At 44.2% G+C, this 60,319-nt stretch overlaps 1 protein-coding gene across 1 annotated transcript; it reads left to right on the forward strand.

Annotated features, from left to right (window-relative positions):
- Positions 1-4,560: 4,560 nt before the first annotated feature.
- Positions 4,561-44,000, forward strand: NFATC1 (nuclear factor of activated T-cells, cytoplasmic, calcineurin-dependent 1; the record flags this gene model as incomplete). The annotated part of the gene is made up of 7 exons (XM_009575231.1): positions 4,561-4,749; positions 5,548-5,750; positions 8,881-9,053; positions 11,467-11,607; positions 27,398-27,453; positions 28,733-28,865; positions 43,314-44,000. Coding segments are annotated over exons 1-7 (1,582 nt in total), but the record flags the coding sequence as incomplete, so codon positions are not given.
- Positions 44,001-60,319: the final 16,319 nt, after the last annotated feature.

Genomic DNA, 60,319 nt, shown 5'->3' on the forward strand with positions numbered 1-60,319 from the left:
CCATCAATTACGTGGTAGGATAAGAAAATATAGATATTGTTCTTACTATTTTTAGAGGCATAAATGGGTGTATTTACTTGTTGTCTTTATTATGTACCAAACTTACAAAGAACAGGCACACACATTTGTAGACGCATCGCTGATACGGACATTACCTATGGATTTTTTTGGCACATCATTATCATTAAGGATGCAGCCCCAAGTAGCCTGGAGAGTCTCAAGTACAAGCTGCTGACTAGTTTAGAAGGTCCCTGGTCATGCCCCACTTTATTGTTAGTGGGAGCTCTGCCCTGAATGCATTGGGACGGGCTAAGCCCTAAATCAGCCACTATGGTCATTTAACATATTTACAGAGTTAGAGTCTGAAGGGTTTTGCAGTCTTTTCCCGAAACTCCCAATAAGTACACTTAAAAGCTATTGTGTAGGGTAGCTCCCTTTTTTCCTGATGGCGTGAGCGGGTGCAGAGCATGTACGTGGCTGGCGTGTCCCGTCAGAACGGGACCATTCTTTCGGTGGCCTCCAGGAGCCTCTCCAGGCACAGAGGGCTCCTTGTTATGACAGGTAGCTTTCTGAGCATTTCAACAGATGCTTCAGCGTGCCAAAAGCATAAAGCACTTGGAAAGGAGCACGCAGAATATTTCAGCCGTGTTTCTTAAAATAAATGTCGTGCCTTAAATAATAGACGTTTTCCTCACAGACTTTAGAATAACCACTGATGCTGAAACAGCGTTTGAGTTATTGGACATGACGTTTGCAAAAATTCCTCAAAATTCAGTAACTATAGCGAGGTTTGGGGAGGTTTTGCTTTTTTTTCTAACGCTCGTGTTAAAAGCACCTCAGCTCCGTCAGCTCATCGTTTTTCAAGTCTGTTTAATTCTGATTGCCAGATTTCATAGATGCGCACCAGGCGCACGGTTGGAATCCAGGCAGGCTGGGTACGCTCACGTCTCTGATAAACCTCAGGTTATCACCGCTCTAGGACTGAATCAGATAGTACTTTGCAGTGGGATGTTGGCTGCGAGGGGTGAAACAGCGCTGATTCCCTCGCGCTTTGCTGGCCGCCAGAGGAAGACGCCTGGTGTTCAGTGCCGCGGCGCCTGGACGCGCGAAAACATTCAGCCCCGGTGCACGGCGCACGGCGCGTCTGCCCGGGGAAAGGCTGGGATTTGCTTTGGCACCCTGCGCCAAGAAGAGCAGCAATCAACTGGTGAGAATCAAGACATGTTGGTGGGAGAGAGCGTTGTGAAAGCGATGACGGAGAGATGTAGGAATCCCAGGGAAAGCTTGTTGCGGTGGAGCAGTCGCCCAGCCGGTGCAGCCTTTCCCTCACTCTTGCGTAAGATGATGTAAGGTGACAAAGAGCTTAACTGTGATCGGTCCTGTTCTGATGTTAATTACCAGTGACTACATCGCTTTTGATAGAATTAGAGGAGTGTAAAACAGGCCCACAATTAAGTCTGATTTTGATCTTAGCAGCTTCAGACAATATAAAATGCAAATATCATTTGAGACCAGCTCAAATATTTTTAACAGTGTTGCTCAAAAAGGAAAAGAGCAGAGTAGTCAGTGGTCGGTCAGGACAAGAGAATATGCCCTACTTTCATTTCAAAACCAAAAACACTGACCACAGAGGTCTTATCTGCATACTTAAGTTTCACCTGCATTTTTCCTTTGTAGTAAACCAGGCGACTCCTGTATCCTCACCTTTATTTGGGAAGGAAAACTCATTCCAAAACATTGTGCACCTGATCCTTATTTGCAGCTAAGTCCTTTTACACTTTCACAGCAGGGGAAAGTACAACTCTTGCCACTTGGATCTGCGTATTGCCAAGCAAAGCATGCTTGGTAGGAAAGGCACATCCTTTATTATGAATGCCTTTGTCACCCGTACTCAGCCACTGAGTTATTAAGAGAAGAGCTTCGGACTGTGTTACACAGAGAAAAAGATAAAAATAGGGTGTCTGACGCATGCATCCCGTGTCGCACGCCAGGAAACAGAACCGTTATGCCACCGAGTACAGTATTCCAGAGCATGCGTGGAAAATATGCATGGATGTGAACGCGCGAGATCTTTCCTAACCAAGAAAAATACTCAGTCCCCCTTTTCCCCCTTCCCGTTTTACATTTCTTGTTCGATATTCCCTTTACCTGTTGACAAATCTAACAGCCTGGAGTACCGCAGCTCTGCCTTTACTGCCACAGCTCCCCTCATCGTCCTGCTGCACGATGTGACAGTAATAACGCTCTCCTATATTTTGAGGGAACTGCAGAATAGTCTCACTGCGCCCAGCTGAGAGTAAGCAAAATCTTGCCTGTTCTCCAGAAATCTGCAGCATGCCGAAAACTCCCAAAGCTCAACACTGTCACAGAAATTGTGCGCTGGGTGCATGATCTAAAATTAGTCATCCAGAGTATGTGCCCCTTTAAATGTTAATCCCTGCATCGTTTTTATTGCTTCTGTTGGCATACACGATTATGTGACATAATATAAAAGTAAATAATGTGATGCAATGGGTAAAATTCAAAGGGAAGTACATATCAGAGATCAGATGCCTCCTACCGCAGAATATGAAATAAAACTTACAGTGAATTGAGAGTGAGGATTTTGCCTGTTTTGAGGGCAGCAAAATCAACCGTATAGTGATTCTATTAGTCTTTCTGGATGTTTTTGACACTTCCCAGCTCTTGAAAACTCATGTTCATTCAGCGCTGTAGCCACTACTTGTCTTCAGGTGCAGAAGTAGCTGGCAGGGAGTAAGTAACTGTGGGTAATGGATCCAAAGCAAAGCCCAGCAGGGCTGTACGACAGGGCCTTTAAGAAAAAACAAACATAAATTTAGTTTAAAGATCACAAGCCTTAAAAAACAATGCAAAACATACATCTGAGATCTTATTATTTATTTTCCAGCATGTGAACCCTTCTCAGGGGAGGGCAGATACGCAAACCTGAGGACTTTGGGTATTCAATTGCCACCTGTGGGAAAAGCACAAGCTGAGACTCAGCAGTAGGTTACGAGATACGGCAGCAGCCGAGTTCAGATTTAAAGATAAAGCCTGAAATAGCAGAACCCAGTGCAAGACCAGCATTTTTTGACCCCTTTGCCCGGATTCAGTAAAACATGTGGGTACCTCAGTGTGCGATTTTGCTTTTGCTGTATTGAGGTTTGAGTTACTCGCTGGTCTATTTTTACTTTTTAAGCGGCCTTGTAATTCAATATGTGTTTGTTTTAATTTTACACTCTCCATAAAAAGCACCGTCCATGACGAGTTGGAGAAGTGACTGCTGGTAATGCATAGAAATTTAATCGGCTGGTGTGTCACACTGTCTTACTTTCCCCCTCTGCAAACCTGCGTGCCGCTTGCGACCAAAAATGCCCCACGATCCCTGCGTCTCCTCCGTCACCTCGGCTTTGCCGCTGCGGCTCTGGAGATGCCGAGGCGGGGTGGGATCAGCCCGGGCCGAATCCAGGTCACTCCGCCAGCCCCGCTCGCTCGCGCCGGTGGCGGTAGTGAAGAGCCAGGGCTGCAGGGCGGGGGGGACGGGGTGGTGGTGAGTAGGACAGTGGCTTCCCCGTGGCCGCCGGCTATGCCGGGGGCACGCCTGCCGTCGCCCGCCGGCGGCTCGATGGGGGTTAAAGCCGGGAAGCCGCCTTTTTGCAGCGTAGCACCGCTGCTGGTGTCGGGGTCGTAGGAGGCGGGTGTTCCGTCTGGGGCTGAACTGAGACGTGCAGCCCGCGGCACCCTGCTGAAGGCAACGCGCAGGCTTGGCTCTGCTTTTCTCCGTCATTTTGCCGATACCGCAGATTTTCAAACTGCCACTAATGTGTTTTCAATTTGACAATACTGATATGGAAACCCGCCATATCATGTCACAACCCCCTGGCTCCGAGCTGCCTTCGTGTGGTGTCTCAGCAATGCAGAGCTGATAAAATATTGGAGTGCTGGAAATGAGCCTCCTCCTCCCGTCCCTGTCCTCCCAGCATCCATGCACTTTAGGTAAGGATGTAAAAATTGCCACACCAAATCAAACAAATTAAAGCGCTTCTGTTTTCCTCTTGGCTCTGCTGACCAAAGCGTGGGATGAAAAATCTGCAGTGTGCCCGATTAGTGATAGAAGATGTGTCTAGGCACAGCGTCCTTCCTTGCTCATGCATTGGTCACTGTGGTACCTGAAACGTTGCCATTATGCATTCCTGTTGTGTGTTTGATAGCAGTGGGAAGGCTTTGTGCCTGTGTTTGCACTCACCAGAATTTTGCAGTGCTCAAGGAGCAAAACTGACTCAAGATCTTTGTTCTTAATAGCATTCCCGCTGTCAAATGGTAAAATACCCTGGAGTGATAGGTCTTATGTTATTATGAAGCCACAAAATACTTTTTAAGATTTAAGGAGAGTGAAAGCAAGCAAAACACAAATATCAACATTTCATACAGGTTTCACCACTTGCTTTCAGCTTTATTTAGCTTTGGACTTGCATGCACTGTAAATTAAAAATGTTGCTCCTCATAAAATTATGATCAGTGGTCTAATTTTGATCTGTCAGATTTAGTGATGGTGCAGTGATGGTGGATAACTCGTGCCCAAATGCACCTGAACCGTTCGCAGAGGAAACTAAACTAACAACAAAGCGAGCAGGTTTGCTCTGCGATGGCACACCTCCTGGGCAGCCCACCTTGCCCGTGCTCCTCTCTCCTATAGTTGCTGTGTCCTCCCTTCCCTTGGGACGGGGCTTCACAGCTAACTATTGCAAGGTAACTATTTTTGTGAGACTCATTTCCCAGCATCAGGCGGCAGTGCTAAGCGGAGGCTCCACCCGTGATCTCCTTCGCACCAGCGTGAACCCGGAGTAGCTTCTTCAGGAGATGGTGGGATGAGGTCAGACTCTGCTCCTGCTCCATCCCCAGCCTGTGGCAGAAATAACTCTTGTCATCAGAGCGGTCACTGTGACATGGATGAGGTTCAAGTCAGGCCCAGTAGCTTCAATGAGATTTTTGTGCGATTATAACAAGAATTTGACACACATGGTGAGCTACTAGTCATGTATATGTGATCTGTCTCCACACTGTCCCAGGAGGTATTTACCAGCATAAAAATCAGTTAATGAGGGGACGTGTCCCAAGCAGCAGCCTGCTGCTGCACGAGGGATGACCCGGGAAGCTCAGGGATGGATGAGCTGTGTCCTTTCCACTTGCAAACTCCGTCAGTTTTGCCACCCTCGGTCCTAGGAGGGAGGATTGACTTCCTTGTGGTTTTTTGCTGAACGCCACAGCAGAATTTATGCAAAGCTTTCTGTGGATGTAGCGGGAGTGCTCAAAAGCTCACCCCATCTAAAGTGCCTCAGGTCCTTTAGGATAATGAGACATTTTCTGAGTACACCTTTTTATTGTACCAATATTACGTTACAGGAAAAATGGAAGGGGGGAACTTAACACATAGCACCTGTCACAAGTTCTCTCCTTGAATTAGGCTCTCCTGCTTATAAAAATTTAATTGATTCCTAGCAGTTTATGTGCATGGTGCTCAGCGGGCGTTTTCTGTTCTCTTGCCAGCTACATGGTTACTTAGAAAGCGAGCCGCTCACGCTACAGCTGTTCATTGGGACTGCAGACGACCGCCTGCTGCGACCCCATGCTTTCTACCAGGTTCATCGAATCACCGGGAAGACCGTTTCCACCACCAGCCATGAAACAATACTTTCCAACACCAAAGTCCTGGAAATTCCACTTCTTCCAGAGAACAACATGAGAGCAATGTAAGGCCCAGGCACCGTATCTGATTCCTAGCAGTTTCCTCTTGGTCGCCCCATTTGATTTCTTCTGTGTTGTGGGGGGTTTTTTGGTACACAATTTTCCTTCTCCTATCTTCTTTTTTTAAAGTTCTCTCTGTAATAGTAGGTTTTCACAACTTTGCCGGAACAAAATGCCCTTAATCAGCTTAACAACAAAATTACCTTCACAAATATTTATGACAACTGATTGCTTTCATTCTAGAGTTTCAGCCAATGTGCTTATTTGCCGTTTAAAATAAGTATCTCAGTTACCAAGCTGTAAATATCTCCTACCTCAGCTCCTGCATTTAGTTTCTAAATCTGACACCTCTTGCTCCTATACGCACTAGCACAAGGAACAGGGCCTATTAAAATTTATCTTTGGATGTCAAAGGAAACTCTTAAAGAGCATTTCCAAGTACCCTAGTGGTTTTTTTTGAGACGAATAAAACCACTCTTATTTCTTAAGTAATAAAAATCAGCATTTTTCATGGCATTTGTTTAGAAGCAAAGCTTCTAGAACTAAGAAGAGGAGTAAAGGTGATAAAACTTACAGATTGGAGCTGTTAAACAGGGCTAAGTTTAGTCCTATGCAGAAAAGCAGGCATGACTGTCTAAGAATCTCTGAATTAGTAGGAATCTGAGTGATAATTAAGTGCCCAGTAGGTCCATTACACACAGGTAAATTTCATTGTAGGGTTATATGTAAAGGGTCAAATATTCCTCTGTGTATGTGACATACATGAGACCCTCCACATTATTTAATCCCGTCCTCTCTGCCCCTCCTCGTTCAAATGATCCTAGCCCTTATCTGAGTTGTCTCCCCCCTCATTCAAATGATCCTAACCCTTATCTGAAGTGTCTGCCTTGGGAGGAATTTGTGTGTGCTTGCGTGCATGTACATCTCTCGGTGTGTGTATAAATGTGAATGTATTCATATTTATATATAGATGCACGCACCTTTCTATGTATGTATAGGGAGATAGAAAGATAAGTAGGTAGATAAACAGAAAGCAAGCAAGAAATCCTGGCCCCACCAAACCAAATACCACGGGAAAATCCCAGGGAGCCTACTAAAATCGCAATTTCACTCCTTGTTATTCATACAGTTTTCCACGCCTTAATGAAGTGAAAAATGGTATCAGACACCTGAAGTCCTTCTACATGTAGTGGTTATTAGAAGCTGGTTTGCAGTGTCATGTACAACATGCCCCAGAGTGCCTCATGTAAATAGAAGAGCTAGAATGCGTTCGGCTGCATTGCCAGCCGGACTCAGGGTGATCACTCAAGACCTGAGGACCTCTGTCAGTGCATTGTGTTAAAAGTCATGACAAGCCTGCAAAATTATTGGCCCCATTTGCTGTTGTTGTAAGCTGGCATGACTCAATTGAAGTTATGGAAATTTCACTAATTTGTATCCACGCAATATTTATTTGGCCCTTTATTTATCCAGTTTGAATAACATTTTTGGCCATCTAGGGACATATTACCGTTTCAATCATCTTTCTCCCTAGAATAAAGGTAGTTACACAGTTTGGGAGCCAAGCTGAATATTTTCATGATGTGCGTGCCAGGTCGTAGTAGAGCTCTCTCAAGAACCACAAACAATGCTTTGGCCTTACACGTCAGTAGTCTAAAACCTCATGTAGCACTAACAATGAATTGAAATATGGAGCCAAGAGCTTTTCTCATACATACTTCGTGTATTCAGGCCTTGATTCAGTGAAACACTGAAGCTCATCTGCACATTTAAACTTTTGCACATTTAGCTACTCCTATTGACTTCAGATTTTGATGTCCATGACTTTACAAGCCTGAATTTAAACGCTTTTTCTCCTCTGAACTTTATTGGTTCTGAACTAATTGTCATGAAGTACTTTTTATTTATTTTAGAAGCGTTGCTATAGGAGAGACAGTATTGAGAAGCGCACTGTTTCTTCTGTATCTCATGGATCTTTGCGTAGAATTTTGACATGGGTACAAATATTTCATAATTATTATGGCTTCACCTGCTAATATGCATTGTTGAGAAGCTTTAATAGTTTCATTAGTTTCTTTGATCGTATCAGCAAGGGCCTTTTTGTTATTCTGAAATCCATACTATAGAAAAAATGTAGATCAAAACCGTGCTGCCATAGTTCTTGTTTGCAGTTTGCTTCAGAACAGAGCTTCAAAGGTCTGGAGGGGGAATTAAACTCTTTGAATGCAAAATAAAATTAAACTATGCATATTCAGTGTAATAAAATGCATGCCAGAGACCAGTACCAGAAGAAATTGCCATGTAGGCTTTGTAGTTGTGGCCAAAGCAGAGGTATTTTTGCAGTGGGTTTTTTGAGTGCATATGTTTATGTATCTTTTGTTCTGGGAACTTCCTCTATTGAAATTTGCTTTGACAAAAATCCTGACTTGTAAACTCATCCAGGAGAAAACCAAAGTTTAAAAAAAGGAGGGAGAGGTCAGAAACAGTAATAGTTCTATCTGACGAAAAACATGTTTTTCCCTAATGTGGAGGGAGGACTCTGAGTTTAGTTTTTTTCATGCAGAGCTTCAGCTCAACACTCAGCTTGGGAATATTTCCAACTCATTCAAATACAAACACATTGACCTTAGGGAGAGCTGTGCTCATTAATAAGCATTTTCGGGACTTTGCCCTAGAATAAAAATCATGTCAGATTTTTCTCTAAGGTAGCTGTAACAAGTGAAATCGTAAGTAACCTTGCTTTCTAGGTTAGTAATACTTCGTGCACTACCGTCTCATCCCATTGACTTTTGCTATTTCTTTGGGCTTTGGTTAATCTGTAAGCGCCATCCTTACAGGATGTGTTGGAGAGGAAGGATCTTTTAGATTTTCTTCCTCTGGGAACTGAAGTAACATCCTAAATTTGTGTGCTCAACAGCAGCTACTACCTGTTACTACAGATAGCCCCAAATTAGCTACTTGTGAATGCAAGTACTAAGCTTAACAAAGTCTGCTGTGTTCAGCCTCATCATTGGGTCGTGTCTGACTCAGATTTTTCAGAAGGATGTACAGGAGAGAGGGAAGATATTGCACGCTCGTGTCTTCCTGCAGTCTGCTTGAAATGAATTGAATTGCTCTGTGTTTCCTTTTGGATAGCATCGACTGTGCTGGGATATTAAAGCTCCGAAACTCTGACATCGAGCTGCGCAAGGGAGAGACGGACATCGGTCGGAAGAACACGCGTGTGCGGCTGGTCTTCAGGGTTCATATCCCACAGGCCAATGGCAGGACCCTCTCCTTGCAAGTAGCCTCCAACCCCATCGAGTGCTGTAAGTAGCAGCAAACATCCTTCTCTTGCTGGGTATTGTGCCACCCCACATGCAGTCTTTGTCCACCGACATGCTATACATTAGTTCACTTTACCTGTCTAGTCGGTGAACCTTAATCTGCTTTCCAAAAGCATATTGAAGACAAAATACCTGTGTCTTAGAAAAAACAGTGTAGCTTCGTGCATTGATTTCTATGGGAAAGGACGCACTTAAAACAAAAGTAGAGTGCGCTTAAACTAACAGTAGACCTGGGAGTGACAAGGCTTTTTTTTTTTGATGACTCCCTATCATATAGGTAACTGCTGTAGGAGTTTTGGAAAACAGCTATCGTGTCCTATTCATTCTCTGTCTCCCCATCATAAAGCAATAACCAGCAAACAAAACCCCAACCCCTTTGATGCAGAACTAGCAGTATACTAGAGCTGACACTGGCACAAGCTGCCTGCAGCTACAGAAAACCTCCAGAAACCAGGTTTCTGCACTGGGGTCTCTTTGATTGAACAGACTGCTTTTTATCAGATACATCGGGGCACCTCCAAAGACACCTATATCATTCTTGCTCTGTAAGCCTCGTCAGCCTCCCACACACAAAACAAAACCTGTTTGCTTCGTGTAGCTTTAACACTCAGCATAAGTGGTGGAAATTGAATTTCAGTCTAACTCCCATTGCTAATTTGGTCAGCTGGATGGACCGAAACAGTTTTTTAAGGTTCTCTTGGATTCCACAAAGTGGATCTTTCTGATGCTGACAGGGTAGGGAGTAACTTAATGTCCGGTGGGTAAGAGGGGGGTGAGCTTGGGGTGTGGGGAGCAGAGAGGATGGGAAAGAAGGCTTGACCATCCCTAGCCCTGTGCATGCTGGAGGGTTGTGTCTGTGCTTGTCCCTGCGTCATTGCCAGGCTGGAGTCCCATATAACGTGTCTGGCAGGTTCTGGAGCATGTCAACATTTGATCTCTTGCAGGCATGGTGCCTTTTCAGGGATCGTTAATAGAGAGGCTGCAGGAAAGAGCATCCCTGCATTCCTCTTGCAAAAGCAGTGGCATTGGTGACAGACTTTTCAGACCAGCGACAGTACTGCATCTTTTTGCTTAGGGTAGCACCGCTGCCGCTCTGGTAATCCGAGTCTGCAAGAGAGGCAGAAGTTGTAGGAAAGGGTAGTGCTGTTAGACCAACAGTGATAGCTTCTCTCCTTCACAGTCATTCATTTAAATAAACAAATGAGCATTGGCAGTGGGAAGGGAGTTACATTAAGATAAGCCTATGTTATTTATGAAGAATGTAAGAGCCTCCTTAACCTGTAGCAGATAGAGTGGCATAAAGCCCTGTCTTCTGTCCGGGGTATGTATGAGATGAACAATTTGCCCTTTGTTTCTTAATGCGAGGGCAAGTTCTAGGCTAACAGGCAAAGCAAAAAATGTGAGGAGTCATGGTTTCATCCTGCTCCTGTTGAAGTTGATGAAAGCTTTTAAATTGCTATATAGCAGGATAAGGCACAATTTAAATACACCCTGAACTGGTCTATGCAAAGGTGCCAAGCTCAGGAAGCCACTAAGTATGAAGCTGATTGGATTTGTATCAGTGAACTGCAGTTGTGAGGGTTGTGTAACGAGCAGAAGCATGGTATGTGCCTCCTGAAAGGAGCAGAAAACAGGAGGAAAAAAAAGTGCTAGTGTTCTTTCCAGTGCAGAATGTGGAATAAGCTGGTGCCAAAAACTTCATGCATCTCTTAGTGCATGTGACACCAGGAGGAACCATGTAATCTGGATAAAATGTCACATCATCCCTTGAAGCACAGCCACGCTTGCTCCATGTCCCAGTTGGGGGGGATAAAATATGTGCCACAAGAATACCTGATTCTGTTTGCACGGATACACATGTGCTTTGGCACTCAGGTGCTGGTGGAAATACGCTCTCTAAACTGTGAACTTCTGCTGGATCGCGAGGCCCATGGCTGCTGCTGCTGTTGCAAGACAGTTTGCAGAATTGACAATACAGTGTTTAGTGACTGAAACACATTTTGGACATGGATGGTCATCTGTGCCTTGTAAACATACGCCATATATGTTATAGATAACATAAGAAAAAATTATTTTAAATAAATGAATTTCAATAAAAATACCCTTTTTGATACAGTACAGATCAAGCTGAGTTTTAAAACAGCGTGTTCTTTGTGAGCCTTTTGAATCTGTACTGCTATGTTTGATAACCCTGTTGTTCATAATCAAGGCGCTTGAAAACCAACCATGTTTCCTGCAAACCTTCTGACCTTTCTTTGTTTCTATATCAAACTCAGCTTCGCTTATGAGGGTAAGCATTAAGTTACTTACTAATGCGGTATTTACTTCTACTTGTGTGTGTGTGTGTTTGCGGTTGGTTTTGGTGTTTTTTTTTATCTTCTTTATAACTCTCTAGCTCAGAGATCTGCCCAAGAACTGCCTCTGGTGGAGAAGCAAAGTACTGACAGCTTTCCTGTTATTGGAGGGAAAAAAATGATATTGACTGGCCATAACTTTCTGCAAGACTCCAAAGTCATCTTTGTGGAGAAAGCACCAGGTATGTCTTTTCAATCTAGACTCCGGTCTGCCTTTTTTCCCCTGTTTTAAAGTCTCTGCCAAATGATGAAAGCATAAATATGGTAATGACATTTTCTTCTTCTACATGTAATATGTTTTCCATGTCACTGGGCAAAGCTGTGAAAGTGATCTGAGCCATGCCTAATGCTGAGGTTTCACACTATGGCAGGTGTAGTTACAGGTAGACAATAGCGACATTGAAAGTCGAAGTTGGGCATTTGTTTTTGTAGCAAACCACGACTGTACCGGCTAGGACCTGTGAAGGGTGTTCAAAACCCCAGGTGGCATGTCCCCGTAAAACCTGCAAGGTGGTGCATCTTGTTAAAGCTTTCTGTAATTTGTGGAAGAGGCGAGAGGTGTTGCTGGCCATGTGTCTGTGCACGTGTGTCTGCTGTGGCAGTCGAGACCAGCGCCATTTACAATCTGCTGGCTGAGGAGGACTTGCAGCGCATGTGCATTCATTCGAAGGAGATACTTCTGGTTTACCTTGAGGACTGGGGAAGGGCTGCCGCCGGCTCCCTCCTTGCACGGCGTGGCTCCTGCAGTGCGTTGGTGGTGGGACTGGTCCTCCCAGGGAAGGGTCCCCGGCCAGGCTGAAGCAGGGCAAGCGGCATGGGGTGGGAGCTGGGGCTGGAGCAGGAGGTGTCTGGAGGAGCGGTGGGATGTCTGCAGGAGCGGTGGGTCGCAGGGTGACAACGCGATGCCCCCGCGGGAAAAGGCGGTGGGAGCAGAGCTGTGAGTCAAAATCAGGCTCTGAAACGAGATCGTTTAAGGGTAGTTTTGAGTCTTGTTTTGGAAAGGGTTTCCGTGGCGCTGGCACAAGCTACGGATTCCTCAGCTGCCGGCTGAAACCCCCCCTGAACTTTAAACCCTCTTGGGCGCTCCCCAGGCTGCCAGCGCGGGCTTTGATGCTGCGCCCGTTTAACCCTCCACGTCCTCCGGGTTCCGGCGCCGTTCCCCTGCCCGCGGCCGCTGCGGCTGGCGGGGCGAGCCCGGGGCGGCTGCGGCTGGCGGGGCGAGCAGGGGAGGCTCTGCAGGCGAAGACATCCGAGTAGGTGCAAGCTCAGCGGGCTCAGGGGAAGAGCAGAAGACTTCCCTGAAGTTCCCCGGCAGAGTCATGGGGGGGGCGAGGTTTAAGTCACCAAAGGGGCGGAGGCAAGGCCCCGGCTCTTCGGGGAGAGCCAGTCAGCGCCGTTCCTGTGACCCCCAAGCGCCGCCCCACACGTGGTCGGGCTGTGGCCGTGAAATGAGCAGAACGCCCTTCTTGCTTCTTAAGAAAGTTAAAAAAAAAAAGGAAAAAGGGTGGTATCGCAATTAAAAAAAAATGGAACTCTGCTCTTTGCATAGCGTGAGGGGAGGGAAGAACGTGACTGACTGCTTCGTATTTAAACTTCCTTTGCTGCACAGAAGTGGGTTAGTGTGACATGGCAGGGGCAAAGTCCTCGATCTGTCTCATTACGGGAAGGAAACCACATTAAAAGGTGCTTTCCTTCATAATTATTTTCTCTCCTCTTCCGTTATTGAGTTGGAAAAATTTTGAAGTATCGCGTCCCAAAGGATTATGATGGTGATGCTACTCGCCCACCAGCAGCGTGGATTTGGACTCTGTCTCCCTTAGCATTAAGTACACCAAAAGCAAGATGTTCACTGTATAGCCTTAAATTACAAAAATGCAAAACGGGGCCAGCCTTGTACTTCTTAACTAGACAGATACCTCCTTTGAGCAAAAGGAATTTGAGACTGCACAAAGACAGCATGTAGATAGAAAATAATTTTTATAAGCGACATTTTTTAAACGTTGTGAGAGATGAAGGAGTGTACTGCTGCATACTGGGTGTGCTGATGAGGAAGAAAATGATCAAAAGGCCTTGCCTGTCACCCTGAAAAACTCCTGGAGTAAATCCTTGGGTGGATGGCTTGGCAGGATGGACCAGCGCAGGAGTGTCTCTTCTACGTGAAAGCACCACCGGAGATCCCCCTGCACTCTTCCCCCTGGCATGGAGTGGGGGGCAACGCTGCAGGAGTCAGTCAGTAAGCTGCTATCATTGAAGAGTAATCAAGATCATTAAGTCAGTATTGAAAGATCTGATCCGCAACTGTCCTGCCTGGTTTTAGTAGTCTCACGGTAGATTTGTTGCGGTTGCAGGGCAGTACTGCCTCGTGGAGATACACTGCAGGGGCCGAGCCTTTAAAGCCGAGAGTGTTCAGCATCTCAAGGAGCTGCAATCGTGTCACTAGGAATGGCACACAAAAAGCAAAGTTGCTGGCTGGTCTGGGCTGAGCAATTTCTAGGGCTTCGGTGATGAGTTGTGTGCTACATTGCCTAACAGCTCGGTGCATTGGAAACAAACAAGCGCGATGCATCGTTGTCTCAGTGGCAAACTGCTCCGGCTCAATTTTTGAGCGGAGTCACTGTATTTAATGTCAAATGAACAAGCATTACCAGCCTTCACTTTTGAAAATCAGCACTTGGTGTTTCTTTCCCTTTCAGCTCTTGCACGTCTATGAAAGTAGGTCAAGAGAGGGAACACCAGCATAGTTTCTCTTTCTCTTAGAAAGCTGGTTATGAACTTTTGTGATTAGCTGGAGACATTCATTAGTTTTGCTGCTGTTACCGCTTTTGTTTTTGAATTCAAAATGTTAATCACGTTCCTCGTGGGTAGCAGCCAAACACGGCTATTACAAAGTAATAGATCACAGGAATCATTGCGCTCATAAAGAGAACGTATCTTTTATATAAAATTTAAATATTATACTACATGAGCTCATGTCTTCAGTCCTCTCTCGGGCAGAGTCCCCAAGCCGGGAGGCAGTCTCCAGGAGCTCGTCTCATTCATGCTAGTCTGCATACTTAATGGGTTAATGCAAAGAGTTTGAGAACACTTTTTGTTTGTCTTTTTTTTCCGCCTCCCCTTCTGTCTGAATAATTTCTTTAAGTCTGCCTAGTGCATTGTGGTCCGCTGAATGTTTTTCCAAGCATGAGTCCCAACCTCTCCGTCTTCAGGGCTAGCCCTCAGCTGTTGTAGTCTCTGGAGGAATGGCATTATCCTGGCCTCCTTGCGTGGGGAGTCTGTCTGAGCGGTGACTCATACAAGAGGGAATCCCTGAAGAATGATCAAATCAATCCTTCAGCTGGGGAGGCAGTGGCTTGGTGCTTTCAGCTTAACCCCTTCCTGGCTGCTTTTTAGCCGAGAAGCATATGAAACAGAGCAAAATACACTTTGCAGCCCTGCAACTTTGCATCTCATAGAGGAGGAACGAGGCAGCCGAGGGATAAAGGGGCACTGAAAGGACTGTGGGAGGAGTGCTGTGAGGACCTCCTCTGAAAGGAGAAACCCCTCACGGTGTGGTCCGGCGCTGAGGCAGAAGGCACCCCTTTGGATAAATAATGAGTCTTTTCAGAAGTGGACTAAAATTTGCTCAAGCCTTTTTACAGTACCGTAAAAAAGTTCTCATGTGTTGAAATGAGTCCTTATTTTACAGAATTTTGGTCAATGTTTTTATTGCTTACACATCAGACCATATTTTCCAGTGATAAACGATGGTATAAAATGACCGTCCAAGAAGCCTAGTGGTAGTAAAAATGTGAATGCTGAGAGGTTCATTCTTTTAAATTCAGAATTTCCTTAGACTGGGGAGTCCCACAATTACTTTGTCTCCTACAAATTACACTAATAATTGTTTTTCTTATCTTCTTTCACTTTCTGTCTCTCTTTGTAGTCATGCTTTTCTCTTCCTGAGTTTCATCTCGTGCATCTACGTGTCATGGTTGTTGCTAGGTTTAGGATGTTCCAATACCAATCTGTTTTTCATCAGAATTAGTACTTTCTAAATTATAAGAAAGTCTGCAGCTTCTTACTGGCAAGGGCCCTTGATGTCTGTATGCTGGTATTCGCTGTGGAGGCAAGGTGTGCGTTTTAGTTACAAAAGTGGATGAAATGAAGTTGATGTTTGTTAGCTATGGGAGGAGGTGTTTGGCTAGGAGGGGCAAAATGTTTCCTGTCTAACACATGAATCTGCAAGAGCATGGATTGTGATCTGGAATTACAATAAAAAATACTGATTTATTTACTTACCTTTTTAAAACTTTTTGTTTCATTTCTAAATTATAAATGTACCAGGCAACAAAAATCTTGAGGGAAGTTCAAAAATGCAGAGGTGTTTGGAGAATGTTTTAAGGAATATATATCTGTCAGCTACCTTTTTTTGGTAACAACTTTCGCAAACACTGTGTATTTGTTTTCAAAGCTAGGTTTTTGAAGGTGATAGGAGTTACTACACAAAGCAGCACAAAAGCCTAGCAGAAATGACCAGACTGCTGGCTTCTAGTATATCAGATTATGACTAGTGATCTATAAAACTGAGTGCGGTGGAAAAATCCTAGCTTCTCTTCACTGAGTTCACAAAATTTTTCCTGTAACTTGCAAGTGAAAGCTCACTGATGAGACACAAAGCCAATATCCCAAGCACAAAGCACAGGAAAAGTTATGGGTATGTCTTCCTGGCACGCTCTAGGACATTGTAGAGTTGCCCAGGATATTTTGGGATTTAGAAAGAGTCTCGCACTAAGATCTGAAAGATTTAATCTACCCCGGAAGTTGCTCCTTGCTCAAAAATTGCTCCTTACTCCTGTAGCTAGAATGATTTTGGCACTGGAACTAGCTCAAGTATTTCTGGACTTCAAGGATTTGGCTAAGTCTAGACATACCTAAGAGATCAGGTTAAGCTGACTGAAATCTTCATTATTAGCAAGTTGTGATCTATGGGAAGAAATGGATATTTGGTGTATTATTATTAATTATCATTCAGTTGAGTTTCCACTAGTTAAGTTAGAGCTCCAAACCCATTTCTTTGGTTTTGTGCTTAGTGACCAGGGCTCAAGGCAAGAGTTTTAAAGAGTGAAAAGGCAGAAATATGGCACCCATCTTCACTACAGGATTAATTTCTCAAATAACACTGACTTTGAAATTCTGATTCTGGACTGTTAATGTTGCGGGCCATTTTGTCCTGGTCAGATGCCTGCATTTGAGCTTCCTTCTGACAAATGCCTGAAGATACATCACTGTCTTTGGTGGACGTTAATAGAGTTCACCATTTGTAACGCTGTATCTCCGAGTGACTTCAGGCTTACAGACTTCAATGGTTTTCAACATGTTGTTAATTACTCAGCCTTCAAATCAGCAGTGATCCTAGCACCTACACACTCTGTAACCTAACTGCATAATATCCTCAGCTATTGTGCCCGAAGCCTTTGAAACTCAAGTTCCTGAAAGTCAGAGAAATAAACAGCACCTAAGCAACATTTCCTCCAGGGGTTTTTCTCTTTCTGAATGTTTTCAATCAATTAAAGAGTTTTTCAGTTTTAGTTATTGCTTCAAACTGTTCATTCTGCTGTTGTTTTTATTTTGTTAAATGGATTTTTCTGTCAAAACTGTTCCTCTTCCCTGCTGGAACAGGTTTTGCTCTTAGAACATGAAGGCGCTGACGTGGCATGGTAATAGTTATACTAGAGCAGATGAAAGATAGCTGGGTGAAATCACCAAATTTTTTGGTCTATATGCCAAAGGAAATCGCGCTTTTCTTAAGTATTTCAGATGGGAAAACTTACAGTTTGCCTCCCGTTAGATGTGTGGTCAGGCTTGGTCAGCCGAATGTTTGCACAAAGTAAATGCGATATGGAAAAGAAGGAAGCTGGATGAATTTAAGTGTCCACTCAAGCATTTCACAGGTTTTCTGTTCCTCTCAAATTTCACTGTCTCTGGCAAAGATTAGAATCAATCAGTTGCTGCTTTAAGGTACAAATGTCAGTCTGAGAAATTCAGTTCTGTTTCCCATATGTTGTGTGAGCAAAAGTTACCTTGCTGTATGGCAGGTAACTCAAGTGCATTATTTTAGCTTCAGGAGACTTATAAAAAGTTCTGGAAAATGGTATGTTGATGAACCATTTGAGTGGCATGTGAATGGAACGGATGCGTTGGGGAAGCATGTGGGCTTTTTGGTTTGACTCAGCTACACTTTGGAGCTCAGGCTTTGGAGTCTGTTTTGACATGATGTGATGTGATGGGGAGACGGGTGACCTGAGTCTTGGCAGAGCTCCATTTGGTAAAAGATCTTACATTCTCAGAGATCTTTCCATTGCTCTTTCCATTGCCAGCAGCAGTCACAGTTTGGGGGGCAACTGGCCAAAAAGGGGTCATGTTTCACACTGGTAATCATACTGTAGCTCACATAATAAATAAGCAAGTGGCAAAACTCCCTTTCCCCCCTCTAGTCAGATGGACAGATACTACATAATTTTGTCTTTATCTGTCTGTTTATCCAAGTTCAGGACACACGTTCCAGTTGGCAGTGAGCGGTTGCACGCTGACTCATGCGCAGTGAGGTTAAAAATTCTGGAAACTAGATAAACTGGAAACTTCAAAGGCATACAAGTTGGGAGCATGGAGTTCATGTGAAGGTCACTTGAACCTATTTCCTAGAGATATATTGATAGCTGAAGGGGTTTCTGGCCACTGCCCAGAAATAGATACCCTTGGGCAAATAGTGTCATCAAACGGTGGAGTCATTTGATGGTGGAACCCTTTCACGCGCATGCAGGAGCAGTGATGTAGCTTGTAGGAAATGTCAGCACGTTTCAGTTTTTCCTGGCTGTTTAGTCTAGGGAATGGCAAAGACAGAACGGGACAGCAGCCATATGCATGAGATGGTATCAGCGGCAGCAAGCCTCATCCAGGGTGTTGCTCTCACAGTGAAGAACGAGATCAATCAATCACAGATACTTACTGTGGACAACAGAGAAATAAGGAATAACCATATGGTCTCCAGTTAAAAGTCACTTGTCTGAGTAATCCTGTAAATTTTTAATTATTACAGAAACAGTGACTGAATGCTTGAAGTTTATTCTTTCATGTCTTTGCCAGACTAAGTGGCTTCAAGCAGCTGTATCTGTGCAATCAAAGCTTTGTCTCTGAACTTTTATAACTAGCACAAGATTTCAGATAGTTTTTACTGTAACTGTTCCAGTAGGACCCTCTGTCCAAACACACAGGAATTCACAGCCCTGACCAGAAAGCTGAGAGTGTAATGAAGCAATCAGTGCCTAAAGACAGTAGAGGAAAGGAGTGTGGTGGGTTGACCTTGGCTGGCTGCCAGGTACCCATCAAGCTGCTCTCTCACTCCCCCTCCTCAACAGGACAGAGGGGAGAAAATAAGATGAAAAAACTCATGGGTCAAGGTAAAGACAGGGAGATTGCTTACCAGTTACTGTCACAGGCAAAACAGACTCCGCTTGAGGAAAATAATTTATTGCCAATTAAAAACAGAGTTGAGAAACAAAGTCAAAACTAAAAACCACCTTTAGCCCCTTTTCCCTTCCCAAGCTCAACTTCACTCCTTCATTCCCGACTTCTACCTCCTCCCCTCGAGTGGCGCAGAGGGACGGGGAATGGGGGCTGCGGTCAGTCCTTAACAGCTCCTCTCTGCCGCTCCTTTCTCCCCACACTGTTCCCCTGCTCCAGTGTGGGTCCCTCCCACGGGAGACAGTCCTTCACGAACTGCTCCAGTGTGAGTCCTCTCCACGAGGTTCAGTCCTTCAGGAACAGACTGCTCCAGCGTGGGTCCCCCACAACCGCAGTTCCTGCCAGAAAACCTACTTCTGAGCAGACTCCTCTTCACAGGCTGCAGCTCCTGCCAGCAGCCTGCTCCAGGAGCATGGGCTCTGCCGAGGCTGCAGGGTGGATATCTGCTCTGGTGTGGTTGTCTCCACGGGCTGCAGAGGGACAACGTGCTTCACCGTGGTCTCATCCACAGGCTGTAGGAGAATCTCTGCTCAGGCACCTGCAGCACCTCCTCCCCCTCCTTCTTCACTGACTTTGGTGTCTGCAGGGTTGTGTCTCTCACGTATTCTCACTCCTCTCTCTCACAGCTGCTGCGCAGCGTTTTTTACCTCTTCTTAAATACATTGTTAGAGAGGCGCCACCAGCTTTGCTGATGGGCTCAGCTTTGGCCAGCGGCGGGTCCATCTTCGAGCGGGCGTCCTTCATGAGGGCAGCTTCTGGCATCTTCTCACAGAGGCCACCCCTGCAGCACCACTGCTACCAAAACCTTGCCACATAAACCAATACAAGGGGATACCTCCAAAGTACTTAGTTTTTGGAGGGATTGTCTACATCTTTTGCAAAAGCACAACTCCTTGTCTCCTCTTACTTTCCTGACATCATTAAGAATTGGTTCATGTCTCAGGTGGACATCACAGGAAAAGTGGGGAGAGCTGAGGGAAGAGGAGCATGTTCCTTTTAGGTCTGTTGAGGGAATAAGATTACACTTTCAAGAGCAATGTGGAAGAAAGTACAATGATATTTAAGAGAGGAATAGAGAGAATAAGACATTTCCAAGGTGTTCCCTTGTTGCAGGGAAGCTGATGTCAAGGCAGGTAATCAGAGGAGAGGAGGAGGGACCTCTAAGATTGAGCTTGACCTTCTTGGACAAGAGAAACAAGAAAAGGGACATAAGGGGGACAATGAGATGGAAAAAATAAAAATGCCATTCAGAAGTTTACTGTTTGGACTCTGCTAAAAAGTCATGAGGGGTTGCCATAATGGGATGTCTCTGGAGGATGAGAAGTTGTGGCCATATAGATAAAATGAAGAATTTGTGTCTTAAAAAATAATCAAGAAGGAAGAATTGAAAGCATTTGGATCAAACTTACATCTTAAGATGAGAAAGAAGTAGGAGTAGCTATAGTACAGGTGGTGGTGTTGGCATCAGGCACAGAAGAAGTAGAGGAAAAGAATTGTTCATGGAAGGAAAATTTGGAACTTGGTTTAAACTGGCTGTGAGGTTTGTTACTCCAATAGTCTCTGAAAAAATATGAGACAGATTAGACTGAAGAAGATGGAACAGGAATATATTACTCAGTTTCAGCTGCGAAGTCACAGGTTCAACCTACTAGAGGTTCCCAGAGGAAAGTAAAATTGTGAAGACAAGGAGATGACACAAATGTAACCAAAGATAGAGTGAAGTATTGTCATGACTGCTGGTGGGTGGCTGTGCTGGGTGTGCTTGGTTCAACCTGCCTGCTCGAGAGGGATTTTGCAGGGATGTCAAGCTGTAGTTTTACTTGGAAGTTGAGTGTCTTAGACCTGGAATTACTGAGACTTATTAAATAAAACCCTCAGACCAATGGTAATTTGAATAGGGGGAGGTGCCACAGAGCACAAATTGCATAACCAGCTTCCATTCTGCTGAAAATAGGATCTGGCAGGTCATTCCAATGGTTTTGGCTCAAAATGAACCCCGATCAGTCAGTTGTCAGCACAGTGCCTCCTTTTAATTACCTGGACTAAAATTACAGTTCATTTGCAAACACTTGAACTTAGAATAATTAAGTCTGTTAGACATACTGTGGTAAAAGCAGCTAAAAAGGCTCACCGTTTAGGCAAAGTGAGTCCCTCAGCTTTTGGCTTGGCCACCTGAGCTACCAGGTGCTCTTCTTCCAGAGAGGAAGCACGTGTCTGGCACAGATGCCAAAGTACTGTAAGATACAGTTAGTACTGGATTTTTATCACCTGGTTGCTGCATGACTTTTTTATTGTTAATTTAAGGTAAAAAAGAGAGAAAAAGTAGCTTGAGAGCATCATATGCATGATAGACACACATAAGTCTACATAATATTCAGCTCAATACTGCAAAAATGTATAGCTGAAGGAATGGACAAAATCTGTATGCTGCAAAAATGTTTATGTGGAGAGACAAAATAGCAGCTTTGATGTGGAAATACAAATAGGTCAGTTATGCGTGAACCGTGCTGCACATGGATTGATGCATGCCGTAAGACATGCCAGGGACAGGGAACAAAGCTATGGGGGAAGTCTCTGTAGCAGGACAGTAGGCTGTGAGGAGGGCAGAGAAGAACAGCTGGGGTCTTCCTGGCAAGGAAGAAGGAAATAAAGTATGTGAAAATCAGTCCAGCTGTGTGGTCACATAGCAAAAGTAGTGGAAGAGCAAAGGGGAGATCAAGGTGGCTGGAGAGGCAGACGGGGACGAGGTGGCAGGCAGCAGGCAGGCCGTGGCACCAGTGAGAGCAGCGGCAGGAGGTGGACCTGTTCTGCAGGTGGCTCTGGGCACAGGCACGACTGGGAGGCCTCTTCTTCCTCACAGAGTCCTAAGAGACGGCGAGTCTCAGGAAGGTGAAGCGCCATTGGGGTGGTTGAAAGAAAGGTCCGGGCTGCTTACATTGCAGATACTTATTCCCCACTCCCTCTGCATTCGTGAATGTTTTCTTGCTGTCTTCCTGCCCCATCTTCCCTGTACATACCATGGCAGACTGCTTGGCTGGTGTTGGTTCATCCTTAGATGTCTTTAGAATGTACACCAGTGTGTAAACACGGGCATAGACTCCCACCCCCAGATTATTGGGCTTGCTGGTGTCCAACTGGGGAAATGTTGTTCACAGCAAGACACCTGCAAGACCAGCCTAGAAAAACGCCCCAGCTCCTTGTGGCATCGCCAGATGCTTGGAGGAGAGCACTCCCCACGCCAGTCCTGGGCTCACATCATCCCAATCCAATGCATATCCGCCAGCAGGTGAGACAGTGGCAGTGGGTCATGCCCAGGACTGGCGTGGGGAGTGCTCTCCTCCAAGCAACGGAGCTGCCTCTTTGCCTCTCTCATTGCCAGCCCAGGCACACACCTGGCCAACCTGCCCTGCGCCTGGGAGCTGATAGCATCTCTGCACAAAACTGGATGACTCTTCAGTCCAAATGACAAGACTTTGCCTAAGTCTTCATCCTCTTCTCTGGCTGGAAACCCATCCTTTCCTTCCAGAGCTGTTCACAGATCAGTCATCTCAGCGCTGTGAGCGTACTTGCCAGGGAAAAGGGGCTGGGGTGCAAACTGAAAACTTGCAAATCCTTCACTCCTAAGGGATTTGAATATGCATTAACAGGGCCAAATAGGAAGGTAGACAACCTTTGCAGAGCACCTCAAAATTACGCTGTATAATCATTCTGCATTGCATCTGTGCCCTGCCTGTTGTGGACATGTTAAAGTAATCTGGGATGTAATATAGGCATTATTGTTTAGGGTAATCTCACAACACATTAATCAAGTAGTGGGTTCCTTTGGGAGGGTGGAGCTAGTTTCACTGTCTTACTTGCAATATATGAATGTAAATACAGATTTACAGTCCAGCCAGCGCAGTCAAACTCTGTTGAGCCTCAGGCTGGAAGGGTATAAAATGTACACTTTGCACAGGCAGTGAAACCCTAGATAATGTCTTCTATTCTCATATCTCAAGTGAACGTAGGACTACTAAAGAATATAGACTGTTTTAACCTCCTGTAGTAAAGTGAAATCACTTAAATATATCTGAACGCTCCCATTATGCCCATTTCATAGAGGCAAGGTTTAAGTGGTTGCCAGATGTTATACCCTCCTGAGTTTCCAGGCTTCGTGGTTTTTTGGTACTGTGTATTCTTTCCCCTTTCTGCTATCCATCGGTCTGTAATGAAAGTTACACTGGTGGTTTGACTGTTGTGAGCTTGTGAACCCCTGGCACTACGCTTGCAGTTCCCTGGGGTACGAAGGTAAACGCAGCCCTGGAAACCCCGGGGGATCTGTCCTGATGGGCAGCGAGGAGGGGAAGGTGGTAGAAAAATTTCTTTGGAAAGTCTTTACAGCTCTTTCTGTTGCTCTTCCATGAAAAAAATCCACATGTTGTGGTCTGCTAGGCTTTATGTGTGAATAACTGATGCTGCTAGATTTACACAAGTACTTTTTAGCGCTGCTTCTGTGTTAAAACAGGCCTCTACAGTGCCTTTTTATGTGGAAATCTTGTAGCTGGGTGTGGTGGGGAAGCCGTTCAGTGACTCATACTGCAGGGAATTCCCTGATGAATTAGAGTATTTTTACTTCTGGACTTGTGCGCAGTTTCCTTTAACGCCGGAGCGAGTGGCTGATAAGAGCAGACTACAAAGGCCCATTCACTGTTCAGCTGCCGCACGTTCAAACAGTGTATTTATGTTTTGCAAAGCTGAAAATCCACCCCACGTAACGTGGTAGGTTCACGGTATTTTCGTCATTAGCAATCCCAGGTGCCCCGTGTGTCGCAGCACCGAAAAAAAAAAAGGCTGAAGAGGCTGGTGGTGAAGTGCACCCGGAGCAGGGATGGCTATAAATAACAGCGATCAGCCTGTAAATGTCAGGCTTCCTGACAAAACCCGGTGTCTTCAGCTGGCGGCAGCGCTGATGGCCACCTGTCAGTGCAGCGCCGAGCCCGGGCGCAGTCGGAGAGCCCGTGCGAAACGGTGGGGTTCTCGCTCCCCTGGCACTGCCAATGCCTGCGCTGTCTTTTTGGAGGAGGAGGGATTCGAAGGTCCTTCTTCCAGCCCTTGGCACGGGTCCCCAGGTGAAGCCTGGGCTTTGTCGGGTCAACTGCTGCTGCTGCTGGCGCCGGGGGAGCGGGGCACTCCACCGGGGACTCTGCAGGGCTTTTGCCCTGTGGTTCTATGCACGGATGTTTTGGTTTTATTTCCCTTTTGTGAAAAAACCCACAAAATAAAACAAATCCAGTATAATATCTTGACGCAACTTTTTAGCTATATAAAAAGATGTCTTTCTGTTCAAAATATTGCACTATAAATCTTAAAAACGCCAAAACAAAGTCAGGCATTTGGTTTGGAGAAGACGCGTCTTATTACTCGGTAAAAGTAAATAGCGAAATGAAAGAGAATGAAATGAGACCTTTGGAAAAGCCGTTTTCTCCCTTCTCCCTTTTCCTCCCTGCCTCCTCCGCTCCTTCCTCTCCTGCCTCCGTCTCCCCCCCTCCCCGTATAACAACTGCCCATTTGGGTACGGTAATTCCAGAGAGTAAACTTTAACGGGAATGCCTGAAATGTGTCTGCTTCAGCTTTGTGTTATGTCTGTAATTTGAATTATTTGCATTTTGGAAAGGTATAAATTGCTCTGGTGTACTTTGGTTGGCCGGCGGCCAGGAGGGAGTTGCCTCGGGCCCCGAACCAGGCGGGCTGCTGCAGATGTGGCAGGCGTACAATGGAAACTTTTGTGGTCGAGCAGCCCTGGCTCCTCCAGCACACGCTGACGGGAGGCGGCATCCCGCCTGCTCCCAGGGTCCCCGGCGTATGGGCACTGGGGGCAAAACCGTTTTCTCCGGTGCAGGGAGATTGTCATGATGCTTCAGGCTCCCACAAACCATTCCGGAGCCATTATTCCTTTCTCCTTCTTCTTTTTTTTTTTTTTTTTTTTAAATTTCAGCTGAACTGTATAAACCTGCAAAACATGTTTACTGTAAGAGGTTGACGTAGTGGTCTAAGGTTTCCCTCCTGGAGCTGGTCCCAGTCCGTGGGCGTTGAGATTTCCCTCTTGGTTCACCAGACGTAATATGAGGAATTGTCTTTTTTTTTTTTTTTTTGGTCTCTGCTTCATAACAACTTTTCCTCCCTGTGTTTTTGTTAAATGAAATGTCACTAGCTGTTAATGAGTTGTCTATTCCCTACTTCTTCCCTCTCTTCCCCTTCCCCTCAGTTGCTGAGCTGCGACGGTCTGGACAGTCTCAAGGGAATTTCTTGGAGCGAAACCCGTATTGTTCTTATTAGCTTCCAAAGACGAGCCACGGCTCTGGATTTTTATTTTCCTAATAGTTTAGATTACAGCATTTAAAATATTTCTGAACAAACTCTCTTTGTCATCATAAAAATTTCAAAAGCGCATGAAGGCAGTGCTGCGTGAAGTAATTGAAAGATTAGCTAGAGATGGAGTCATTTTGAATTTTACTGAAGTATCGGCAGGAAATAGAAAACAGAAACCTGAATCAGATCATTCGTCTTGCAAAGCAGAAATTAAACATAGCAAAAAACCTGAACTTCTGGTAATCCGTTTACAAAGGCAAATTGAACACATGTTAACTACTAGTCTGGACGTCTGTAGATTTAAAAAAAACACCATCAAACCCCTTACAAAGCAGAAGTTCCTAGACTTTGCAAAATGTGTGATAGTGTCGGTGTCGTGTTACTTTTACAACTGATTGAATTAATTGGGGCGGGAGGAGGCGGGGGGAAGGGGGAGCTACAGGGGCTCTATAGGGAGAGGGCGGGAGGTAAAGGAGGGTGCTCCCAGACCAGGGATGTTTCCTGGCTTGCTGAATTTCGGTCAGTTTTTTTTTACTGACAGCTTGGGGGAAGCATCTGTTGGATAAATTGTGAAGTGATCGCCAGTCCTCCCGAGAAGTCTGCTTCAATTCTGGCGCTCTCAAAAGGCATCGTTAAGCAGACTCGAGCACGGTCTGGCTGCTCCTTCTCTCCCCGCAGCCGAACGTGGCAGTACCAATTAAAGGGATTCCTTTTCCAGCGTCACAATTTAAAATGTAGGAAGAAACTAAGGGTAGATCTGCTAATTGTTTCCTACAGAAAGACCTGCCAAATCCACTGTGCTATTTGTGCTGCAGCTTTCATGTTGCACTTCTTTCCATACATTAAAAAGAAAGGGGTTTTGGACATTAAAACAATCGCCAGGGCTAGTCCCTCAGCAGCATTCCTTTCACAGCAGGACAGCTGTACACAAAAATATTATTTACAGACATTTGTAATAAATCAGGCCGTTCTAAATGCGTCACCTCCATCCTGGCCACGAAAGCGAAGAGAGAAGAAAAAGTGCATTCACTCTTTTACCTTGCTGAGAGCTGTTTTTCTAAGGCAGGCCCACGTCTATGTGATGAAGTTCAAAATAGCTAATATTTGCATTTGCATGTCCCGATGCTGCAATAAATATACAAAAGAGATGACATAAAGTCTCATTTTGCCTTTCATTCCAGTGACATCTGACAATGGTGGGACTCATGAAGCTGCATGTGTCCCCGCTGCCCAACTTAGACAGCAGTCTGCCTGTGGCCTTTTGTACACGTTTGTGTTTTTCTAGGCCTGCAGAACGGAAACCTTACGTTCTGTATTTTTTTTCTAATTTCTTTGCTGTTGAGTTTTGAAGCCGCAAGGAAGAAAAAAACCCTGTTATTGACCAGTGACTTCTGTATCAGTGAGGCACAGGAAAAATGACCAGACAAAACCGATTTCTTCCAAAAGATGGGTCCCCAGAAAAAGTGATAGCTGTGGCTTAAATCTATGTTTGCTTGAAAACAGAAATACAGTAGATTAGGGGGACCCAACACACCACTAGAAGCAGCTCCAGAAAACTGTGGGTGGGATCACCATAGCTGAGCTAAACCAACTCTAAAATGGAGTGAAAATCTATGTTTCCCAGCCTATGGCCTTGCCGTTTGATCCAAGCAGCAGAATTATGACAAGCCAGACTAGGAGTATATTAAAATGAAATACTGCATGGCTGAGGAGCTCCCTTAATACTACTTTTTTGTTTTGTTTTGTTTAATATTAATGTTGAATATGACTTACTAGGCCCCATAGGTAGCAGAATTTTTGTCTGAAAGTTTGGGAAACTAAGGTGTAGAACAGTTGCATATTTTGTCCAAACTGGTGGCAGAATAAACTCCCGGTGGCTTTCCCCCATCGCAGTATCATGCGCTCCGGATTGTGGTTCCCCACTTCAAAAAAGCTAAGTGGACTCCCGTCACGGGTTACCCAGATGGCCTCCTGGTTGGGCAGTGCTTGGCCAATGCATTTTGAGAGCTGGTTTTCATATATGCAGTGCCCCTTCAAAGAGATTTTTTTGCAAAAGTCATTCTTTTGTAAGCTTGGGAGAAGAAAAAAGGACGGAACTAGATATCTCTTTCTTTTGTCTTTTAGATGGTCACCATGTGTGGGAAATGGAAGCCAAAACCGACAAAGAAATGTGCAAGCCAGTAAGTCTGCCTTAAATATTTTAACATCAAGATGAAAAATATATATTGCCTTCTCCAGCACTGTTACTAAAGAGGGATTTCCAAGGCTTTGGCACTGTGTCTCCCCACTGAAACAGAACAAGTACTTAGGCCTCCCCTCCTGGAAATCTTTCTTTAATGGGAGCGTGGGGTAAAAAGCCTGTGTTGGAAGCTATCCCAAAAGTAGGAGAGACCATTTGGAAAATATTTTTTCATTGTCCGGGATGGGCCAGCCCTGTCTGCTCATCTTCTGTCTTGCTGGGTCAGTTCTTCCCTCTGCTCCCAAAGCAATTTCTGATAATTTTCCTTGGCTTTCGTCTACCGTCGGCAGAAGAAATGTGAGTCCCCTCACAGGAGATCAGCCCCACGGTTGGAGATGTGTGACTCCCTCAGCCATGACTATAAGAGGGAAATATGGCCACTATTCCACCCCTGCAGGAATATGCAACAGTTTGTTAGCTGCAAACCTGCTGGAGACATGCAGGCAAACAATTTAAAGACCTCAGCTGAATGCAGGCCAAATGCTAAGACGAGTGTTCCCTTTTATTCTTTCAGAAAGTGCCAAGGGAGGTTTTGATGGTCGTAGCAGATTTCACTGTGCATTTGTGTAAGCTGATGCCCTAGCAGCTAAGTCGTTCCTTAGCCCTGTGCTGGAGCATTTGGTTTCTGACAGTGGAAGATCATCTACACGCTCTCCAGCCGTTCTTCCTCTAGCACTAGATGTTCTTGCAAGATCTCCCATCCACAGAAACCAGCAAGCCTAAAACTTCCAGAGTTGTTATATGAAAAAACATTTCACTGTGGAAAATGGAAATATTTGAATAATCATATGCCTGTCCTAATTCTCCTTTCAAAGGAAGTCATGTTAGGGTGAGATACACTGGCGATGACCTGCCAGCCGAGCTGTTGTGCTTTCTCCTGCTGAGTTAGAGACCACGATTCGATTGTGGTCCCAGATTCTTGTTAGAGGCAGAGGGGATAGAGCCTTGTCCATACACGGTATCGTATTTGCTGTCCAAAGGGAGAAGGTGAAGGCTAGTGATTTTCTAAAGACCTGAGCCATGCTAAAATACTATTTCCCTATTTCTGGAGTCCTTGGCACGGAGGACACTGGGGGTGGTGGGAGGCCATCCCTGTCCACGAAGCCCATCAGTTCCCCTGCAGAGTGTGTGTTCCTCCTTGTGACCCGGGCACCTCCTTCTCGAGGTACAGCTCGGCTGCCTTAGTCGTGCCTTGACTTTCTGATTTATTGCTTTTGCAGAATTCGTTGGTGGTTGAGATACCACCTTTCCGCAATCAGAGAATTACCAGCCCTGTGCAGGTCAACTTCTATGTTTGCAACGGAAAGAGAAAGAGAAGCCAGTACCAGCTTTTCACCTATCTTCCTGCTAATGGTAACAAAATATATTCCTTATCTCTGCTAGAAAAAAAGAGAGATAATGATGATTACTTAGAAAGATATATGGCTCTGATAATTCTTTAGTAACCTGAGTAATTTGGAGGTATAGCTGGTGCTATAAAATGAGAGTGAGAATCAAACCATGAGAGCTGCCTTTCTCTCTCCTGCCCACACAAGAGACCTTCTCTGCAGATTATTTTCTTTTGTATTGTTGGCAAAGACCTGTTGGAACAATGACTTTTTCTGCTTTTGGGAGCTAAAGAGCCCCAGCACAAACTCACATGCGTAGCCACAAATTGTGAATGCGCTGAGCTCTCTGCTAAGTTGCTGTCAACCCTCGGACTGACTTTGTGGTCCCAGAGGGTACATTGCATTTGAATAATACTTCTGAATTCGCATCACAGCATTGTAAGCGTGCTGGGCTCTGAGCTGGAGGTGGTGTGGGGGATTCTTCTTCCAGTCATCCTGCACCTCGCTGTCTCGCGCAGGGTGAAAATAGCACTCCGGGCTGATGCCGCTCTTGGGTAGCAATGAAAAGCACGATGTGGATGGAGATCAGAGTGCTCCATACAAAATGCTTCATATATAGGAAATTTTCAGAAACACGTGTGCCTGTTTATTTTGGAAGCTTATATTGGTGGCTCTGAAGTGACAATAAAGTACTCATGCTGGCTGAATTCCAAGCAGGCTTGTATGAAGATTTTAATAGCAAGTAAATTTAGATTTTTTTTTTTTTAATTTGAAACGGCTGTTTTTCTGACAACACTTTTTTGGGGAAAATAGGAAAAAGGGATGGTTATTTTGTTGTTGTTGTTTTGGAAGGAAGAGGAATTATAAAAATGATTGGGTCCATGCTTTTTTGTAGACTTTCCAAGTGAAAATAGTCCTTCTGAGGGAAATTCCCACAAAGCAATACTCGAGTCATGTCACGTGACTTGAAGAGACCAACTTTTTGCAGATGAAATCCCATAAAATACACGTTTGGAAGTTCACCTAGTTAGCTTGCGTGCACTCCAGACTTTTATCAGGACTTTAATTTAAAATAAAAGTACAGGAAACCTGACATGGGCAACTGACTGCTTATTGCATATGTGCTGCGTAGCTATGCTTCACTGAATCAGCCTACTTATGCAAACTTCATCCCCAGTGGTTATGTCTGTGTATATTTAAAGACTGTTCATCTTTTAAATTGGAAAGAAAAAGAGTTGTTATTCTCTTGCACACCACTTTTCAGCAACAGAAATCTGTTGTAGAGGCCAACAGGTATTGCCTTGCCACCCAAGTTACCCTCATACGTATTTCAAATACATGCCTGTTGTTAACTGCTGTTTATTAAGCAGCATCTTTCCTCTCCGGCCTTTACATAGGCCATTTTTTACCATTTTATTCTAAACCATGGGAACAGTATTTACTGCTGCAAAGTTGGTTTATGCTACCACCATTTTGAGTTTGAAACATTAGATGTTTCATTTGATGTGAAGTGATGGGAATAGCTACCTAGTAACAGGCAACAGAGAACCAGCCTAGGCTTTATTCTGCAAAGGCATCTTTAATTATGGTAATTGTTGAAAACATTGGGAATCTTGTTTAGTCTGCTGTACTGGTTTAAATTCCTGTGAAATCTTTTCATTTCAGTGTAGGCAAACCTGAAAGAAAAAATATAACACCACAGCAGGGCAAAGGGAAGCAGGTATTGAATAGTAAATATGCCTGCCCCCATTCCTGTTTGGTTCTCCACTCACGTTCTCTTAATATATATGTATATGTGCATATAGGTAATTGAAAAATACCTTACATTCTTTGCAAACTCTCTCATAACAGTAGTAAGAGTGAATGTGCTTCTGCAGTTACCAGAATTAATAGTATAGTATGTTTTTATTATGCCTGTGTCGTAGCTGTGAGTTTTGCCCTTATGTTGCTGGTGGTTGTTTCCATCGTGCCTTTCGTAGATACGATCACCTTGACTACATATTCAGAAACCACGCACAGTGTCTGAATCAGTCATCTATGCTACTGTATTTCTAGGAGTCATTTTAGGATGTTCTGATTTATTTGATTTCAGTCACAGCATTCTTTTAATGTTTCAAGACATTATAGAAAACCAAAGTTTAGCTCATGAAGAAAAAAATAATTGAGTCAACAAGCCCTGTGTGATCAGTGTAAAAAAATGTAAAGGAGATAAGCACTATTTTGGTCCAGGTAACACTTTGTCTCATGTTTAAACAAATCCCATGAACGTAGAAGGTGTAGGTTTTTGACAAGCAGATGTCAGAGTGATCAGGTGTAAGATGTGGTTTCACACAAATCAGATGGTATCCTGTAAGCTGCTTCTTCTGTGCTTTAGGACTAGTCAAAATGCTAATATTTCAGTGCCTACCAAAATTTTGCAGGTATTTCTGCGTGAGGGATCTTTTAAAAGCTGCATGACGCACATTAGACATGTATTTTACAGCTCAACTAGACTGTGCCAAAGCAAAATACCGTATATGGACTAAAGCCTAAATATTGTGTGAGCCCGCTGGCCGTGCTCCTGGGGTGGGTGTGGGCACGTGCAACCAGCGAGAGAGCCATGGGCTCGCTGTGCGGTTCCCACCCCGACCACAGAGCAATAGGGGTTTTTTTCCTGTAGCTCCTGTTTCTCCTCATTCCCTAGGGGAAAACAGCCAGTGGATCCAGGGACACATGGCCTCACTCATCCCACCTCCTGTGGATGGTCCTGTAGCGTCTCCATGGAGTACAGCTCTGTGACACGCAGCCAGCACAAGCTGCCCTCTCCAGCAGAGTGTTACGGTTTCGCCGCCGTAAGGTTTCTCCCGTGCTGCGGAGATATATGGCAGGATTGTACTTTTCTTCTGTGTTAGCTCAAGTGTTTAGCAGAGCAGGGACTTACTTGGTGAAGACGAGTTCCTGCCTCAGAAAGAAAATAAAAATGCTGTAAAAATGAAAATCTTACTGCTCTGTAAATGAAAAGTTTAAATAACAAAACAAAACAGAAAGTAGAGGCTTCACAAATGAGAGCCAAGGTCTGGAAAACGGGCTTGCTTAAGTCTTTGGCTTGGGACAGACCATAAACCTAAGTACTTGTAATCCACTTTTAATTGAAATTTTGATTTACTGTTCTGCTGAATTTGAGCAATCCCCGAATCCTGTATTAGCCTATATTGTACAGAAATGACTGTAATGTCATTTTTTTTAGTATTGCTTCAATATTACGCATCGCTGAGCAATTGCATATCAGTTTTGTCCTGGAGCCTGCAGGCTGTAGGCTCTCGAGACTCCTCCCCAGACATGCCTGGCACAGAAATATAAGTAGTTTCCATACCATTCTGGCACAGGTGAATTCCCACAGCTCATATGGTAAGTACTAATACATTTTGCATTGCCACATCCCATCAGAATGTGAGGAGGAAGGCTCAGGACCGGACGCTGCAGTCAAGAGTCTGAGCAAAGCACAATGAGCAGATGCTTGGATATTCAGCTTTTAAAGTCCCTCCACTGCTGCAAAGTCCCTCCACTGCTGCAGCTCTGTGCAGGCATGCTCTGCAGCTCTGTTATGTGCAGCAGAACATTTTTGAAAACCGTTAGTGAACCCTGCATTTGTGAACCCTATCCTCTAGAAAAACACTTGGTTTTAATTTCTGTTTATGACTGCGTATCATTTTGCTTCTATGAATTTATTACACCATTGGCCCATATATGCATTGGCCTATACATGCCTTTCAAACAGGAGGAGTAGTCTTCTGAAATCGCTAGACGTAAGTGGTAGCATTTGAGGTATAAACAATCTGGAGAGGCTGAAGAAGCACACAGGCAATCAGACATGTATGCTGTGGTTCCAAATCGTGTTCTTTCATCTGCTAAGAAAGCTGAAGGAATTCTCCAGCTCAGAAGTCTTTAAACAACACACTGAATGATAAGGGTTAGATCTCTGTTTATTCAGATTTAAGTAGGTACATCAAAATAGAGGAAACGTGTTCAGGAACTCATTTTTCTCAGATAGAAGTGAATGCTCTCTATGATTTCTGTTATCTAATGAATATTGATATCAAGAACGGTGAACATAGAAAAGTTTTTCTTTTAATTTTTTTAGACAAGTAGCAATATTTGACTAAGCAAAGACAGGCTAGTTTGTCTAGGAAATATTTAATAAGATGGAAAAAGGAAAGTTGATGTGTTTCTTTTACTGGAATGAAAAACACGCTTTTGCAAAGAGTTGATGATAAGGTGTTTCCGGTTTCTGTTTCCGTCAGGCTTCTTGATTGTCAAAGCGTTATTAAAAAATCATTTCACCACTACTAGTATTTATTTAAATGGTGTTGATATCCTGGGCAATTTTTATTGTGAGATGCGTTTTGCCACCTGTAGGGCCAGATTTCCAAGTGCACGACCTTCACTCGTAGAGCCAGCTTTTCTGCAGTTTCTTTGCCTTCCTGCAGGCACCTGCGCAAGCCCCCAGGGTGCTGAGCTCCTCTGAAAACCTGGCCACATAGACAAGTGACTTGGTGGGGATGGAGGTCCTTTGAATCTGCGGGTATGGAGCTGTGCTGAAAGCCTGCCTGTGGTGACCGGATGTGCCTTAGTATTGTTGTTCACAGCCCAGTGGCGCGAAAGGTGGGCCCGTGCGAACCTCACGAAGTTCAACAAGGCCAAGTGCAAGGTTCTGCACATGGGTCGGGCCAATCCCAAGCACAAACACAGGCTGGGCGGAGAATGGATTGAGAGCAGCCCTGAGGAGAAAGACGTGGGGGTGTTGGTTGATGAGAAGCTCAACGAGACCCGGCAATGTGCGCTTGCAGCCCAGAAAGCCAACTGTACCCTGGGCTGCATCAAAAGAAGCGTGGCCAGCAGGTCGAGGGAGGTGATTCTCCCCCTCTACTCCGCTCTCATGAGACCCCACCTGGAGTACTGCGTTCAGCTCTGGGGCCCCCAACATAAGAAGGACTTGGACCTGTTGGAGCGAGTACAGAGGAGGGCCACGAAGATGATCAGAGGGCTGGAGCTCCTCTCCTATGAAGACAGGCTGAGAAAGTTGGGATTATTCAGCCTGGAGAAGAGAAGGCTCTGGGGAGACCTTATAGCAGCCTTCTAGTACCTGAAAGGGGCCTACAAGAAAGCTGCAGGGAGACTTTTTACAAGGGCGTGTGGTGATAGGAGAAGGGGTAGTGGCTTTAAACTGAAAGGGGGTAGATGTAGATTAGATATAAGGAAGAAATTCTTCACTATGAGGGTGGTGAGGCACTGGAACAGGTTGCCCAGAGAAGCTGTGGATGCCCCATCCCTGGAAGTGTTCAAGGACAAGTTGGATGGGGCTTTGAGCAAGCTGGTCTCCCTGCCCATGGCAGGGGGGTTGGAACTAGATGATCTTTAATGTCCTTTCCAAACTAAACCCAATCTATGATTCTATGATTTGTACCCTGTTGTGATTCTATGAAAGTGAAGCTCTCGGTGTGCTTCCGAAAAGGGTGAGCGGTGCCCCACTGCACATTGGTGTCAGCATCCTCCTACCTTCCTGCCTCTGCTCTAAAATTATCTCCTGCCTGCCCTACAGATGAGTACAATCAGCAGTTTTCTAGTGATTGCACTGAGCAGCCGTGTCTCTGTTTCACCTCAGCTCTTCCGCCCACAGCTCACTTTCTAAGTTACAAGGCGACATCGGCCGCCTTAGCAGAAAACAATAAAATAAGGATGCAAAGCATTGCCGCTGTAGTGTGACACAAAGCATGGCTTTTGCTGATCACCTCCTGACACCTCTCACCTCTTGAGTTTTCATGCTCGAGGCTGGCAAAATTATTAGCCAACCCATGTCTGCAAAATGGTGGTAATCTGGGGGCGGTTGGGGAAGCGAGGCCAAATTCGGTGCCTGGGGTAGTGGAAGGATCCCAACCTGCAACGTATGCAATGTGACCGCGGCAGTGCCACGACGGGCAGCGCCTCGGTGGCACCTTGCTTGGGGAGCCGGAGAAAGGGGCATGAAAGCCGGTAGGAGTGCGTTACGCCCAGGCCCACCTTAGGTCAGGTCCGCGTTCCTGGGGCTGTGTGCGAGGGGACCGAGCGTGGCTGAGCCAGGCCTGAAGCCTCGGACCTGCTGGAAGAGTTTCCATCCGGCCCAGGGAGCAGCCGGGCTGCCGCAAAGCCTGTGCATATCAGGGCAGGGCAACAGGAGGGACTGGGGGAAAGTTGGCCCCAGGGCATTTCTTTTTATTTTAGGTGAAAATACGAATCACGGTTGCTCATTTTTACACTGCGTTGTTACAGTTTATTTCATTTTGGCTGCTAGGTGGCTGATTGTTACTTTAGACATTTAACAGAGCAACAAAAAGCAGGCGATATTTTGTTGGACTCCTTTTCCCATTTAAGAGGATCACAAAATTCATCATCGCCAGGCGCATCAGCCCCTCCGCTCCCTGCCAGCAGCCGCGCGAGGTCTGCGGCGGAGTGGAGGAGACACGCATTACGCCCCCCAGCCTTACGCTCTCGGGTGCTTTTGCTCCCAGTTGCTGGGTTCCCACTAGAGCTGCCCACGCCTCATCCAGGTGACATCCCATTTTGGCCGACGGCCGGAGCCTAGCCGGCCGCATCCGACCTGAAGATGCAGTCGTCTTGATCTTCAGAGGCAAAACTCTGCCTTGCTGTGCGGTGCTCCATCTCCATCTGGAAGGCCAAGAAGGAGCATTACCTGTGTGATGTCCCTGCGACAGGCAGGGGTGGACAAGCACTATATAGAAGCCCCTGGCTGTGTCTGACCAGCAGGCTCCGTCGCAGCAGCAATGATCACCCATAATAGTTAACGTTCAGTGCATAAAGTTGCCTTTTGGCAATACCTCCCTTTTCAAATATTCCCCTTCAGGCAACAAAACCCAGCCTGTGGTTTTGGTCACTGAACCCCTCTGTATGAGCATTTCGAGGACTCCCTCCCTTACTTCCCAGTGATTTCAACTGCATATGTTAGCAAGCATGGGGCTTTAGGATCTTCCAATTAGCTTAAAAGCCAAAAGGTAAAACTTGCGTGAGGGAGAACGGGGTTTAGAATTACATGGGCTGGATTACAGGAGATGCTTATTTTTGTTCTTCTCAAGTGGCTGATCACCATAATAATCTAGCCCAGTGGTTGATCCTAAAAGGGATGCGGTGGTGGTGGCTGCTGGAGGTGAAATGCACGGGCGAGGATGTGTTTTGTGGGCTGTGGGAGGGACTGCAGCCGCCTCTGAAGACAAAGACCATGTCAGAGCCCAGATGGCTGAGGTCAGCTGGGTCCAAACCCCTCTCCGGAGAAGGTGGATCTGGGGGTAGGGCTGGCGCAGTAAGGATGCCCTCCTGCCAGCCCATCCCCACGGAGCTTCCCGCAGGACTGCCAGGGATGAGGAGCGTCGGGCTGCCCCCACACTGCTGCCTTGCAGGACCCCTGCCCGCAGCCCCCGCTTTCCTATTCTCCTCCCCTCGTTGGGAGAGCAGGAGTAATAGTGCTGGCAGTGTAATGTTGTGCCGCATTGTCAACAAAGACCTCACCCCAGTGAATTTTAATATGTCCAATTTTAACGTGTCCAAAGCCTGGGCCAGTGCAGCCTGGGTGTTGTGCACAGTTAAGCCTCCAGCTCAAGGGAGCAGTGGAGCCAGGTGCTGCGCCATGGGAGCAGCAGTAGAGCAGCCCAAGCTGGCATACCACAGGACTTGGTTTATCCTTTTCAACATTGTAGGATTTAATAAGGTGTTGTGATGGAAGATGAATTGTGCCTTTTAAGAATTTTCTGCTTTTCTTTTGAAAGAAAGCTAATGCATATCTTCTGTACTAACACAACCCAAATGCCCTCTGCCTACCTTCCACTCCTCCCCACCCAGTTTAACAGTGTGTGCACCAAGCTACCATATATAATCTTCTGTCTCATAAATATGCATTGCATAACCTAATAGTTTAACAGCTGTTGAAAAGCATTTAGTAAATGAGTTAGCTGGAAAGCACTTTCTAATCAGATAATGGCACTGTCCGAGATTATAGGCTGAGATGTATGCGCAAGGCTTCCATCTACCTGGAGGCTATTCTTGTATAAAACTGTACATATGCATCTGATCCCATAAAAATATATACACATGAACCCAAAGAGGGCAGGCAGGCATGTGTTAGAGGTAGCCCTCCCGATGAGCAGTACCAGTAGCAGTGTACTAGCAAGAGAGGGTGAGTGAGTTCAGATACTTGCGTAGATAAAAGCTGCAATCACACATGTGTACTGCTTACAGCTTCTTGAGAGTGTGAGGCTCCCTTTGTTTCTGAGTCACCGTGCTCTGGTTTTATTAACTAAAAAGCAAAGTCTTGATAGTAGCTTGACCTTTAAAAAATGTTTTGGTTGAGTTGGTGCCTAGGGAAAAATACCCAGTTCACAGACAGCATCTGCAAAGGCTCCTGTAGTGACTGTCTCAGGAGATCCCCGGGGTTGAGTCCCTTGTCGCTGAGATTGCCACTGCTGCAGATACATTGGCAGGGCGTTTCAGAAAGTTTTGCTCGACCACTGCTGCTCTTGTGTTACAAAACAGTGGGATTATAGTTTCTGAGGGCAGCCAGCCCATTGCCTCTCCCCAACACCAGACTGCTCCAGAGTCAGAACGAGGGGTGAGGTCCGCACTCCGCTCGAGCCTGCTGGATCCAGCCGATGCAACTGCAGCGGCCAGGATTTTGTCTTTGCACGAATCCAGAGTGGCTAAGCTGTACATCGACATGTGTCCACATCCTTAACTGTGTCTCCAGTCGGCCAGCAGCAGAGCAGCAGCAGCAGTTGGGATGACCTGCGCCGCGTCTTCTGAGGGAACATCTGGTTCGTGGTGAAGAGGGTGTGCTGCCTGGCTCAAAACTGACTGACGGGGGAGGATTTCGAAGGCACAAACGACATTTCAGAGCTCAGCTCAGTAATGGAGATTTAGCCACCTAACTCCTCAACCCTCTTTGAACGTCGCATCCCAAATTCTTACCAATTACGAGGCATTTAGCCCAGAAGTTGAAGAAATGTGTGTGTGCACATGATGAAAAAAGTGGTGTTTTGATTTTCATATGCTAACCAAAATCTGTGTGCTGGTGCCAGGGAACTGCATCATAGTCTGCACTGTGAAAGGTGGCTATTCGGTTTGATAGGTTCAATCAAACTTAAGGGTAAAGTAAATATATTATAGTGCCATAAATGTCTGCATTGATAATACTACGTGGAAATAGGAATTTGTTAGTTTAATGTTAATCAGGATAAACATCTGTTTAATTTATCTGATTATATTTTCTCAGTTCACATATTTTAATAGCACCTCCCAAAAAAAAGTTTTAAAACCCATCTGGATTGCTAAAGTGTAAAAGCAAACAGACTTGTTAGAATTGTCAAAAAATACATATAATTTATATTTAAGCACTTTCTGACTCCCTTTACTGAATGTGCATGATTTATTATTTTTCTTCAAGGTTTGATATATTAACTTTTTACCTGCTAGAAGGGCCTTTCATTTAAACTTGGGCTTGCAGAACTGGCTGAAATATTTCTCCCAGATTCAGACCCACACAGAAGGACCATTGTCTTCCGCCCAGTGCCTCGGTATGATGTCATAACCCTGGTCTCTCTGAGTAAGAAGCTTTGATTTATAGCCAGGGCTGCTGCCAATGCACGATTCTCAGAACTTCGTATTAAATTAGATGACATAATGACATGAGTCCAGAGCCTAAGAAGGCATCGTCGAACCATTGAAAACCAGTTAGCACAGATTAAGTTGCTTATCAGACTAATTTAGAACTGTGAGCTCTGTCATATTTTAATATTCAAAATTGAGGACTATTTAAAATCGTCTGTTGGCCAACCTAATGCATTGTGAAGTAACAAGCGTTTAAAAATTCACCATACAAACCGAACTTGCATTCATTTTTTCCTTTTTATGGCAAGGGCCTGATCCTGCAGCAGAGCAGGGTCTCTTAAACAAGTAACATTACTTTTGAGTCGGAGTGTATGTAAAAACTGCATTATCTTTTCTGTTTACAGTTTCACGAATTCTGGCTTCATTGCTGCAATTTATTATTGGCAAATCTCAGTGTATGGCAAATTCAGTCACAATTTTTCATTCTAGCCAGCTGAGAGTCTGCAAGACTGGGTGTTATCTCAGCACCACAGAGCGGCTTTGAGACAGAATGCTTGTTGCCATTTGATAGGGCTCTGCTGAATTTAAGAAATAGTCCGGTTTCTGCTAAAAGTGCTTGCAGGGCTTTCCAGTTAGTTGCCAGTCCAGGCCTGCTGTGTGACTAGGAGTGTCTCTTTCAGCTGGTCGGTTTTTACCAAGTCATTTAAGATTTGAAATATTTGAGCTAGAAGTTAGTCAGGCTAATACTGTTCTCTGTTAAATATTAATCCTGAGAAAATTAACTGTACTCTCTGTATCACGTCGCATCTCCCTGTGTGAAATATTCACTTGTGCAAGTGAGTGACGGTGGAAATGGATATGTGTTATGGCAGCTAGCCTACCGTGCCTCCACAGGGATGTATCTGAGAATGAAACTCCTTTTTCTAGCTCAGTTCTGAAAAGATTTGCAGTTAATCAAGCATGAGTCAATAGGTAAGTGGTAACGCTAGTCCACGGCTGGCCAGTGATCAGCCCTGGCTGCTCTGGAGGAACCCACTGGGTTCCTGCCTAGGAGAAAATGGTGAAGGTGGGCACGTAAGGTTTGTGTCCTCAGCTGCTCTACGTCAGCTGCAGCTGCTCGCCCCAGCTGAGGGTCTCAGCCCCCCAAAAGTCAGTGAGACAGTGGGTAGGGTGTGTTAGGAACTGGTAGCCTTACTACATGCAAGTATTTTAACTCGTTTGAGTAATGCCATAGACACTGTGATGGTAAGTGGGTAGCCAGTGAGTACAGGTACAGGCTCTTCCTGCGTTGGTTTTGGAAGGTGTGCCTTGAAATACCCACAGCTCCTGGGCCCTCTGCGGTCCTTTGCAAAGTGGAAGTAAACGGTTGCCCTTTTCAAGAAAGAATATAAGGTGATTTACACCAACTTTTAACACATTCAGAGTATTTTCAGAATGACCAGGAGGTCAGACCCACAGCTCGTTTGAGTTGAGTTTGGAAACACAAACATTGGCAAATACTTTTGGCCTTTGTTACTCCATTTGGTGAAGTTACGTAGGCTGGGGAAAAGCAGATACAGGATAGAGTGTCATAAATAAACTGCTAACTGGTGTAATGTAGCAATTTGTGGTATATCTGTCCTCCACAAGTTAAGTAATACAGTTATTCATGCAGAATACAAAAGTTGAGGTTTAGCCAGAAAAGGAAGTGTTAATGTCTTACGTTTCTGCAGACATGCTCAGCTTTGCAGGTCTGATTCCAGATCATCTGGGTCATTAGTAATGGTCTCTCCAGGAAAAAAGAGGAAAAAAAAAGTCTACAGAGCTTCCTTCTCCAAACTGGTACCCTGTGAAAACATTTACACTTTTTTAAGGGAGAGTGAGTGGCTGCCATCCCAGCTTGGTAAGATCCGTACATCCACTCTGCACAGTGTTAAATGGCTATACAAATGGCAAAGCACTGAAAAGTCAGGTACAAATCCCTTCACCATTTCATCATTAATACTTTTTCTGTCTTTCGGTGTGATACCTATTCTAGTGATGAGATTAGCATACAAACAAAATATGATATTTAGCAAGGGGAGACTTTTTTACAGTGTTGAAAAAACACATTAAAAACGCTAATGGAGACAATTCAGTTGAACAAGTTTGGACACCTCTAAGCCTAAGTGCAGGTAGTATCTGTCCATTTAAAGACATTTTGTTTCCCATTACATGAAATAACTGATGCTCAGGAGTATCAGTTCAGAGCAATACAAGGGCACAATGTAAACAGATGTCAAATAAAATGGAAGTCCCACTTAATCTCATATCCCTCCTTCTTGTTTCCCTCTCTGGTTACCAACCTGCCATCAGCAAATAAGCTACTGTGACTTACCCTGACTAATTAACACCAGCCTCTATTTTCCCTCTGAACTCTGAATGTATGGGCAGCCAGGAATATCCTTGGTTGCTGTCACCATCTCCAGGAGAGCTTTTGGACAAACAGGTCTGGAATAGAGTCCCTTCTGCCCATCAGTCCTTTGCCCAGTGCAGAGTAGGACTTACTGTTGGTTGCAGCAGGTGTATTTCAGCGTAGCAACATATGAAAACAGATTCCCAATGTTCATGGCCGCTAATTAGACCTCCAAATAGACCCCATGGCATTGCTCTTCTAAAGAAAAAATTCAAAGTGAAGTGACAAAAAAGTGCCTGGTAAGCCAAGTAGCAAAGATGTGCTGTAGAAGAGCTACGATGAAAAATCAGCCTGAGATCAGGAACCTGCCGCCTTTAAAGCCTCCAGCCTGCCTGCCACCAGGGCCATAACCCTTCCGTAGGTTATAACAAGTCAGACAACTCCAGGGTTTATTGGAGTTGAATTGCCAGTGGTTGAGCTTGGAATTATTTAGCACAGGTGTTTCTATAACAGTGATATATTGGGAAAATTCAGTGTTCAACAACCATCATATTTCCAGCTGTGCTGTGGTTAGTGCTAGTACAGTGAACCTAATATAAAACATGTGAGAATATTTGCTAGCTCAGGAACTTGTTAAAGGTATTTTCTTACAATATCTGAGCTGCTATGTTTATCTAGGTGCGTTTCTTTGGTCTTGCATTTTCATAAAGGGTGTGATATTGGTTTTATAAAGCTGTCTCTGAACCTGGAATCTGCCTCTCTGCAACCAAGTGCCTTAGTAGCCCTGCTAGCCAGTGCGCAGCACGCGAGCAGGTGAAAATAAGATTATGAGGAATCCAACGACAGTCCATTATCCATAGCACATTCATCTTGAGCAGCACCTGTGCATCTGTTACATATATAGACATGTTTTTACTAGGGGTGCTAGAAATCTTGAAACAAGTGTTGCAAGCATCTATATGTAAAAGAACATAAAAGGAGCAAAGTTAACAAGAGGCTAGGGGACTGTAAAACAAGGGTAGTGAAGTGCATTCACCAGCAGCAAAATCTGTGAGTGTTAAAAGAGGTTTTATATGTACACATGGACACACGTGCATTTTTAGGGGTTCAAAAGACTCATACACGAACATACTAAATGGCTGGAGAATGTGTAAGGGTGTTTGTAAAACACATGCAAATAAAAATACAGTCAGAGACACTGACGCAACATGCATGTGCTCTGAGCTGAGTTGTGCAAAGATGTTTCATTAATAACTTTGTGCCGCAGTGGGTTGGTTATTCTAATATTCTGAAAGACATTCTTTGGTGTCACCGTAAATTTCCAACAGCGCCTTCAAGCAATGGCTGTTCCTATGGATCTCTTTTTGGGAAAGAACATAAATGCAACTGTGCGTCCATACTCAATTGTTGTATGCACTAGAGTTGCATCTGGCTAGAAAAAATACATCTACAGACTTACTTGGCCCTATTATTTATAATTTTCCTGATAGAGAAAGTGGGTGTGTTTTACCTATGCACTGCATATGTTGTAGGAGAAGCAGCAAAGGCACCTCCCTCTGATTTGAGAGAGAAAGCCAGTGTGAAAAAGGCACTTTGATTTGAGGAAGGATCTTTTCTCTGATTTGAGAAAACAGCTCTACATTTGTCATGGCTGAGTTGATGCTCATAGACAGTCATTCTGTCCATGTGCTGGTGGTATTTAGAGACATGGCTTGACAGCTCAATTAGAGCCTCTTTTGGGACAATGGGTAGAGGAAGCAGAGGTCTAGAATAGGAGTCAGTTTTTCTTGGTAGCCAGAGACTGAGTTAACATTTGTTAGGAGCTGGCATTAGCAGTTTGGGTCCAACTTAGAATCACTGAGAGTTGGATGCAACTTATTGAATATTTTACGCCCATTGGCTGGTTAGTAAGATTAAACACAATCATGTAAAAACTAAATAAATCAAATCCTACTCTTTCAAAAGTACCCTCATAATGGAAAAGTTCTTGTACATAGTAGTTTGTCATGTACCTTTGCACTTTTACTTTCACTGAACTCTAAAAGCCCCATCTCTACCTTATTATGCTTCAGTTTACCGAGTGTGCAGACATTTATCAAATGGGCCATCAGTAGCCGTAGAAATGCAGTAGTATATCCAAGTTAAAATTCTTGCTTTGATTACTACAAATCCATGGAGCCCTTGGGTCCAAAGCTTCCACTGAAGCACAGCTATTTGCAAATAGATTTTTATAGCACATTAGTGCTGGAGGAGAGTCCAAAGAAAATAGTCCTTTTCAATATTAGAACCAGCTGTGACTTTCTTGTGCTGATGACTCATTCATTTTTTTTATAGGGTGGGAGAACTAGGCAAAAGACACACAGAGTCTTATTCAAGACGTTGTTTGTTTTGCAAAGGGTATCCTAGCCACAAGCCAACTTGATCATACCAATACGCAACTCATGTTTATTTAAAACTTTTTTCTTTTAACAGTTCCAATTATAAAAACAGAACCCACAGATGACTATGAGCCTGCTCAAACCTGTGGACCAATGAACCAAGGCTTAAGCCCTCTCTCTAAACCATACTACAGCCAGCAGATCATGATGCCCCCTGATCCTGGTTCGTGCCTCGTGGCTGGCTTTGCCTCCTGTCAGCAGAGAAACGCTGTGATGTCACCCTCTCCCAACGCAAGCCCCAAGCTGCACGACCTTTCGTCCTCTCCTTACAAGTGCATCCCCAACCCGGGCCACAGTCACCTCGGACTTCAGCAGCCCGCTGGAGGTGTTCCCACCATACAGGAAGTGCCAAGGTCTATAGTTGTGCACCCAAGCTCCCCCGAGCAATCATCTCACATCATGCTGCAGCCGCAGGTGAGTCAACATCTGAGCAGTAGCTGTCCCCTTGGTTACCAACAAACACTCTATCCCAACAGTCCCTCTTCTCCAGTTCCATCTGTTACCCAAGAGCCAACCTATTTGCAGTCCTGCAGTCCAACTCACTCATCCATAATGGGTCAACAGCAGCAGCAACTGCCGAAGGTTCACAGAAATGAGTCTCCAACAACCCAACCACTGTCATTGCCAGAGTTGCATGAGGAAAGTAATCATAATTTGGCCCCTATTCCTGTAACGATCAAGCGAGAACCTGAGGAATTGGACCAGATGTACCTGGATGATGGTAAGTCTTCCGCAGCATAGGTTTGCGTTCAACCATGTTGCTATATCAGTGAGTTCCCTTAACTCCCTCCTCCTTTTGAATCCTGGTGGAAAAAAGTTTAATTAACAGCCTGGTGGAATGGTGCGGACTTTTGCTTGGATTGTCTCTATATGGGAAAGGGCTCTTTAATTTCGTTTGTGACAATGAAACCATATTATCTAAGCATTAAATGCTGTTAGTTACCATAGAGCTAGCTGCATGACCGATAGCTATGTTGCAGTAATCTTAACCGTACGGTCTTGGCTTATGCCCATGCCAGTGACTGTGGAACTGCAGTGAAAACATATTTAACGTTGTCCAATCCATAATACAGTGAAATGTCTGATGTGCAAATCTGTTCACTGGAACTAAATGATAAACTGCTCTACTTCAGTTGAGAAGGTTCAAATTAAAAACGGAGGCACATCTTTCATCCTAACTTTTCAGTCCGGTGGCATCTGACATAAAGACTACTTTTTCTTCCGTTCTTACTGTGGGCTTGCTGCTGCTTTTTTTTTTTTTTTTTGCTTTTGTAAGATTCTATATGTATATGTATTCTACACGCACCACTGAAAAGTTAAAATGCTGTGATGAACTTGTCAGACTCTAGTTTCCAAAGATTTATTAGTCAAACGTAATAAAAGGGATAATCTGGAATTTGATTATGTGACCTCATTGAACTGTGATTTAGCACTTGCTGCTAAGTATCCCAGTAGTAGTCTGGACCCTCACCTTAATGCAGTACGTGAGTTCCCTTCCAATAGCCACATAACTTTATATAACATACCATTCTATTTGAAGAAGAAATGCCTTTGGAATGGCTGCATTGAAACTAATTGGTGCCAAGGAACATCTGAATGTGATTGTCTTTCAGGGAGAATTTAAAAACAATTCGTTGCATTGTTTTTAAAAAAAGGACATTTAGTCATTCGATTTTAAACAGCATGATACTCACTGAATTAGGATTACAAATTAATGTTTTGGAGGTTGAGTAGCAGCCTTTCAATTGCTTTTCAACTCCAGGAAAATGATTTTCTTAACAGAAGTGATTATTGGTTACATGATAGACAGGTCTAAGGAATTTTTCTTAATTAGGAGTTCAGTTCACTGAAGTTTTGCACAACACATCTTTTGTGACAAGGTTTTCTTCATATAGCATGCATTTTTACCACATATCTATGCTCAAAGGGGCAAGATTTCAACAAACCAAACAAGAAATGTAAACAAACCAAAACAAAAAGCCATGTTCAAATTTTGGTTTTGAGAGAAACCAGAAGTTATCTATGGAAGGAAGAGAATACAGATAAAATCTAAATTTAGTCTATAGCTGCCTTCCTAGAAAAGCACAAGAAATGGGCAGTCTTTCTGCCTTACCTGTCCAAAATCTAGGAACTACTTCTCTGACAGCACTATGAAAGCTGCCTTTGGCTAGTCTCTGCTGGAGAGATGGGACTGAGGCTCAGGGATGAAGGGTGAAGCTCCTCAGCCATGTCTACTTCAGGTTTCTCCTGGAGGAACAGAGGAACTTTGCTACCATGTGGTCTGAGGGAGAGATTTTAGTTTTTGCAGCAATGCTCATTCTCTCTGACAAAGCATAAATGGTTTAGTCTTTAACCCCATCTCTCTTCCATCCCCTCTTCTGGACACACACGCACACCAGTCCTCTGATAGGTAATGAGAAGTAATTGTAGAAGCCACCATGTACATCTGCACTGACACTTGAAGTTGACTTTGAAGATCTCTTCAGCCAAATCCAGATATACTTTCCTTTGGCATCCAGCAGGCTATCAAAATCATTCTGTGGCTGACCACAAGAACTATAGACCAAGGAAGAATTCATAGCCATAACAGTCATGGTAACAATACATAATAGAAAAAACCTAACTTATGTAGTTCCAAAAAATTAAATACCACCAATTCCCTCTAAGGGTGGTAATCAGGAATGGTAACCAGAGGAAGTCCCTTTTCTAGGTCTAATCTGGTATTTAGGTTTGTCTCAGGAGTCACACTGATGGAGCTGCCCTTTCCGATCTATGTGTTACCTCACTGCCTGAAGAAAAGGTCATCCACTCTATGTTTTGTGTTGACAAAAAGAAGCCCTTGTAGAAATCAGGAGTGGGCTATTACTGTCTTCTTTCTTGTCTCAGTATTTGGGCAGTTGAGAGAGAAGGTATGTGGCAGAGGGGCTAAAGGCAGGAAGCATGTCTTGTGGGGCTTGTGCTGGCCAAGACCCTCTCTTCAAACCATGCGGAGCCCCGGCATGCCTCAGACACACAGCACAGGAGCACAAAGCTGCGAATCAGGCTGCAAGCCCATTTAGATCTACGCTATATGCATTTCATGGAGGCAACCTTACCACCACCAGTGCAGTCGTTGGTTTCACATTACGTTTAATCTGATGTAACTGCAGGCTCCCATGGAAAGGGTGGCCTCGATCCATCTTGCCCTTAGCCACAAGTTCTTGCTGCTTCCTTTAAGTCCTTTCAATTGATTATGGAGCGGCAGAGCAGGCTAATGGAAAATTAACGTGCCAAAAACAGCAAAACCCACGTAGTTTTCCACTGGGTCAGCTCATGGAACCACATCCCCTGTGTCCAACGGCTGGCTCCAGCCCACGAGAGGGGCAGGAAGCCTGTTGCTGCGGGTCAAGGAGTGCAGTGGGACAGTTCTGGGTGGCAGCAGCTCACCCACAGACCAGAGTAAGTGTGACTTGAAGCCCCATCTGATGTCATCTGATCCTCCCCAGCAGCTATCTAATCAACTCATCCTGTCTCAGTAAAAAATCCCCTCCTCGTGCTCTCCTATTAGTTATGGAAGGATGATATCTGGGCTGCCTCACACAGCCTCAAAGGGCAATTTGCCCACTACGGTGACTGCCTGGAAACCACCAGTAATTGCTTTTGGTGTCCCAGTAGGTGCTGTTCACCGAGATCTGCACTGAAAAGGCAAAGCACTCCACATACGCAATGCCTTTGTGTCTGGTGCCATTTCATTCAGACCTCTGGCCATAACTGTGGAATAAGGGAGAATGGGTTTTGCAGAGTGGCTCATACTGAATAGGAGCAACTCATTTTTCACGTGCTTGATTTTTTTTGGAATAACAGCTTTTAAGCCATTGCCATTGTTTCTTCTTAGTATCATACCCATCTTTAAGTGTTTTCCTTGTTGGAGGAGTGGGTGGGATATCTGTGCTTCATGACCGTATTCTGAAAACCAGAATATCAAATCATACCTGTGGGTAAGGACAGTTACTCTTTTTTTTTAAATAGATTGCTGCTCTACCTCTTTATAATTTGTTGTCTCACTGATTCAGTTCAGATCCCTTCATACAACGTGATTTAACCTTTTTTTCAGTATTTTTTCCATCTTTGCACCTGTGAACAATATGAAAGCCAGAGAGAAGTCAGATGTACTTGACTGCTTTCCTTGCCTGCTACTCAAAGTATACCAACTCTTTTCCTCATCCCTAAAGTAATTTAGAAGTAATGAAATATTTTAAAGACATTAAAAATTAAATTCTCAAAGCATCACTCCATTAAAAAAGTGTATCTTCACGGTGTCTTGTAGCTATTTAATAACTCCCGTTTTACCTGAAAGTACTTATGAAGTGTGAGGTATAGACATCTAACATACTTATGGTACTACCAGAAAAATAAAATATCCAATTGGTTATGCTAGATTATGTTAGGTAGAATTTTGGTTGCTTGTTTGCCAATTTGGGGAGGTTTGATTTATGTATCTAATATACATATAGCAATCTGGGACCAGGTATAAACCGAATTTTTTTTGTTTCAGCTTATGGGATCAAAGCAATATTCATTCCTTTTGGTCTGGAGTATCTCCAAATATAGACCATCTATACTGCAGAGTATAGATGGAAAAAAACAGTCAGTGAGTTTATATAAATATGTGTCCTGTATATGACATTTTTTGCTTTGGTAATGGTGGGCAGCTGAAGTGATATAAAGGGAGCACCTGAAGAGACTTCCATTTTGGCAAATAAGTTTTGGTCTTGGCAATCTTGTTTTAAATCAAAATCTGCAGTAGCCACCTGGGCTGCTCATTAAGTGTGCTGTCCGTTTCAGTATTTGAATATATGATTCAACATATAGAACGTATTTAAAACTCACCCTGCAAAGTGATACCTGATATATTATGGCTATGCTCTTGATATTGAAAGGTATCTGGCTTGTGTACCAGCACTCATTTCAAATAATTCCACGTTCAACCTCCTAACAAAGATTATGGCTGACTCCCTTTGCTGCTTTCACAGCAAGATTTGATTAAAAGCGGTTGAAATGTGACATTTATGCCTGGTTTTGGTCCTCTGCGGGAGCCCATGGTCCTTTGCAGCAGGAGAGGGGGTGTCTCCTGTCCTCCCTGCCAGAAGCTCTTGCAGCAGCCTGCAGGGCGCTGGGGCACCCTGGCAGACCACGCCAGGGCTGATGCTGGCTCCACGTGCGTCTGCCGCCTCTGCCCCAGACAGTGGAGGTTACGTGACATTCCCCTTTCAGATCTAACCTGGTAGTAGTGTGGGGCGCTAGGGTGGTGGAGCTCATGGAAAATCCTTAGACAGGCAGGCTTGAGGGATCTCTTCAGTACGAGTCCGTGCAGTAGTTGCTTTTAAGAGAAAACATTTTATTTGGGGATCGATGAGTCTAATGTGCTGCACAGCCCTTTGAGGCGTGAAGTGGAATTAGCATTGCCCAAAGAGATGGCCGGTTTGGGGAAGCTACATGCTGATGAGAAATCTTCCTGGTCCCTTGAACCAGTCATTCTCTCAAGGGGATGTGAAAATTTACCTAATTTATATCTCACTTTTGAACGTGCTCCTCTCTCTGGCCCTCTAACTAGGACTTGGGTCAAAAGCTGTGCTAGTCTGCTCTTGAACTAATCTTGCTATTTTTCTGTTGACCAGGACAGCTCAGATCATTTTTCCAAATTTTAAGTGCTTTTCTTAGGGGCAGAAGAAACCCCAAGCCAGAGGCGGTGGAGTGTAAGTTCACACAGCTTTCAGGATGTTCAGGCAGCTGGGAACTCGCCAGGCTCACAACAGGAGATGCTAAAGGTGGCTTGAAATCACCTTCCTTATCCCCATTTCCCTTGCCTGGACCTAGTGTAGCCTGGGTGGAACACAGAACTGAGCTCCAAATCTTTTTATTTCACCAGGATGGAGAGAGTTCAATTAGGCATGCTAATGCCAAGAAACATTTTTCAGGTTGTAACTGGCACTCCCACAAGCTATTACATTTTTTACCTGCAGCGGAATGACACTCAGTTGTGAAATTATTTCCTGCCGTTAGAAACATCAAAGAGAGTAGTTTTCATTACAGATGAAAATGAAGCTATTTCGAAAAAGCGAGGGGGAAACACATTGGTACCAACAGGAAAAAACGTATGACTTACGTTCTCAGCAGATTTCAAGGTGTATTGTACACACTGTGATCCCATTTGTTATATTAATGCACGGAACTTTACAAAAGCAGTTTTTAATTGAAAGCAAAGCAGCATCCTGGAGGATTCTTTAATCAAGGTATGCTTGAGTACTGAAGCTGAAGAAGATCTTGGCTTCTTCGAGCTTTGCCTGGGTTCTAATCTCAACTTCTGAGATGCAGTCCCAGCCACGTTGAAATCGGCGGCAGGCTCCCATTGCCGGCAGTGGGGCCAGGGTTCCACCCGCCATTGAAAAAACTCTTTTCCAGAACACCCCGAGTCCTGTGTAGGAGCCAGAACTGGAATAACAATATCTGAAAGACAGATCTCTTGTCTGAAGTTTTGTATATTAATTCAGCCTCCTCCTTTTGACACGGACGCGTTCATAAAGGTCTCTATCCTGATCTTGACTTGATCAGATCTATAAATCTTTGTGTAGTAAGATGAAAATACATAGGCCATAAACGAAGGTATCTGATGCTTAGATATGTGGCTAACAGAAAGTATCAGAACCACATCATCTTTTTTAAAACAAGGAGGCTTTTGTTCTTGTGATTGTCTTTGCACAGCTGTGAGTTTTATAGCACTGTGCCAATGAATGCATTCATTGCGACTTTTATTTTACTCTAAAAAGGTAAATTGGGAGCATTAAGCCCCCAATAAGTATGTAAAAGTGGCAAAACCACAGGTAAAGTGTTACTGAAAGCTGCAGCCCTGCCAGCCATTTCATTTTAAACATGGCTCTTTTAAAAATAACCTTTGCAGTAAAAGCTGTAACTCCTGGATGTAATATGAGCTATTGCTAATGTCATTCCCATGAATTGCTTACAGTGTTGAACTGTTAGATGTCTGACAAGTCCATATATCTCCTGTACAGTATATATGAAAGTTTTTTGCCTCTAAACCATATGTTCTTTTTTTCACTCCTCTATATGCTTCAAATGCACGTGGTTTGGTGATATAGTTTATTTGAACAGGAACCATAGCAGACAGAATTATTCTTTTGCTGAAATGTATCCTTTTTCATACATCTCAGCTTCATGATTAAAGCGATTGGCTCTCGAGGCATTAAGTTTAGTCTGCTGCTGCCACAATTATGCCTTTGAAAACTCCTGAGCGCACTCGGTGATTTCCAGTAGTCCAGATGTCATTAGAACAACACGCAGGTAGTCTGCAAAGTCCAGTAACACTGTCTACACTTCGGTCTGGCTTGGGCGAGCTTTTCCCTCCCTCCCTCTTGGCCAAGCCTCGCAGCTCTGGGAGAAAACAAATAGCTTTCCTCATGGAAAGTTTTACTTAATCTGGCATGGTGCCTGAGCCTAGACCCTCCTTGTCTCTAATGATGATTGAAAGTGTACATGCTACTGTGATAAAACATGCTGAGTCGTTAACATTTGGGGCTTGGGTTGTACGCGATGAGTAAGGGAGGACTGAAGTAATGCATTCGAGTCAGACCTTCGGTGGACTTGCACGTCTGGGTTTGAGGGGTATCCTGTTACACAAAACCGCACACCCGCGGTATCGGGTTTTGCTGTTTCTAGCGAGTTTGCTGAACTGGGTCTCCCTGGAGGCCCACCAGAAGAAAGCCCCCAGAAGAGCAGCTGACCAAACTAGGTGTCACTGCTGGTTTTCTCCAGTCCCAGGTGTGCAGTTGCCCACAGAGAGACCTGCCTACCTCTTAGCTGCAGTATGCTGTGAAATCTAGCAGCGAACTTTGCTTTCTTCTAACATCAGCACTTAGATTTCCACGGACGTCCTTGAGTCTCAGGCTTTCAAGGAAGTGTCTGGTCGCTTCAGAGGAGTCCCGAGTGCCTCCACCCTCATTCAGTGATGGTGATGGCAGACGCTGGCGGAGGGAGCAGGAGGCTGGCCAAGCGATGGGAAAGCTGCAGAAATCAGCAGGCAGTGCTTTGCAATGTTTTGATACTCGAGAGTATTTTTAGTGTTGAAAACCCAGCATTTGCTTGATGTGCATCTGCACACGCACCTTTGCATTAAACATTTTGAGTCATTAAGTGTTCAGCTGAAGCTGCGTTGCACCCCCTCTTTTCAGCTAAGAGCCAGCTTCACGCTGCAGCCCTGCTAGTGGCTGTGCAGTTAGCTGGGGAAGAAGTTGCTTCTCACTCCCATGCCTGATTGATTCTCCTATTTCCATAGTAATGGCTGTTGACATTGCTGTTTCAAATGGTAAAGGTTTTGTGGGTTATTTTCTGTAAGTTTTCCTTGGCGATCGGGGGAGAAGAAGTTGCTGTATCTGAGCCTTGGTAACATTTACATCTGCTTTTAAGCCTGGAGGAGTGCCAAGGAAAATATGTGGCTTGCAGAAGCACAAGCTTCATGAGAAAGCTTTGTTCCGATGCGATTCATTTTAGGAATATGTTGTTTGTTTGAAACGTTTCTGCTGAGCTGTGCAGTGTGAGCTGGTCAGGTGTGGCCGCGTGGCTGGTGTACGGCCTCCCTGCTCTCGTGTCCTGAACCCGTCCTGGCAAAACACTTCTGGGGAAAGTTGTTTTAGAAAACCCCTCTTCTCCAGGAAGCAGAGTGTCACACGGACCCCTGCTGCATCTCAGCAGATCTGGGCTGAAGCAAGCCGCCGGCTCAGCCCAGCAAACACATACGTGTCAGAGGAAGCGCTCTCATGAGTAAACTCCCCGACTTCACGTACGGCGCTCTTGGCGAGGCGCTAGCAAGCTGTAGCGTTGCTAGATCGCAGAGCGGCGAAGGGCCTGCCTCTGCTCCCACTTAAGTCAATAACACCGTTCCCTTTGGGTTTGTTGGGAACAGGACCAGGCGTATGGCTGGTAGTTAAAACGCATAATAGCTGCATTCATTGAAATCCGGTCGCTGATGGACAGGCAGAGAGGGAGTCTTTTCTAGCAGATTTCTGCGCGGCACAGTTGATACTGTTTCATCCGCGTCTGCCGGACAACTGGGGGGCTCGGTCATGGGCCCGATAGCGGCTTGACCATAGCTGTCGAGAGCGGGCTGCTTGATAACCTGGCTCCTGGTCTTTCCTCCTCTCCGAGGAGCTAACGCTGATTGCAACCAAAGGGGGCACAGGCTTTCCACACCAGGCTTATCTCCAGGCTAGGAGGAAGCTTATGAAAAAAAGCAGACCCTCAAAATGTTCCCCTCCTCCTCTGTCACTGAGGAAGCCTGCAAAGTCTGGACATTGAAAATACCTGGAAACAATCGGTGAGTAAGAAATACAGTAGGAAAACCATGGTCCTGTTCATCGTTGGCCAGTCTGACTGGGTTTGTCTGCAAACCAGGGAGTTGGACCAGTCCTCTGCCTGCTTTACAGGCTTGGCTTTGTCAGTAGGTCTTTTACATTTTGCGTACTTTGAAGCCTACTGCAAGACAAATATCGGAAAAAGAAGTGAGGTGGTGCTGCAAGTGTGTCGAAATTCCCAAACTGTATTGTCCCTGAGCGCATGAATTGCAATATGAGCACTTGAACAGTCTTGAAAAGCAGTGCTACGGGCTATCAAAGTCCATAATTAGTGGATTAAATTCTTTGGTCCTTACGCAGTTATAGCTCATGTTATCCAAGCGTCATGTATTCACAAGAACATTCCTCACTTGCCTTGCCTTTGCACAACTACAGCATGATTTTTCTACTTAATTTTGGCCCTTCTGCAGCCATATGAGAGTGCAGAAGACAAAATTTGACTCTTCATGTCTGTGCTGTCCAGATTGCTCTTGATGTTAGATTTCTGTGGGAGCTAGGGCTAAAGATTTGTTCAATTTCATAACTCTTGTGATATCTTTGGGGTTGCAGAATAGGTATTGCAGTAGACATTACAAATCAATTTTGATACCCTGGGAGCAGCAGTCAGGTTTTTTCTAGTGCTTCAGGGAAAATATGTGTTTCATTGCCACCTCATAAGCAAAATCTTCTGCAAATTACTTAAGTATTAAAAAATGCTATTTTAGGTCACAAGAGAAGCCTCCAAAAATAGAAAAATGAAGAATATTTATTTTAACTTTTATTTCTATCCCTGTATATGCAAATCCATACACACATAAAGTATGTGTGTGCATATATATCTGTGTGCACATACACAGACATATATGTAATGAGCTATAAGACTTAGTATACTAATTCTTTTGCTTCTTTGAAGTTGTGGTTGGCGAGAGTGATGTAAGTCTCTTCTACTCATGACTGACTTCTCTGAAAATCCTGCAGGTGCCTGTTGAGTAAAACCTTTTAGAAACATGAGGTCAGGTGGAGAAGCCCATCCTGTGGACCTCCTGTCGTGCACAGTTAGTTTCTGAAGTGAAACGCCCGTTGCAGCTCTGAAATCTGGCTCCATGCTGCTGCCTGCCTCTGAGCTGCAGTTGTCACTGCTGCTGGATGTTTCTCAGGCATCTGAGCTTTTGCTATCCAGCTATTCTTTTGGAAGACTGAAGCAACTGGTAAAGACGATCTCTTCGCTATTATTTGGCTTTTTTTCCCCCGTGATAACTCTGTGTTCCACCATGTTTTAGGCTGTGCTTTTGGACTGAGCTTTTCACTTGAGGGCTTTCACCTCGGAGCATCTGCATGAGCCATTAACAACTTCTTGAGGCATCTTCTCCTTATTGTAATATGTCTCTGGGTCAGTAGTACTCGGAGGTTCAAATGCGCTTCTCAATCTAAAATGACTATGTGTGAAATTGTCATATAGAAAGAGGTTAGCAGAGAAACTGGTCCTGATTTTTTTCAATTACGCACTCTCTTGTTTGTTTTCTTTCTTCTGAGAAATTTCCCCGACTCATTAACTGTTAACCGTTGTGCAAGACGATACAGAGCTGTCCTTCGGGCCCTAGCAGTCAAAGGCTAGAACTTCCCGAAGCTGCTAGAATTGATGCAGCACAAATTCAGGTTTTGCAAAAAGATATAATGAGTCCAGGCTCTGGCTTGATGTACCTCACCCAGGCACTGGAAGGGCTGCCAGTGATGGAGATGGCTGCTCTACTCTAGTCCCTCAGATTCCTAGGTAACTTTGGCAGAGTTCTCAGGGATTTTTGCTTATTTTTTCTTCCACACAGAGAGTATGTTAGGATGAGAAAAGACCTCATTGCAAAAGAAAAAGAAGCAAAACTGATTCCAGGACAGAAAGTGCCATCAACCCCAGGGACACTACACTTTTTGCATCGGTGGACAAACACAGCAGCAATGGCTGCATCAGAAAACATTCCAGGAATTCTCCCACTGTTTCCAGAAACCCAGGCTGGACCTTTACAGGCCAGACAAGCACCACTACAGTCTGCTTAAACCATAGACTCACAATTGGACATACTCTGTCAGATACCACTTGGTAGGAACCTGCAAACCTCCATTTTTGCCAGACAAATTGCTGGTTTCTGCCCTGTTCAGCATATAGCCAGAATTGTAGAGATAAAGGTGACCATCTCCTTTGTAGAGGGTTTAGACTTAACCTTTTTGCAATCCAGTATCCCAGATATTTCACACTATTTCAATGGTAAAGTCAAGTCCTAAAGAGGAACCAGCAGTGCTGAAGTCAAGGAAAGGTTTGCCGGAAGGACGTGCTAATGTGAAAGCATCTTCTTGAACTATTTTAGTAGCTAGTTTACAAGTCCAGAGATAGCTGGCAACCCTCAGCTGAGTTGCTGCATACTTGCTGGCAGAGTCAGCTCTGTGTGACAGGACTCCGGGACCCCCAGTCGAAGCAGGGGCTCTGCATGGGGCTGCACCTGGGCAAGGATTCAGCACAGTTGGGGGATTGGGACCCTTTGTGACAAGTGCAGACAAGTGCATGTATGTATATACATTTATTCTATTTGGGGAACATACTGAAAAAATAGAAGCTTTCTCATGATCCTGTAGCACAGTTAGCAAGCATTTTAAAGTTTCAGACTTAGAGTATGGCTGTGAAACTACCTGGTGGTGTAATTAGAGTGAAAGAAGGCTTGAGAAAAAGAGAAATGAGAGGAAGGTTAAATATAACATCCCCATAAAAAAAAGATGAGCAAAGATGAATTTTGGAAAGGGTGAGTGTGGGTGTGAGAGAGAGGAGTTTCTCTAAAACTGAAATGGTACAAATGAGTAGTAAAAGCCCAGGATTTGACTGCCATGGAAAAGTGTATCTAAAGAATACCTCACTTTGCCCCAAAATAATTTAAGTATAGAGAAAAATGAGAGGAGATGATGAAGTGAGCAATGTGCTCATTAAACTTATATATATCTGAGGAGTGAGTGTATCTGAGTAAGCTCAAGTCAGTATTGATCTGCAGTGAGGTGGCTGCACTGCATGGAGGTAGGAGGTTTGGGTGGCCCGGCTCCACTGGGGCAGGACCCTCAAATAACCCTGGGAGTTATTTCCATGCTCTATTGCCAGGTTTTCTAAGGAGTGAGGAAAGGGCTTCAGTGCTACCACTGGGTGGAGAGAGCTCCTGTAGGGAGCCCCAAAAACCTCAGAAATATGGTAGAAAAGAAAGGGGGTGGGAAGTGCTCTTTGAGTAAATACAGTCTCGTCACCTGAACTTAGTGAGAAATTTTCATATCAGTTTTAAGACTTTTCTTGCAGTGTAACGGGGGATTCAATAAAAATGAGAAAAATCAGAAAATGTTACCCATTGGCTCTTCCCCAATTAGAAATTACCCAGAAAAAGTTCTGCTAGAAGGAGTAGAAGTGATCAGCCTTTGACAAGGCAGAGGAGGATTTGTAAAACCTCGTTTCCAAGGTTATACGATTGAAGAATAAAACAGGAAATCCCGTTACTTTGCAACTTTCGAAAGATGGCATTCAAATTGCATTTAGGACATGATCCAAATGCCATGAAAAATTTTTCCATCAACTTCGATGGATGTTCTAAAACAGGATGTGCTAAATCAGGGGAAATAATAACAGAATCGCAAGTAAATTAACAGAAGATTCACAACACATTATAAATCAGTGTATTAAAGAATCAATTAGAGCCAGCTATTTAAATAAAGGCAGACTAGTAGCAAAAAAAAATTTGAACTAGAAAAAATTAGAACATCTGCTGAAGTTTCCAAAGCTATATTTAATATTAACTCGGGAAAAGCACCTGGACTGAATGGTGTCTCATCAAAAATTTCTAAGTGTTTCCAGACCAAAATCACTCGGATCCTTTTTAAAAAAAAAAAATCATCTGCTCAACTAAAAGAGAAAACTCCTTTCTAAACCCTTCCCTAGTGCTGAATTTCGTTGCGGGGAGTGTCACCATCTTAAACCAGAGAAGCAACAAAATGCAAATGTTTCTGTATGGTCCAGTTTTTTGTTGATTGTTAAGATCTAGTACCAGAGTCTCTGCCTCCTGGCTGCTGCACACAGGCTGCACCTTCTGCCCCAATGAACTGGTTTGCTGGAGCAGGGCCTGCCCTTGTATAACAGTACAATTAGCTAACAGTGGGCTAGGCTTTATTATTATAAAGAATATTTCGCATTCAAGCACTCAGCACAGAGGAGAGTATGAAAAGTGAGCAGACTTTTGGTAGAGATGCCAGATTTCCTTCCAAGAAGTCTACAAATGGATGGACCATTTCTTTGGTTCTTAGGTGAATATTCAGAAAAGAAAACTGCTTTTGGAATTTGAAGCAAACTTACTGTCTTCTTTTATTTTAGTCAGGAAGGTGGTAGGAGACAGGACTGCCTGTGTATGATCATGTGAGTTGTGACCCTAAAAACGTTTGGTCAGCCAGCTAGAGATCAGCTAGCCATATACCTGGTGTTTCAGTGGCTATATTTATGGTTTCTCTGATGATGAAATCTAGATTTCTGCAACGACCAACATAATTTCTCTGCTGTCAGTTAAGACCTTGTTTCAGGGAGGAGCTGGCAGATCCTTGTGACACCAAACGAGGCTGTATCATACTTTCAGTTGTGCATGGTCCCCTGAGCAATGTGGGCCACCGCCTCGCTGTGCCTATTTTCTAAAAAATGTTGGTGTTCAGAAAGTTGTCTGAAGACAGATTTAAATTTCATATGAAAAACTTTCATTGAGGGGAAGCACCACTGCAGGGGGAAAACCCCACACCTTGACGCACTAAAATGATTGCAAGAATTCTTCTTTAAGGTGTCTAAGTAGGAATATTTCTCATAACATGGAAGAGACGTCTAGATTTTACATGCTGCTGCATGGGGAGAGTGGGAGAACTTACCTTTCATTATTCTTGATAGAGACAACTAGAGTAAGTCAGCATAGATCTGTCTAGCTGTAGTGCAGCTGCACTGATTTCTACCTGTTCAGACCCTAAACCCGTTTATGTAAGAATGAATGTACTAGCTGCAGGGAGGATTCTTGTAGCTACATCCTTACTTGAGATTACCCCACTTTTAAGTACGAGCAGACATTTCTGTGTATCTTTTTTTTTTTCCTTTACAGGCTTTTATTTATATTATGTATCTGTATATCACATGCCAATGGAAATCAGGAAAGGAAATTAATTTGTATGAATGGACTTCATAAATTTCATGATTTACCAGTAATGAAATCCTGGTTTGCAGAATGAGAAATAATAGGGCTTTTCCAAAATATCTTAATCCTTGGCTATGATTAGTGGCATAAAATGAACCATTCTTTCCTATGTGTCTAAAGTCCAAGTTGTGCTCCATGTAGCTATGTGATATTCTTTCCAGTCTCATGTCAGTAAATAATTGCAGTGCTGCTCTTTAGTCTGTCTCTGACCTTCACTATGCTCGCCTTTCTTGAACAAAAGCTGAGAATCGTGACAGATTGATCTCCTTCTGTGATCTGATCTAGTCTAGTGTGAAAGGAAAGTTCATTAATCCTACTCCCAAATTCCTTAGCCGGTTTACCATAAATGCACTACTCTATAAGCGTGTGTAATACAGCACAGCCGTAACAGTGCTTAAAACAAGATTAGGCAATACCTCATGTTTTCTAACTACTTCTACTTTTGCGGAAATACAAATTCACTTTCTTTACATTGTCAAGGGTGATTTTGTGTAAAAAACCTATATTAACTAGTTTAGGTTTTACGAGTTTAGGCTAGAATATTGTCTAGTCTGTCTAAACTTGGCCACTTTGTGTAATTCTAGTTGTTATTACCTGAACATGAACCAAAGATGATTCGTGTTTTAAGGAGCCTCTTTTGGGGATGGGAAGAACCAAGTAGCTTAACATCATCTTGTTTTAACAATTAAAAATTGGCAACTGAGCTGTGTACTCAAGCAAAGCAAGGATTTTCAGGCCTAGAGAAATGGTTTAGAATCCAGAAAAGAAAAGCAGCATGCTACTAAAACCCTGTGTATGGTTTTCCACTATTCCCTAGAAGGCAGGTAGGGCTCTAGGATCAAACTGTATCCACACGCATATGCATTAAAGTCAACACACTGAAGTAAACACAGAAAAGTGGTTGTCCTCTTTGAGTGGTAGGAATCAGAAGTAAGTCTGCTGACATCAGAGAAGTTGTGTATGCTTCAAAATTCAAGCAAAATAAGAGAAAAGATCTACCTGCCTTTTTTGCATATCAACATTAAAACATTTCAAATAATCTTTAGGGAATAATGAGCAAAATAGGATGTTTACAGTACAGGGACTGATTCTTTCCTGCCAAGCCATCAGACCTGTACCTTGAGCATTTGTAGACCACCTTTACGTATCTGCCTGTGTTTAATAAGGACTTGATGCAAATCCCGTTAAAGTGAATGGGAATACTTCTGTTGTCTTCTGTGCTCTTCTTTGATCAGGCTCCAACTTATAATCACAAGAACCTATCACTTAATGCTCTTAAAAAAAGTCCTATGTTAAAAGAAAATAGTGCCTGAAGATCTCTAATACTGAATGAAAATTTAAGGGCCCAAAAGTTGATGCAGACACAAGTTGTAGTTCCCAAAGTAACTGTAAAAGATTGTATTACATTAATATGTAAAGGTTAACGGCACATACAATAATCTGAAATACTGTCTGTATTGTACATGTAGTGTGACTGACTTGCAGGGTTTTAAGAACCCTCACTTTGCTTGTTTGGGTGTGCTGATATTTAAAGCAATGTTTGTGTTGGTTACAAGGTCTAGGCCAAAGGGATCTTAAGGAGCCCTACGTTCTTGCACATTGAATGGTGGATAAGTATATTTTGGGTGAAGGCACCATGCTGTTTCTGTGCCCCTTTATGCCAATAGGAAAGAGAAATTTGTCTCCTGGAGCAGTTTTTGTAGAGGTACGTATGTATGGACCTTTATGCCATTTTGGAGGTCTCTTGAGTTGTTGTACTCTTCCGTGTGGTCTGTAACGGGACAATGACAACACTGCGCCATGCGTTCTCCATGGAAAATGGGATAATTTCAAGAATTTTACATTTTCTGTAATGTTTTTCTCTGAAGCGGCGGGCCCTCTTTATGTGTGCAAAGCTTTCCCCATAGATAGCCACGACAAAGAGAAAGCATGAAAGCTTCTACGGCAGAACATTCATCCTCGCTTATCTGGCCCTCGGAGACATTAGCTAATCGAGGGACGATACTCCATACAATAGGACAAGTGCTGTAAAGCTACCTCTGTTATCCCAGCGAACATGAAGACTTATCATTCCCATGGCCATTTTACAGGATTTGTTTTCTTCTGACAACAACATCCACAGCCTACGGTGCTATCAACTCCAACAATGAATCTGATACTGGCTCTGTGTGTTATCGGCTCCCTAATAACTGTCTTTTTTTTTTTCTTTTTTTTTTTTTCTTTCCCCCCCCATTTGTGAGAATTTGTCCCCTGGAGCTCTTCTCTATCAGGCCCCTGCAGCTGCTGTTATTTTAGATATGGCAGGAAGTAGGTACCGGAAAACAGCGAGAGCTCGCAGCGCTCAAAAAAATCTAGAAATTCCTCTGATTTACCCCAGGCTCTGGCTCCAATCAAAGCCGGTTGCAAAAAGAAAAAAAAAA

Source organism: Fulmarus glacialis, unplaced genomic scaffold (assembly GCF_000690835.1).
Source record: "Fulmarus glacialis isolate BGI_N327 unplaced genomic scaffold, ASM69083v1 scaffold16063, whole genome shotgun sequence".
Taxonomy (NCBI): Eukaryota; Metazoa; Chordata; class Aves; order Procellariiformes; family Procellariidae; genus Fulmarus; species Fulmarus glacialis.